This window comes from Anomaloglossus baeobatrachus, chromosome 4 (genome assembly GCF_048569485.1).
Source record: "Anomaloglossus baeobatrachus isolate aAnoBae1 chromosome 4, aAnoBae1.hap1, whole genome shotgun sequence".
Lineage (NCBI taxonomy): Eukaryota > Metazoa > Chordata > Amphibia > Anura > Aromobatidae > Anomaloglossus > Anomaloglossus baeobatrachus.
In genome coordinates this window covers 379,418,373-379,490,461 of record NC_134356.1, presented here as the reverse complement: position 1 = coordinate 379,490,461, position 72,089 = coordinate 379,418,373, and positions in this window count along the sequence as shown.

Here is a 72,089-nt window from a genome sequence, read left to right as displayed (position 1 = left end):
CGTGTGTGCCTGTCGGTGGCAGCGTACAGGTGCACGTTTTGCACAAACTAGTATATAACGCACAAGTCTAGTGAATAATACACGTCAGTCAGCAGTGTCTGATAGTGTCAAACTTCTCAGTAATTGTCGCTCCTAAAAACCTGTTAGGTTCTTAGTGCGTCCAAGCATTTAAAAACCGCACGTGTGTGCCTGTCGGTGGCAGCGTACAGGTGCACTTGTGTGCATTTTGCACAAACTAGTATATAACGCACAAGTCTAGTGAATAATACACGTCAGTCAGCAGTGTCTGATAGTGTCAAACTTCTCAGTAATTGTCGCTCCTAAAAACCTGTTAGGTTCTTAGTGCGTCCGTGCTTGCATTTAAAGACCGCACGTGTGTGCCTGTCGGTGGCAGCGTACAGGTGCACGTTTTGCACAAACTAGTAAATGATGCACAAGTCTAGTGAATAATACACGTCAGTCAGCAGTGTCTGATAGTGTCAAACTTCTCAGTAATTGTAGCTCCTAAAAACCTGTTAGGTTCTTAGTTTGTCCGTGCTTGCATTTAAAAACCGCACGTGTGTGCCTGTCGGTGGCAGCGTACAGGTGCACGTTTTGCACAAACTAGTATATAACGCAAAAGTCTAGTGAATAATACACATCAGTCAGCAGTGTCTGATAGTGTCAAACTTCTCAGTAATTGTAGCTCCTAAAAACCTGTTAGGTTCTTAGTGCGTCCGTGCTTGCATTTAAAAACCGCACGTGTGTGCCTGTCGGTGGCAGCGTTCAGGTGCACTTGTGTGCGTTTTGCACAAACTAATATATAACGCACAAGTCTAGTGAATAATACATGTCAGTCAGCAGTGTCTGATAGTGTCAAACTTCTCAGTAATTGTAGCTCCTAAAAACCTGTTAGGTTCTTAGTGTGTCCGTGCTTGCATTTAAAAACCGCACGTGTGTGCCTGTCGGTGGCAGCGTACAGGTGCACGTTTTGCACAAACTAGTATATAACGCACAAGTCTAGTGAATAATACACATCAGTCAGCAGTGTCTGATAGTGTCAAACTTCTCAGTAATTGTCGCTCCTAAAAACCTGTTAGGTTCTTAGTGCGTCCGTGCTTGCATTTAAAAACCGCACGTGTGTGCCTGACGATGGCAGCGTACAGGTGCACGTTTTGCACAAACTAGTATATAACGCACAAGTCTAGTGAATAATACACGTCAGTCAGCAGTGTCTGATAGTGTCAAACTTCTCAGTAATTGTCGCTCCTAAAAACCTGTTAGGTTCTTAGTGCGTCCATGCATTTAAAAACCGCACGTGTGTGCCTGTCGGTGGCAGCGTACAGGTGCACTTGTGTGTGTTTTGCACAAACTAGCATATAACGCACAAGTCTAGTGAATAATACACGTCATTCAGCAGTGTCTGATAGTGTCAAACTTCTCAGTAATTGTCGCTCCTAAAAACCTGTTAGGTTCTTAGTGCGTCCGTGCTTGCATTTAAAGACCGCACGTGTGTGCCTGTCGGTGGCAGCGTACAGGTGCACGTTTTGCACAAATTAGTATATAACGCACAAGTCTAGTGAATAATACACGTCAGTCAGCAGTGGCTGATAGTGTCAAACTTCTCAGTAATTGTAGCTCCTGAAAACCTGTTAGGTTCTTAGTGCGTCCGTGCTTGCATTTAAAAACCGCACGTGTGTGCCTGTCGGTGGCAGCGTTCAGGTGCACTTGTGTGCGTTTTGCACAAACTAGTAAATGATGCACAAGTCTAGTGAATAATACACATCAGTCAGCAGTGTCTGATAGTGTCAAACTTCTAAGTAATTGTTGCTCCTAAAAACCTGTTAGGTTCTTAGTGCGTCAGTGCTTGCATTTAAAAACCGCACGTGTGTGCCTGTCGGTGGCAGCGTACAGGTGCACGTTTTGCACAAACTAGTATATAACGCACAAGTCTAGTGAATAATACACGTCAGTCAGCAGTGTCTGATAGTGTCAAACTTCTCAGTAATTGTCGCTCCTAAAAACCTGTTAGGTTCTTATTGCGTCCGTGCTTGCATTTAAAACCTGCACGTGTGTGGCAGTCGGTGGCAGCGTCAGGGTCCACATTGTCCCTGGATAGAGACGTGCATGATGGCCTGTAAACCTGAAGTGCCCATTGTAAGGAAGTGGGTCTATTGTAGTATAGCCCTTAGGCAGGGCAGCCAAAAATTTGGAGGCTCCACATTGTCCCTGGATAGAGATGTGCATGAGGGCCTCAAAACATTGTTCCCATTGCAAAGGAGCGGGTCTCCTGTCGTTGTAATGCCCATTCTGAAAGAATGGGCGAAAAAATTTACCACTGGGGGTATACCTGAAACAATGGCCTAACTATTGTAACGGTCATCATGGTGGCGCATGAGGAGAAGGAGGAGCAGTCCAGCGATTAGCCAAAGTCCAGAAGTGTGTTACCATGGGTGAGTGGAGGTACATGGCAAATTCCCGTTACAAACTTTAAATTCCGCTCTCATTTGCTGGTGGTGTGGTGAAGTCTGGCCCAATCCAACCCTTGTTCATCTTGATCAGAGTCAGCCTGTCAGCATTTTCAGTTGACAGGCGGTTGCGTTTATCTGTAATGATTCCACCTGCGGCACTAAAAACACGCTCTGACAAAACGCTAGCGGCAGGGCAGGCCAGGACTTCCAAGGCGTAGAGAGCCAATTCGTGCCACGTGTCCAGCTTGGATACCCATTAATTGTAAGACACAGAGGAATGTCGGAGTACAGTTGTTCGATCTGCAAGGTACTCCTTGAGCATCTGGGCAAACTTAGGATTTCTTGTGGCACTACCCCGCACCTCAGGGGCTGTGGTATGTGAGGGGCTGAGAAAACTGTCCCACATCTTAAAGACTGTTCCCCTACCTCTGGCGGATTGGACTTGTGCCCCTCTCGGCTGTACGCCTTGGTTGTCCACTGATTCCTGACCTATGCCGCTAGCGTTTTGTGAGGGGAATGCTTTGCCTACTTCCGTGACTATGGCCTTCTGGAACTGCTGCATTTTGCCTGACCTCTCCGCCTCGGGAATAAGAGACATAAATTTCTCCTTTTAGCGTGGGTCTAACAGTGTTACCAACCAGTAATGATTGTCGGCCAAGATGTTCTTAACGCGAGGGTCACGAGACAGGCAGCTTACCATAAAGTCAGCCATGTGTGCCAGACTCTTAACAGCCATTACTTCAGTATCCTGACCAACACGATGACTGAACATGCTTTCCTCCTCCTCCTCCTCATCATCTACCCTGTCCTCTGGCCAGCCACGCTGAACCGAGGATATGACTGCATGTCATATCCTCAATTTGGCCGGAGAGTTGCTCCATGTCTTCATCCTCCTCCTCATCATAGTCCTCCACTGCACGTTGTGATGAGATGAGGCTGGGCTGTGTGTTATCACCCACACCCACTACTGTTTCTTGCTCCAACTCATCGCGCTCCGCCTGCAATGCATCATGTTTGTTTTTGAGCAGAGACCATTTTAGACGGCAGAGAAGCGGTATGGTGACGCTAATAATGTCGTCATTGCCGCTCACCATCTTGGTGGAGTCCTCAAAGTTTTGGCGGATGGTACATAGGTCGGACATCCATCTCCACTCCTCAGGTGTTATGTGTGGAGTTTGACCCATTTCCCGACGGTTTAGGTGATGCAGGTACTCAACAACTGCCCTCTTCTGCTCACATATCCTGACCAACATGTGCAGAGTTGAATTCCAACGCGTGGGGACATCATACACCAGTCTGTGAGCCGGAAGAAGCAAATGGCGCTGAAAGCCGGCAAGGCCGGCTGAAGCAGTAGGTGACTTTCGAAAATGTGCAGACAGGTGGCGAACTTTTACCAGCAGATCAGACAGCTCTGGGTATGACTTTAGAAACCGCTGAACCACGAGGTTGAGCACATGGGCCACGCATGGACCATGTGTCAGCTGGCCTCGCCTCAAAGCCGCCACCAGGTTCCGGCCATTGTCACACACAACCTTTCCTGGCTTTAGGTTCAGAGGTGTGAGCCAGTGATCTGCCTGCTGTTTCAGAGCTGTCCACACCTTTTCTGCATTGTGGGGTTTGTCACCTATGCAGATTAGCTTCAGCACAGCCTGTTGCCGCTTCGCCGAGGCAGTGCTGCAGTGCTTCCAGCTTGGGACTGGTGTGGAGGGTAAAGTGGATGAGGATGCGCAGGAGGAAGAGGCTGAGGAGCATGACATTCCGGAGCTGTAGAGTGTGGGTGAAACCCTGACTGAGGTAGGGCCTGCAAACCTTGGTGTGGGAAGGACGTGTTCCATCCCTCGCTCAGACTGGGTCCCAGCTTCCACAATATTAACCCAGTGTGCCGTCAACGAGATGTAGCGGCTTTGCCCACAAGCACTTGTCCACGTGTCTGTGGTTAGGTGGACTTTGGCTGAAACAGCATTGTTCAGGGCACATGTGATGTTTTGTGACACGTGGTTATGCAATGCGGGGACGGCACACCGGGAGAAATAGTGGCGGCTGCGGACCGAGTAACGTGGGACAGCTGCCGCCATCAGGCCGTGGAATGCTTCTGTCTCCACCAGCCTAAAAGGCAACATTTTCAGTGCAAGCAGTCGCGAAATGTTAGCATTTAGAAGTGTGGCATGTGGGGCGTTGGCAGTGAATTTGCGCCTGCGTTCAAAAGTTTGCTGAATGGATAACTGAACGCTGCGCTGGGACAAGGACGTGCTTGATGATGGTGTTATTTCTGCGTGGGCAACTGCAGGTGCAGGGCCGGAGGAGGCTTGTACGCGGGCAGCATGGACAGGGGATTGGCTCGCATGCACAACAAGCGAAGACGTAGCAGTGAAATCAGCAAGCACTGCTCCTCGACTCTGTTGTACATCCCACAAAGTCGGGTGCTTGGCTGACATGTGCCTGATCATGCTGGTGGTGGTCAGGCTGCTAGTTTTGGTACCCCTGCTGATGCTGGCATGGCAGGTGTTGCAAATGGCCTTTTTAGAATCATCTGGAGCCAACTTAAAAAACTGCCAGACTCGGGAAGACCTAACATTTGTACAGGCACCTTGTGTCGTGTTGTTGTTCCAGGGAACGGTTGCCTGACTTCTGCCTGGGGCCACCACCCTGCTTCTTACTGCCTGTTGGGATGCTACGCCTCCCTCCCCCTGTGCACTGCTGTCCTCGCTCTGCATATCCTCCTGCCGGTTGGGTCAGTTACTGGATCATCCACCACGTCGTCTTCCTCTTCCGCACCCAGCTCCTCCTCCTGACTTCCTGACAATTGTGTCTCATCATCGTCCACCCCTTGTTGAGACACATTGCCAACTTCGTGAGAACGTGGCTGCTCAAATATTTGGGCATCTGTACATACAATCTCGTCATGACCCACTTCAACAGGAGCTGGCGAGAGGCCAGAATGTGTGAATGGAAACGTGAACAGCTCTTCTGAGTGTCCAAGTGTGGGATCAGTAATGTCCGTGGACGTGTACGCGGCCTGGTGGTAGGAAGGAGGATCAGGTTCTGAAATGTGCGGTGCAGTATCACGGCTACTGACACTTGACCGTGTGGAAGACAGAGTGTTTGTGGTGGTGCCAATCTGACTGGAAGCATTATCCGCTATCCAACTAACAACCTGTTGACTGTCTTGATTCAAGAGAGGTGTACTGCTGCAGTCCCCAAGAATTTGGGACAGGATGTGCGAGCGAGTAGATGTGGCCCTTTGTTGTGGCGAAATTAGAGCTTGCACACGACCTCGGTCTCTGCCTGCACCACCATCACGTCCACTTCCTTGTTCGTTGCCAACGCCCTTGCGCATTTTGCAATGCTGTGTTGATGTGTATTCACTAGACTTGTGCGTTATATCCAAGTTTGTGCAAAACACACACAAGTGCACCTGAACGCTGCCACCAACAGGCACACACGTGCGGTTTTTAAATGCAAGCACGGACGCACTAAGAACCTAACAGGTCTCTATCCAGGGACAATGTGGAGCCTCCCAATTTTTGGCTGCCCTGCCTAAGGGCCATACTACAATAGACCCACTTCCTTACAATAGGCACTTCAGGTTTACAGGCCCTCATGCACGTCTGTATCCCGGCACAACTTGAAGCCTCCCAATTTTTGGTTGCCCTGCCTAAGGGCTATACTACAATAGACCCACTTCCTTACAATGGGCACTTCAGGTTTACAGGCCCTCATGCACGTCTCTATCCAGGGACAATGTGGAGCCTCCCAATTTTTGGCTGCCCTGCCAAAGGGCTATACTACAATAGACCCACTTCCTTACAATGGGCACTTCAGGTTTACAGGCCATCATGCACGTCTGTATGCAGGGGCATTAATGAACCTCACAATTTTGGACTTCCCTGGCAAAGGAAAATACTACAAAGACTCACTTCCTCAAAGTGGGCACATTAGACTCAAGAGGCCTTCATTTACGTCTCTTCTCAGGGACATCGGAGTGCCACACAATGTTTTCACGTAAAATCTTTCATGTAATCTCAAAAAGTAACATACACCAGCTCTATCTCACTATTGGATATGTGCCCTTAACATTTCCGCCATGAAAATTCATTTTGGTGTCATTTTTGAAGGTTTTCTGGTGAGTCCGTAAAAATGGCGTAAAACGCGGACAAAATTGTTTACAGCTGTGACTTTTGAGTGATAAATGCTTCAAGGGGTCTTCCCCATGCTGTTGCCATGTCATTTGAGCACTTTTCTGAGACTTTTGTGACATTTTTAGGGTTTCTACATGCTGCCGGGGGTCATTTCATAAAAATACTCGGGTCTCCCATAGGATAACATTGGGCTCGGTGCTCGGGCCGAGTACACGAGTATCTTGGGATGCTCGGCCCGAGCCTCGAGCACCCGAGCTTTTTAGTACTCGCTCATCACTACTGCTCATTCATCCCTACTCCTGACCACAGCGCCAGCAGAACAAGTAATCAGATGACTTTAGTGTCGGCCGATTACTTGTTCTGTGTCCCCCTGCATCCATCGCAGCGTGTACAGGCTGTGAGGTCACCTGAGTTCAGTCCAGCACTGGAGTCAGCTGATCTGAACTCTGCTGAACTCCTGCCCGCACACGCTGCGATGGATGCAGGGGGACACAGAACAAGTAAGGTCTAAGCCACACGGCGAGAAAAACAGTGCAAGTGGAGTGTGATAAAACATCGCATTCCATTCGGACCAATATTAGCCTGTGTGTCTGCGCACATGAGCAATTATTTTCTCAGCCCTAATTGGACTGAGAAAACAATCGCTGCATGCTGCAATTGTAATGCAAGACTCTTTCTCTTTTACCCATTGAAGTGTATGGGGTGAGAGAAAAATCGCACTGCACTTGCGGTACATCGGTGTACCGCAAGTGCAGAGCGAGAATCGCAATAGCCGACTACAGAGGAGAGAGGGAGAGAAATCCTTCCCACCCCTCCTCAGTGCTGGCCCACCTCTCCTGAGTGCCGGACCGCCCCCTGCAGCTGAGGTCTGCTCGCACAGTCGGACCTCAGTCGCAGGGACACACGCATGACACTCTGCTGTACTGAGCGTGAGCCGAGTGTAATGCGAGGGGATCGCAGTAATCCTCGTGTGGCCCCAGCCTAATCGGCCGACACTTTAGTCAGCTGATCTGAACTCAGCTGAACTCCTGTACACACAGCCCGCACACGGTCACATGTGATCGGCAACAGGCAGTGACTGCTGTTAAGGCTACATTCACATGACCGTTCCGTTTTTGCGGGCCGCAAAAAACGATCCTTTTTTTTCACGGATGCATCCGTGTGGCATCCGTGTGACATCCGTGTGGCTACCATTTTTTTTGCGGACCGCAAAAAACGGAAGCAGCAAGAAAGATAAATAGATGAGTAGATATAGAGATGGAAAATAGGTATAGAGACAGAGAGATAGAGGGATGAATGAATAAATGAATGAATGAATGAATAGAGGGATAGATAGATAGATAGATAGATGGATAGATGGATAGATGAGAAAGACATATATAATGTCCTACCACCCTGCATATTCTAAGCTGGAACCCTTTTGTGACTTTCATGTGGCACTAAGGTGCTTAGCCTTGTATTTAGCCAAAAAATAAATAAATAAAAAAAAATGACATGCGGTCCCCCTATCTTTTGTAGCCAGCTAGGTTAAAGCAAATGGCTGCAGCCTGCAAACCACAGTTGGCAGCTTCACCTTGGCTGGTTATCCAAAACAGAGGGCACCCCATGCTGTTATTTTAAATTAAATAAATAATTTAAAACAAAAAACACAGGGTCCCCCCCAAATTGGATCACCAGCCAAGGTAAAGCGGACAGCTGTGGTCTGGTATTCTCAGACTAGGGAGGTCCACCGTTATTGGACACTCCCCAGCCTAAAAATAGCAGGCTGCAGCTGCCCCAGAAGTGGCGCATCCATTAGATGCGCCAATCCTGGTGCTTTGCCCCAGCTCATCCCGTTGCCCTGGTGCGGTGGCAAACGGGGTAATATGTCACCTGTCATCAAGCCCTGGGGTTAGTGATGTCAGGCGTGTATCAGATACCTGACATCACCAACCCAGTCAGTAATAAAAAAAAAATAGACAACAAACATTTTTATCTGAAAAAACACTCCCCAACACATTCCCTCTTTCACCAATTTATTAGAAAGAAAAACAAATCAAGGTCTGGTGTTATCCAAGGGGGTCACTGCAGGGCACGACGAGTGCTGCTGTCAGGAGGTTAGCGAGGTACATTACCTGTGATGATCGCTGAACTCCTGAGAGCAGCGCTGTCACTGAGTTCAATGACCGCCGCCTTCACAAACCAAGTATCGCGAGCAGCCCGTGACGTCACCACTAGTCACAGTCTCGGGTGAACAGCGAGAGGTGATGTGACAAGCGGTAGGCATAGAAGGCAGTGACATCAGGAGTGCAGGACTTCATCACCGCAGGTAATGAACTTACTAACCTCCTGACGGTAGCGCTTGTCATCCCCGCGGCTGGTGACACTGCAGTGCGGGCAGCTGCTGACACTGTAGTGTGGGCAGCCACGGGGCTGGGGCTGGAGCGGGACATAGACTGCACGGGCACCCGACGGAAGTCACATGGAAGTGCTTCCATGTTGCTTCCAGGAATTTTGCGGACCCATTGACTTGTATTGAGTCATGGTTCGTTATTACATAACAGAATAGGACATGTTCCATAATATCAGAGCGGACATACGGCATCCGATGTGTTTTTTTTGTAGGATCGGATGCACATGGAAGTGCTACTGTGTGCCATCCGATCCTACGCAAAAGACATTGAAAAGATGGTCCTGTCCGTGGGTCCGCAAAAAAAACAGGAACTGACCAGGACAAACGGAATGGTCATGTGAATGAGCCCACCTACAGCCTTTGCAGCGTGTGCGGGCTGTGAGATCAGGAGGCAGCTGACTCCAGTGCCGGCCGATAAATTCTGTGTCCCGCTGCAGAAGGATCCGGTAAAATAATGGTTGCATGTGTTGCTCATTTAATCCACAGGATCCAGTCATATGCGGTTTGCGGTTGTTTGCCTACAGGCAAAAAAACGCTGATGTGAAAGTAGCCTGCAAAATTTATGCCACACGAATGACACGGACGACACACAGACTAGGCAAGAGGGAAAAAAAGCAATCTCATGACACCTTCATTTTTTTTCCCCAATTATTTTTTTCACATGTTGCGCCGGCTAATAATCATAATTCTGTACACACACACACACACACACACACACAGGCACACACACCACACACACCACACACACACCACACACACACACACTATGAACTATATGAGAACAAGCAGAAGATAGACGCTTCCTTCCCCTGGTTGTGCAGAGCTGGGAGCTTCGGCTGTCTCTGTGTTATTGCTCTCAGTGCATCCACACTGGGAAGAGGCAGGGAGGAGACTTTGGGTGGAGAGGAGAGTGGGTGTGTTAGACACAGTGGGTGTGTTAGATAAGTTAGATACAGCCCTAGAGCCACAAAGAATTATGGGAGTTGTAGGAACTGAACCCAGGAAGTCAGAAGAGAGATTAACCCCATCAGAGCTGGAGCCAGCAATGAGGATGTGCTGCTAGAGCATGATAAAAGGTAATATTGCTGAAAAAAACATAATAGATGTGTGGAGAGGCACATAAGCAGGATTTATCAGAAAAATAAAAATAGTTTTGGTAACTGGACAAATTCTTTAATATTAATAGTAATAATAAACCTGTCAACTTATAAGATAAAATTGAGGTCCCAATCCACTGATTCCTATTTAACCCCTTAGGATTCCGATATCTGTCATACTCACTATGTGATATTACACAGCATTAAAGTGACCAAGTTGTAATATCTTCCAACAGCTTTAAATAAATGCTCTATCAGGCTCCAGTCTACAAATCTATCTGTGCATGCTCCAAACAAACATATAATAGAGCGCACTTACCAATCAGTGCTCTGCTATGTCGTGTCACAGACGGAAACATCTCCCCTGACTGCAGCTGCATACTAAGAGCCGCTCCACAGCTCATGCCTGCCAGACATTAGCAAATGAGCCATGAGAGCTCCACCACTGTGCATGTCTGCCAGGAGGATTCCTATGAAGTAAAGGCAAAGCGCTTATCAGCAATTATATGTAGTGGTCATAAACATTCATAATATTTACATGGCGCCCACTATCAATAAAGGGGCTAAGCATTAACGGATCACTCAATTTTACAAATGGAAATTTTTTTATGCTAATAACCTGGTCTTCCCTCTGGGATCCATAGATCCCGTCTGTTAGGCATTAGTAGAAGAACAATCAAAACATATCTATCAGGCATAATACCTGTTACAAGAAGAAGGGTAGGTAATGCTTCCTTCTTGTAAGGCAGCTTTCACACATCCGGTTTTTGCAGTGCGGCGCAATACGGCGTTCTGCAGAAAAAACGTAACCGGTTTTTTTTCGCCGGTTGCGTTTTTCCCGCATAGACTTGCATTAGCGCCGTATTGTGCCGCATGACCTTGCGTTGCGTCCGGTTTTTGCCGGATGCGGCATATTTAGCCCATGAAAAAAACGCATCACGCTGGATCCGGCACAATGCGGCGCGATTTACAATGCAAGCCTATGGACGCCACAGGCGGAGTCCTGCGGCAAAAAACGCATCTGGCCGCCGGATGCGGTTTTTGCACTGCGCATTCTCAGTAACAAGCCGCATCCGTCAAAAAACGGACGGGCTGCAAGGGAAAACTTATGCAACGGATCCGTTTTTTTCGCCGCATCCGTTGCATAGGTTTTTGAGCCGGATTGAGCCGCACTGCTAAAACCGGATGTGTGAAAGCAGCCTAACAGGTATTATTGACCAGAGGAAAAAACTGGGAATCATAGTCTGCACATATAATAAGAATGCGTCAAAGCTAAAATCTTGCATAGTTACATAGTTACATAGTTACTTAGGTTGAAAAAAGACCTAGGTCCATCTAGTTCAACCTTCCTCCACCAGTTCTACATTTAGTCACTAAGTCATTTATATTGCATTAAATAAGTTTTTTTATTTTTCCAAGAAAAATTAATAGCAAGATTATATCACATTTAATAATATATGAATCACATATAGATTTATACAAGGCGGGAACCTGACATAATGCACTAAGGTCCGACACCAAACATGGGAAAATTTCAATATCCTATAATATTCACAAAAGAAGGCCTCACATAGGTTACAATCATCAAGGACATATAGTCCAATATCAAAGACATAAATATCTTGTGGGCATTCAGAGTATCAATGAGGATAGATATACATGCTGCTGTAGGAGTAGGGGAATTTCAGACAGTCATTATAGTGACGAAATCACAGGGTAAAGCAAGTTATTCCCCGACACAACATGCAGCAATACAAAGGTTAAACATAATTACCCATGTTCAGGTGGATGCCAGTGTGGAAAACGTGCCCCGACGCGCACGTTTCGTTAGCTTCCTCGGGGGGCCGTGGTGTCTTGTGTGCATCTTAGAGCGGCTGGTTTAAATGCAAGAAGGGGGGTACACGTGGCGGCGCTTGATTGGACGCGCGGGAGGTGTGTACTCCCGACAGAGGGACGCGTCATTGGGCATTCCCGGAAGTGACGCGGGTGTTTACTGTGTCGTCACACAGACACCCGCGTCACACCGTACGGAAGCCGGCAGACGCAGGCATGTAGGGAACAACACCGCGCACGCGTCGCACCGCCACGGGCACCCCGATGCTGGATAAGGTATCAGGACTGACAACAGCGCATTGTAAGAACAATCAAGTTACATCATAATCATATATAGCCAAGGAGAGGTAATCTTAATGAATCAAGTGGACACACAGCGCTGTCAAAACATATATCAAACAACACCATTACAGCACTGTGGATACCAAATGATGCATATATCATCATATACCGTATTAAATATGTACATTACATATCATATGTAGTACAATAATTTCATATGACTAAATAGAATCGCAATCTTATTTATTAATCCAGAAATATCCCCTGACTACGGTTGTGGCTAGGTCATCATAGGTGCATGCAGCCATGTAAAAAATATTTCACCAGGTATTGAATATACAAAGGGAAAGTGATTCCCAAAACATATAATTATCAAATACATGTGTCATACGGCAGAAACATTAAAATTACATTTAAAGTTAAACTAAATGCACGCCAAGGGATCCAAGGGACAACTTGCAAAATTCCTTTACAGAGGAATATTCATACGATCTTAGTCCATCATAGTAGAATTTATTAATGAACAAGATGAGATGCGGCTTGATTGCTTCACAATTCGCCTAGATTACTTGGAAAAAATATGGCAGGAAAAAAAGGAGAAACCTACGCCCAAAAAAATATTTTTGGAAAAGAAAAAAGACCTACAAAAAACACAAAAATTAAAAATGAAGCCAAAGGCAACAGGAACAATTATTAAGTCCAACAATCAACCAGAAGACAGGAATCTAGCGGATCAAAGAAAGGAGGCAAACGACAATTGTTCATTTAGCCCGCCAGGAGACATAGTCCCTAGCGTGACGATCCACCTGCACTCAAGACGCGCCAAGGCTTGTTTAAAATTACCGCCTCTTGCGCCCAGGTGGAGTTTATCAATACCCCGAACTCTAAGAGAAGATGGGTCACAGTCGTGATATACCTTAAAATGTCGGGGGATGGTCTTGAGGGAATCCAGACTGACCACATCCCTTGCAGCTATAATATCACGCACGTGCTCCCGCGTGCGTATGCGGAGCTGCCTAGATGTTAAGCCTACATAGGCTAGATTGCATCCACATCTTGCTAGATAGATTACATAATCCGTGCTGCAAGAGATGTAATGCCTAATCCTGTATTCCCTCAGACCATCCGCCGATACAAATACAAAGGCCCTTTCAATATTAGTGCATGATAAGCAAGAGCCACAGGGAAAACAGCCCCATCGTGGTTTCCCTGTATTAAAGGGAAGAGTATCGCGATGGACATAATGGCTGTGAACCAACATGTCCCTGAGGTTCTTGCTCCTTCTGGCAGTCATAAGTGGTCGATCTGGAAGGACCCTTCCCAAAGATGGCTCTGTACGTAAAACCGACCAATGCTTATCGAGAATACGCCTAATTTCCCCCCACTGATTATTATACGTAGAGATAAATCTAATCACTGGAGATGGAGACTTAGATTTGAAAGAAGATGTAAGTAGTTGGCTCCTTGGGGTAGATCTAGCCCGGGAGTGGCCCTGTTTGATATTACGCGAGCTATATCCCCTGTTTCTGAACTGCTGGGAGAGGTCTCTTGCCTGGACATCAAAAGTACAGTCTGAGGAGCATATCCTTTTAAGTCTTAAAAATTGTCCCTTAGGTATCGCCCTGATGGTTGAGGGCAAATGGGAAGATGTTGCGTGTAAGAGACTATTAACTGAGGTTTCCTTCCTAAAAACATCAGTTTGGATAGCTCCATCAGACTGCACAAATACCCTGATGTCCAAAAAGTCCATGGTCTCACTGTCACTCCTGAAGGTCAGCTTGACATTCCGATTATTAGAATTTAATTCAGAAAAGAAAGAAAAAAGTTCAGGATCGGTTCCCCCCCAGATGATGAAGACATCGTCAGTATAACGCAGCCAGTACTGCACATGGGAGGCGGCCCAGGCGCCGTCACCGAAAATCTCCCTCTTCCAATAGCCGAGAAATAGATTTGCGTATGAAGGCGCGCAGGCCGCGCCCATTGCAGTACCGCGTTTCTGGAGGAAGAACCGATCCTTGAACAAAAAGAAATTACGTGTCAGGATAAACTGCAGGAGCTCAAGCACGAGATCCTGTAAATGGACATCCCAGCGGCTCGATCGCAGGTAGAATCTAGCTGCTTCAAGGCCATCATTGTGTTGGATACAGGAGTAGAGTGCCTCCACATCTGCTGCTACCAAGATGGAACCAGGGTCTAGAAATATCCCGTCAATCCTCCTCAGGACGTCAGAGGTGTCTCTGACATAAGAGGGCAGTGTCTCAACTAAAGGATGTAAATAATACTCAATAAATTTACAAATAGGATCACACAGCCCTCCCATGCCAGAGACAATGGGACGCCCCGGGTGACAACGGGGGTTCTTGTGAATCTTTGGTAGCAGGTAGAATGTAGGTGTTACAGGATATTTTATGTGGAGGCCCTCAAACACTTTTTTTGTAATGATTCCTTGAGTCAGGGCCAGCTCAAGAATGCCAACTAATTCCAATGAGAATTTTGCCAGTGGGTTCTCAGTGAGGGGAATATAGGCGTCCCGATCTCTCAGCTGCCTGAACGCTTCACGCTCATACATCTGAGTCGGCCATATTACCACGTTCCCGCCTTTGTCCGCAGGTTTAATCACTATTCCCTCCATAGTTTTAAGTTGTTTCAGGGCTTCCCGATGTTTAGGGGAAAGATTGTGATGCTGCCCAGACCTATGGAGTTTCTTGAGATCATCCATTACCAATTTATTAAAGATCTCAACCTGCGGACACAAAGTCATAGGAGGGAACGTGGTAGATTTTGGCAAAATGCTAGATGGGAATTTACCTATGGGGACTGGCGTGGATTCCTCCTCCAAAGACTTCAGCATTTCCAAAACTTCACGATCCTGTGGTGTAAGATGCCGAGATTCCGGATCCCCCTTTGAGTGCAGCTTGTGGAGAATCAATCTTCTTGAAAAAAGGTGTAAATCTTTAATTACTGTGAAAGAATCAAAATTAGAGTCGGGAGAGAAAGTAAGCCCCATGCTCAAAACTTCAGTCTGCTCTTTACTCAACATAACATTAGACAAGTTAATTACCGTAAGTTCATTCCTACTCTTCTTGTCTGAAGGTTGTGGAGGCGTCGACTTCCGTTTCTGGCTAGAGGCTCTATCTCCCCGACTCTCCGTTCTCACAGGTATATTGAATCTCTCCGAAAATTTATTGACACGATTCCCCACAAACTGCACATCTTCTGTAGATGATACTGATGAGGCAGAATTAGAGCAAGAACGTGTGTCACGTCTCTTGAATCAGGTATTATGCCTGATAGATATGTTTTGATTGTTCTTCTACTAATGCCTAAAGCCCGCTTTACACGCTGCAATGTATCTTACAATGTGTCGGCGGGGTCACGTCGTAAGTGACGCACATCCGGCATTGTAAAGTACATTGCAGTGTGTGACAGGTACGTGCGATTGCGATTGAACGGTAAAATGTTCATTGCACGCACGTCTTTCATTCCTCATGGATTGAACGTCAGGTTGTTCATCGTACCCGGGGTAGTGCACATCGCAGTGTGTGACACCCCAGGAACGATGAACAGCTCTTACCAGCATCCTGCGGCTCCCGGCCCACAATGCAGAAGGAAGGAGGTGGGCGGGATGTTTACGTCCCGCTCAGCTCCGCCCCTCCACTTTTATTTGCTGGCTGCCGCGTGACGTCGATGTGACACAGAACGTCCCTCCCACCCCAGGAAGTGGACGTTCGCCGCCCACAGCGAGGTCGTATGGACGGGTAAGTACGTGTGACGGGGGTTAATCGTATGTGCGGCGCGTTCAACAAATTGAACGTGCCGCACATACGATGGGGGCGTTGCAAATCGCATATGATATCGTATGCGAAATTGCAACGTGTAAAGCAGGCTTTAAGCCCGCTTTACACGCTACAATATATCTTACGATGTGTCGGCGGGGTCATGTCGTAAGTGACGCACATTCGGCATCGTAAGGTTCATTGTAGTTTGGGACAGGTACGTGCGATTGCGATAGAATGTTAAAACGTTCATCGCATACACGTCGTTGAATCCTGATGAATTGCACGTCAGGTTGTTCAATGTTCCCGAGGCAGCACACATCGCAGTGTGTGACACCCCGGGAACATTGAACAGATCTTACCTGCCTCCCGCGGCTCCAGCCGGCAATGCGGAAGGAAAGAGGTGGGCGGGATGTTTACGTCCCGCTCATCTCCGCCCCTCCGCTTCTATAGGCCGGATGCCGCGTGACGTCGGTGTGATGCCGAACGTCCCTCCCACTCCAAGAAGTGGACGTTCGTCGCCCACATCGAGGTCGTATGAACGGGTAAGTACGTGTGACGGGGGTTAATCGTTTGTGCGGCACATTCAACAAATTGAACGTGCCACACATACGATGGGGGCGTTGCAAATTGCATACGATATCATATGCGAAATTGCAACATGTAAAGCAGGCTTAACAGACAAGAAGGAAGCATTACCTACCCTTCTTCTTGTAACAGGTATTATGCCTGATAGATATGTTTTGATTGTTCTTCTACTAATGCCTAACAGACGGGATCTATGGATCCCAGAGGGAAGACCAGGTTATTAGCATAAAAAAAAAATCCATTTGTAAAATTGAGTGATCCCTTAATGCTTAGCCCCTTTATTGATAGTGGGCGCCATGTAAATATTATGAATTTTTATGACCATTACATATAATTGCTGATAAGCGCTTTGCCTTTACTTCATAGGAATCCTCCTGGCAGACTTGCACAGTGGTGGAGCTCTCATAGCTCATTTGCTAATGTCTGGCAGGCATTTGCTGTGGAGCTGCTCCTAGTACAGCAGCTGCAGTCAGGGGAGATGTTTCCGCCTGTGACACGACATAGCAGAGCACTGATTGGTAAGTGCGCTCTATTATATGTTTGTTTGGAGCATGCGCAGATAGATTTGTAGACTGGAGCCTGATAGAGCATTTATTTAAAGCTGTTGGAAGATATTACAACTTGGTCACTTTAATGCTGTGTAATATCACATAGTGAGTATGACACATATCGAAATCCTAAGGGGTTAAATAGGAATCAGTGGACTGGGACCTCAATTGTATCTTATACGGTGACAGGTTTATTATTATTACTATTATTATATATTGACATTAGCAAATAGTTCAGTATAGGAGACATAATAACTCCATCCCAGAATATTTTATTATTCTTCACCATTGTGTGTGTGTTTGGTGTTTTTCAATTATTAATTTTGGTCGGGTGATCCAAGGATGAGTGAGGGTGAGCCGACGAGGAACAGGGGCGCCCAGCTAAGTTAGGGTGCCATACCCTCCGTTGGTAGGCAGGGGTAGTAAAAGGGAATTAATAGGGCAGCGGTAATCTTAATATCAATTGGCTTCTTACCCTACTGCCTCAGCCTATGGCCTCTGCCACACTCATGTGAAAATCACGCACGTGCCGAGAGACACGTATTTCCCCTGCGTGTTGCGTGCAGGTAAGTACATGTCTTTGGTACGTGCGGGCCACGTGTGCTCTCTGCGATAGCACACGTAGAACAGGTAATTTACGTACTCACGTGGTGCTTCCAGCTGTCCGCGCTGCTGTCCGTGGTGCTGATCCTCGGTCTCCAGCCCTCCCGTCTCCCCGCTGCTGTTGCTGCTGCCAGGCAGTGAAGTGAATATTAAATGAGAATAATGAGCGGCAGTCGGCAGCAAGAGGCAGCAGCGGCAGAGACAGGAGGGCTGGAGAAGGTGAGTAAATGTTTTGTTTTTTTTTCACTGACACGTGTGTTTTCTCCGGTGCGTGCCACACGGGACCGCATCCACACTACACCCGTGTGGTACGGGTGCGGCCCGTGTGACACCCGTGCTGCGGGAGAAAACACTGACATGTCAGCGTTTAGAAAAACGCACACACGTACAAACGCACACGAACACACATTCTGTGTGGTTTTACGTGTGTGTGCCTGCTACAATAGGGTAGCATTGCTGAACGTGTCTCTGTGCCGCCGGTACGTGCAAAAAATGACAAACACGTGCCGGCGGCACGGATGTGTGTCGCAGGCCTAAGGCCCCCTTCACACGTCCGTGAAACACGTGCGTGTTTGGCCCGTTTCCGTATGTACCGGAGACACGGCCAAACGTGCACCAATGTTAATCTATGTTTGAGGTCACACGTGCGTTATTTCATAATGTCCGTGTGTCCGTGTCCGTGATCCGTATGTGTTTCCGTTTTGTACGGAAGCATGTCCGTTTTCTGCACGGAACACGCACACGCGGACACCATGAATGTCAATGGTTATGTGCGCACAATACATGACACGGATGCATCTCTGTATGCTCTGTGTACGTTTTGTGCTTTTTTCTAGCGATGTCGGTCATTCTTACTTTTCCTGTCTATGTCTGTCAATCTCCCTCAGTCCGTTGGTCGGTCTCTCTGTCTGTCTGTTGGTCTCTTTCTGTCTTGTCTGTCCCTCTCTCGCTGTCTGTCTGTCAGTCTCCCCCCTCTCTCATACTAACCGTTCCCCGATCACTGGCGCGGCACTGCACGGCTGTTCTCAAAACTCCGGCGGCTTTTCCTCTTTTGAAAAAGCCGGCCGCTCATTAAACAATCTCGTATTCCCTGCTTTCCCCGCCCACCGGCGCCTATGATTGGTTGCAGTTAGACACGCCCCCACGCTGATTGACAGCTGTCTCACCGCACCCAATCACAGCCGCCGGGGGGCGGAACTATACTGTGCAGTGAAAAAAATAAATAAATAATTAAAAAAAAACGACGTGCGGTTCCCCACCATTTTGATACCAGCCAGGGTAAAGTCACACGGTTGAAGGCTGGTATTCTGGAGCCCACCAGCCTAACAATATCAGCCAGCAGCCACCCAGAATGGCCGCATACAATAGATGCGACTGTTCTGGGACTCTACCCGGCTCTTCCCGATTACAGACGTTACACACGTGCATGTTTTTTCACGGACGTGTGAAGGGGGCCTTAGAGAGTATACGGCTACCCCTTACCTAACATTGTGTGCCCTTTAATTTTTGGTACTTATCTGTTTACCCGGGCGATTTTAAGTGTATTTCAATAAATAATGTTTTTATAGGGATATGTATTGGATTATTGATAAATTGGTTTGAGACTATTGATTTATTGGTTTTTGTGAACTAGTCATATTGCTAAATGTGAAATGATTTGCCTTGTTTTGAACACTTATATCACTCATTGAATACCTGTCACCTAACACAATTTTTCTGTAAGATAAATCATTGTTGGGAGTCAAAACTAAGTCACTTTTCTTGCGTCATTGCCTTTCTGGCACCTGTTTACAGGTACAGTTCAAATGACATGTGCTTTTAGTTGCTTTATGTTTGGAAAGAGTAGTGACCAAGAAATTGCATTTCTAATATTCCACTTTTTTTGTTTTAACATATGGTTTCAATAAATTTACAACTTGTCACCATTAAAATGTAGTCTAATCTGCAGACACAGTGTTATAGAACAGGAGGAACTAAGTATTGTCATATATGATTTTGTGAGAAAAGATTCAGTACATCCTATGTATGAAAAATTTAATTTGGTCCAGTTCGCAGTCTTATCAGTGATTGACATCTCTTTCTGTATGCACCGATATACCAAGAAAGCTGTCAATACTGATGAGACTGCCCACTGGACCAAAAATCCTTGAAAGAAGGGTTTAAGTGATAAAAACATTAGTTATACCGAATCTTTTTTCACAAAACTATGTATCAAGCTACTCCCCCTACTCTATAACATGCTGCCTGCAGACTGGACTGCATTTTCATAGTTACAGGTTCCCTTTAATACCCTGAATACATTTTTTTTATTTTTACTTTTTAGTCCCTCTGTGGAAACTCCAGTCATTTGATTGCTTTTAGTATATGTTGTCCTGCAATATCACAGTATTGTGTTAGATATTAAAATCATGGTCTCCTATGAAGCTCAAGCTTCAGGAGCCTTCATCAGGTCCTCGGCTACCATGGTAACCCATCGTTTAGTCCTGCCTTAATCTAATATATAAATCTGAGTGTATGTATGTGTGTATGTATCTGTGTGTGTGTGTGTGTGTGTGTGTGCGTGTATGTCCGCTAAAGGAATCCGCACCGTCGTATTTACAATCACAAAATTTTGCACAGATTCCTCATGTGACCCAGGGAACGTCGTAGACTATGTTTTGACAGAAAAATTTAACCCTGTGCTTTACAGTTAGTCTCTAAAATCCTGCCACCATTAAACTGAATGGAGGTGGAAGCTATAGGTTATTAATAGCAACTGTCAGTGGTTGCTATAGGAACAAAATAAACTGTTAGTTGAAGGTTATGCGTGAGGTAACATGATGTCACTGGAGAGATGGATTAGAGAGAGACAGAAAAAGACAGACAGATGGGGAAAGAGACAGACAGACAGATGGGGAAAGAGACAGCCCAGGAAAGAGACAGACCTGGAAAGAGACAGCTCTGGAAAGAGACAGACAGGCAAAGAGACAGATGGGCAAAGAGACAGCCCTGGAAAGAGACAGCCCTGGAAATAGACAGCCCTGGAAAGAGACAGCCCGGGAAAGAGACAGCCTGGGAAAGAGACAGCCAGGGAAAGAGACAGACAAAGACAGACAGGGAAATAGAGAGACAAAGACAGATGGGAAAGAGACAGACAGGGAAAGAGGCATACAGACACACACATAGAGATAGAGAGAGACAGACAGACACAGAGATGGAGACAGATAGATTGATACAAATACATACAGAGATAGAAATAGACAGAAACATAGACACAGACAGACAAGGAAAGAGACAGACAGAGAGGCAGACAGAAAGCAACACACCGATAGTGACACACAGACAGAGACTAGGAGAGAGACAGAGAGACAGTTACTGTCCCGGGCAACGCCCGGGTACTACAGCTAGTCTATATATATAATTGCCTTATTCTGTCTGTCTGTCTGTCTGTCTGTCTGTCTGTCTGTCATGCTCCAAAATTGTGTCCTTACGGTGACATTGTGTCCTTACGGTGACACAAAGCTGATTGGCCGCTGGGCTCGCCATGGCCCCGCCCCCCACACGGATTGGCCGCTCGCCCAGGCTGCGCCCCCACACGGATTGGCCAGCCGCTCGCCCAGGCTCCGCCCCCCCCCACAGATTGGCCTCTCGCCCCGGCACCCTGCAGGCATTGGCAACTCTGCCACGCCACGCCCCGCCCCCCTCACGCAATGCACGCTAGCTCTGGCCCCGCCCCCCCGCGCATTCCCCGAGCTGACACGGTCACAGAGCCACGACTCCCAGGTGAGTACTGTACCCCCCCCAACGGGAGCCCACATCAGCGTACGCCGCCAACCCAGCCGACACTTACCGTCGCATTGCTGGCCTTGCCGCCGTATGCTGGTGTGGGCTCCCGTGCGAGCGGGGGACGGGATACGTTGGTAACCATGCTAGCATAGTTACCAGCTGGTAACCATGCTAGCATAGTTACCAGCACATCAAGGTCCTGCAGCGGCAGAAGATCCACACGCACACACATAACAGCACACACACACACACATACACACACATCAGATCACACTCACTCTCACAAACACCTCACACACACCTCACACACACATCACATCCACACACTCACAGCATCCGGCGATATCGCTTGCTTCTCGGCCTCGATACTGTGCTGTTGTGACCTTCCAGGACCTGCCGGAGGATCACATGGCCAGAAGCATGTGGTATCTCCGGATGTTGTGAGTATGAGCGTGGATGTGCGATATCGTCAGTGTCTGTGTGCGTGAGTGTATGCGATCGGGTGTGTGTGACTGTATGCGATCGGGTGTGTGTGACTGTATGCGATCAGGTGTGTGTGACTGTATGCGATCGGGTGTGTGTCGGTGTGTGTGAGTGTATGCGATCGGATCTGTGAGTGTCGGCAGAGGAGCATGGCGTGCTGGAGGAGGCTGGGAGGAGAGAGGCTGATCCTGGGGAAGGCTGGGATGGGGAGGCTGATGCTGGGGACAGAGAGGCTGATGCTGGGGACAGAGAGGCTGATGCTGGGATGAGAGAGGCTGATGCTGGGGACAGAGAGGCTGATGCTGGGGACAGAGAGGCTGATGCTGGGCACAGAGAGGCTGATGCTGCGGACAGAGAGGCTGATGCTGGGGACAGAGAGGCTGATGCTGGGATGAGAGAGGCTGATGCTGGGGACAGAGAGGCTGATGCTGGGGACAGAGAGGCTGATGCTGGGGACAGAGAGGCTGATGCTGCGGACAGAGAGGCTGATGCTGGGGACAGAAAGGCTGATGCTGGGGACAGAGAGGCTGATGCTGGGGACAGAGAGGCTGATGCTGGGGACAGAGGGGCTGATGCTGGGATGAGAGAGGCTGATGCTGGGGACAGAGAGGCTGATGCTGGGGACAGAGAGGCTGATGCTGGGATGAGAGAGGCTGATGCTAGGGACAGAGAGGCTGATGCTGGGGACAGAGAGGCTGATGCTGGGGACAGAGAGGCTGATGCTAGGGACAGAGAGGCTGATGCTGGGGACAGAGAGGCTGATGCTGGGATGAGAGAGGCTGATCCTGGGGAAGGCTGGGATGGAGAGGCTGATGCTGGGGACAGAGAGGCTGATGCTGGGATGAGAGAGGCTGATGCTGGGGACAGAGAGGCTGATGCTGGGGACAGAGAGGCTGATGCTGGGGACAGAGAGGCTGATGCTGGGAGGAGAGAGGCTGATGCTGCAGGCAGAGAGGCTGATGCTGGTGCAGCATGGGGGATGGAGCACGATGGGGGGTGTGCAGCATGGGGGATGGAGCACGTTTGGGAGTGCGCAGCATGGCGGATGGAGCACGTTTGGGAGTGCGCAGCATGGCGGATGGAGCACGTTTAGGAGTGCGCAGCATGGCGGATGGAGCACGTTTGGGAGTGCGCAGCATGGCGGATGGAGCACGTTTGGGAGTGCGCAGCATGGTGGATGGACCACGTTTGGGAGTGCGCAGCATGGCGGATGGAGCACGTTTGGGAGTGCGCAGCATGGCGGATGGAGCACGTTTGGGAGTGCGCAGCATGGCGGATGGAGCACGTTTGGGAGTGCGCAGCATGGCGGATGGACCACGTTTGGGAGTGCGCAGCATGGCGGATGGAGCACGTTTGGGAGTGCGCAGCATGGGAGATGGAGCACGATGGGGGGTGCGCAGCATAGGGGATGGAGCATGATGGGGAGTGCGCTGCATGGCGGATGGAGCACGATGGGGAGTGCGGAGTATGGTGGATGGAGCACGTTTGGGAGTGCGCAGCATGGCGGATGGAGCACGTTTGGGAGTGCGCAGCATGGTGGATGGAGTGCGATGGGGAGTGCGCTGCATGGGGGATGGAGCACGATGGGGAGTGCGCTGCATGGGGGATGGAGCACGATGGGAAGTGCACACCTCCCCCCATCACACACGCGCGCACTGCACAACACACCACACACACACACTGGGAACCACAAACAACTGCCCTACACAGACACCCACACCCACAGACAACGCTGCACACACACAACACCCAACACACAAATACTGCGGCACACACAAATATACGCACATACCGCACAACACACACACATTGCACAAAACATACCTCCCCCCAAAACACACCACACACACACAAACCGTGCAACACACACACACACAACGCCACAGACACACAGCGATCCACAAACAACGCAACACACGCAACACACATACAACAGCGCTCTCACCCCCCGCCACACCCAGACAACACCCAGAACATGTACAGCGCCCTACACAAACACTTGGTAACTACACACAACAACATCTATATATATATATGACAAAAATCATACATGAACTACAAAATACGTAAATTCTAGAATACCCGATGCGTAGAATCGGGCCACCTTCTAGTGTATTTATAAATGTCACTGTCAGAGATTGAAACTGCAGAAGTCAGATCAAGTTATGGTCGCTGCTGTTACAGACAGATACCACCAATGTAACATAGCCGGTATCTGACTTCTATAAAGCAGGCTGAGCTCGTGACTCGTGAGCCATTTTCATTCTTTCCATAGAAATACAGTATATGGCAAAATGTAAGTGAGAGGTTGTTAACCATTTAAGAAAATCTTACACAAAGATCATCTACTTAACAAAGATACTAATGACATTTACATCACATGACTCAGATATATCTAAAATCGTAATATTTGTTTTAAGTTTTATTGCATAAATCAATACTACATAGGAAAAAATGCAACTGTCAGCCACTGGCTGCATGTAATCTCAGCAGGTATGTTTGACTCTGAAAAGTTGCAGCATTTAACAGAAAAATACACTATAAAATCTCCCCACGTCTTCCCTAGAGCGACAGGTCTCTCTGAATACATCCCTATAAATGTACACAGTGAGGGACCTGTATCTCGAAGGAAATCAACAGGGAGAAGCTGCAAGGACTAGTGATTAGTGAGGGTAATCGTTACAATTTGCTACTCGCACGGATAGTAAAGTATTCGGATTACTCCTTATATTGCGAGTTTTTGTCTACTTGCCTCGCTATATTCTCATGTCCCGCACAGCAGGTTTGGCATTTGATTTGCAGCCACTAAACATGCTGGGCTTTTTAACCAATTATAGCAATGCCGTAGCCATCTTGGTTGTGGCATTACTGTGATTGGCTGGCCATGCAACGTCATAGGTTCTATAAAAGCCTTCAGTCGCCAGTATGCACACATTGTATCCAGAGCCAGCGATTTATCAGTGTAGGGACAGAGCGAGCAGCTGCTAGGGAGAGTGTTTAGGCCTCTTAATATCACAAACTCCCTTTTCAGGGATACCTGCAGTGCATAGGTCAGTTTAATGTAAGGAGGGACAGGTTTTCGAGCAAGAACAAAGTTTAAAGGAGTGTGTCACTACCTCCAGAGTACCAGAATGCAATAGCATTTTAAGAGTTGAAACCATTGAACAAGGTCACAGTACAGGGAGGGAGATATTGTGGATTAGGTTGGGAATCGGGACCTGTTTCCACAATATTTAAGGGGTCACAGCTTGGCTTGTGGCGCCACATCAGCCACATTAATACGTTGCTAGTGGCTTTTGCAAATACAAAGCAGTACTGATAACCTAAACACACTTCTCCTTAAGAGCCTTGGAGATGCTGGTCTGCCCGACTGCTGGTGTGATGTCAGATCATGTTTTTAGCTGGGCCTTGAGGTGGCCCAGTAACATATGTTTGGGAGAAACTGCTCTTACTTATACATTTGGGTGGTTATTTCCTCATTGAGACTCAGTAGAATTCATATTTCATAGCAGTTTACAATGTGCTCATTGTTATTCTGCAGCCATTAATTCAAGTTTTCAGAGGGCCATCAGTTGCTCATCAACAGTCATTGGAAATTGTTATCGAATATGTATCCCCTATCTCAGTCACAATGTGGGACAGTCCATGACAAGAGTCTCCAATAACAAATATTAGTTGGGAAGGACTACTGTCCTGGTATGTCCAGTGCACAATGTGTATTGTTTACAAAAATTAGCCCTATGAAAAATATTCATCCTCTCCTCAGGCTGACTCGCTCCCTCCTCCTCCACTTCCTCCTCTTCAGCCCATGCATGCTGGACAAACATAAAGCTAGGGTTGAGAGTCACCTGTGTAGCATTGGGAGTCCCCTCAGTAGCACAGAAAAACAAGTCCTCTCCCTCCTCATCATCACTCAATATTACCTCAGAATATTGTCTGGGTAGTGTCATCACCCATTGGAAAATCTGTCTCCTTAGTCACATGCTGGTCACTCAAAGCTTCATCTTTGATATTGTGCAGTGATTGATTCAACAGACTCAGCAGCAGGAATGGTTAAGCTGATAATATCCTGATCACTGCTCATGAGCTTGTTGTAGTACTCAAAGTTTTCAAGAACCTCACAAATATCAGCGATCTACACACACTCCACATTTGTTATGTGTTGTGGCTGACTCTCAGTCGGATGGGCATGTTGATGCTGGTATTCAGCTATTGCCAACTGCTGCTCACTAATCCACACCAGCATATGATATGTAGAGTTCAACTGCGTAGTAATTTCGCACTTGAGTCAGTGACTTGGCACATTCAAGCACTTTTCAAGCACTCTAAGACCATCAGAAGAGGTAGAGGAATGGCAGAAATAGGTGCTAATACAGTGCACCTTTGCAAGTTGGTACGGCAAGTCAGGGTATGTTTAGAGAAATTTCTGAATAACTAGGTTCAGCACATGACCCATGCATAGAACGTGTACCAACTTGCCGACTTTGAAAACCGCCACCAGGTGATTCCTATTATTGCAGATGACCAGAATGGGTTGGAGGTGCAGCAGGGAGAGCTACTGATCGGTCTGTTTTTTTATACCTTGCCACAGCTCTGCTGCAGTGTGTGGTTTCTGACCTAAACAGATTAGCTTCAGCAGAGCCTGTTGCCACATTGCTGATGCACTGCTGCACAGGTCCCAGCTTAGCAGTGATAGGGAGGGTAATTCAACAGGGGTTGAGGAGCAGGAGGAGGAGGGGAGATGGAAGTGGCATATGATGAAGTGGAAACCCTGATAGAAATTGGGCCAGCTATTCTTGGCGTGGGTAGGATGTGTGATGTTCCAGTTTGCGACTTTGTCCCCGCCTCCACCAGGTTCCCCCGGTGTGCCATGACATATATTGTTAGGTCCTGGTGGTGGAAACACTGGACCGTACACCGGACTGCCCTAGTGAGGCAACCAGGCTGGTCATCCCACCAGAGGGCCCTAATGCACGGCAGCCAAAGCACTACTGGTAGCAAGACAGTCCGTTCTGGGAACTGGGAAGTAGATGTCTCTGGGGCCACAAAGTTCCTGAAAGTAGTCCGGGTGACGAGACTCAGGTTCAGATGCCGGGCTGTGGCATCAGGCGGAATCCGGAACCAGCTGAGCGAGAGGGCAGGTCACCAAACGGAACCGGGGATTGGAGACAGGTGGAACTGAGGAGGTGGTGGAATCCTCAGACGACAGTCACCGACAGGAGTCCTGGGACAGCCATGGACAGGACCGGCTGGCATAGCAGGACAGTCTCTGAGATATACAAAGTTAATACCGGACAAGGCAAAAGGGGGACCTTGACTCCTAGCTTACTAAACACGTAGAACAGGCCCCGCCCCCCTAGAAGGAAGATCCTCTTATACCCAGTACCTGCATTGGCAATATCCTGTTTCTGGACGTTGGCCCTTTAAGAGAGGGTCAATAACCGCGCCCTAATGCACATGCGCGAGGCCCGAGTGCCAGCGGCCATAGCGGGGAGCGGTGCAGAGGAAGCAGGAGTGCCCGGAAGAGAGTCTTGCGTCGCAGAGGAGCGCCTGGAGCAAGGAACAGGACGCATGGAGGATGCAGGAGAGGGAGAGGAAGCAGGGTGAGCGTGGAGAGGAGGGCCGGAGGCCGGAGCGGTGAGTAAGGAACGCCGTCGGGGACCCGGGAGCGTGACAGTACCTCCTCCCCCACACCCCCCTCCCCGCAACCTGGACAGGAATTCACGTATCAGGGGGGTGCCAACATTCTTACGGGGCTCCCAGGACCTATCCTCAGGGTTATAACCCGCCCAGTCCACCAGGAAGTATTGCCAACCCTGCTTGGTCTTCATGGCCACGATATCCCTTACCGCATAGATGTTATCGTCAGCAATAGGAGGAGGAGGACTGGTGTCAGCGGAGAAGGAACCAAGGACAACCGGCTTGAGCAATGAGATATGGAAGGAGTTGGGTATCCGCATCGTGGCCGGCAGCTGCAGCTTGTAGGAGACCTCATTGATCTTGCCGATAACTTTGAACGGCCCGATGTATCGAGGACCCAACTTGTATGAAGGCAGCTTCAATCGGATATATTTGGATGCAAGCCAGACCAGATCACCTGGAGAGAAACTCGGAGGATCCAGGCGCCTCTTGTCCGCGTGTCTCTTCATCTGCAGGGAAGCGCGTTCAAGAGAAGTCTTAACCGTGTTCCATATGGCAGAGAAATCTTGGACCAGGGCATCAGCAGCGGGGAAATCGGAAGCCAAGGATACTGGTAATCGAACGGAAGGCTGAAGTCCGTAAACGACATGGAAGGGAGAGCTGGAGGTGGACTCACTGATGTAATGGTTATGGGAGAATTCGGCCCAAGGGAGATGCGTGGACCAATCGTCATGATGGATGTTGACGTAGTGGCGCAGGAAAGGAAGTCAGGATTTGATTGACTCATTCCACTTGCCCATTCGACTGAGGGTGGAAGGCCGAAGAAAAGTCCAGAGACACTCCCAGATGTTCGCAGAGAGCCCTCCAAAAGCGTGAAGTAAACTGAGTTCCTCTGTTGGACACAATGTGTGCGGGAAAGCCATGCAACCGGAAGATGTGCTGTATGAAGGCGTCAGCGAGCTCCTGGGCAGAGGGCAATCTGACCATGGGGATGAAATGAGCCATCTTCGAGAGACAGTCCACCACGACCCATATGACCGTATGTCCGGAGGACAAGGGCAAGTCAGTAATAAAGTCCATGGCAATGTGTTGCCACGGAATGGAGGGAATTGGCAGAGGCAGAAGACGACCATATGGGAGGTGCTTGGGCGTCTTGTTCCGGGCACAGGATGGACAGGCTGAGACGAAGGAGACAACGTCCTTGCAAAGAGATGGCCACCAATAGTGATGGACAATCGTACTCCATGTTTTCTTCTGACCAGCATGGCCAGCTGTTTTCGAGGCATAACCCCAGTGTAAGTCTTTCTGCCTGTCGGTCTCCGAGACATAGGTCTTCCCAGGGGGTATCTGAGCAAGAGCGACAGGAGCCACCGGAATGACCTTACTGGGGCAGATGATAGGCTGGAACGTCTCCTCCTCCTGCTCCATGGGCACAAAGGACCTGGACAAGGCATCTGCTCGCACGTTCTTATCTGCGGGCCGAAAATGGAGTTGGAAATCGAACCGGGCAAAGAACAAGGACCACCGGGCTTGTCGTGGGTTCAGTCTTTGAGCAGACCGCAGGTATTCCGGGTTCTTGTGGTCAGTTTAAATGATCACTGGGTATACTGCTCCCTCCAGGAGGTAGCGCCATTCCTCCAAAGCCAGTTTGACAGCCAGTAGCTCTCGATCATTGATGGTGTAGTTGCGTTCTGGCGCCGAGAAGCTCTTGGAGAAGAATCCACAAGTGACCATCTTCCCGGTGGAGGACTTCTGCATGAGCACTGCCCCGGTCCCTGAGGAGGAGGCATCCACCTCCAAGGTGAACTGTAGGAGACGAGGATCTCCGAATGAATCCCCTTGCCAGATTCTCGGTGATGTAGGCGGACATGGCCCGTGTTTCAGCAGGGGACAAGGGGTATATCCGTCCCCGAGGGGGTGTGGTTCCTGGCAGCAGGTCGATGGCACAGTCGTAGGGGCGATGTGGCGGAAGTACCTCTGACTCCTTTTTATCGAAAACGTCTGTGAAGGACCAATAGGCGGAAGGCAGTCCTGGTAGGGACTCCGGGACCGGAGGTCGTCGGATGGGCTGTACAGACTTCAGACAGTTTTCATGACAAGACGAGCCCCATCGGGTGATCTCTCCAGCACACCAGCTGACCGAAGGTTCGTGTGCCCATAACCAGGGGAGGACCAGCAGGATCTGATGAGACATGTGCGGAAGGACATAGAGAGCGATATTCTCGGTGTGCAGGGCACCGATATGAAGTTCCACGGGCTTAGTGATAAACGAGATGGTGTCAGAGAGGGGTCTCCCATCCACAGAAGCAATCATGAGGGGTTTGTCTAGTGGAATAACAGGCACCTGGTACTTGTCCATCGTAGCCTGCTGGATGAAGTTGCCTGCTGCCCCAGAATCTAGATACGCCTTTGCAGTGAACCGGGACTCTTCCGTTGTCACCTGAACAGTCCATGTAATTGGGTCTGAGAGAGTCCCAGTACCTAGGGTGGCCTCTCCTACCAACCCTAGGCTTTGGATTTTCCCGGCTTCTCTGGACAGGAACATAGCAAGTGTGTGCCATCTCCGCAGTAGAAGCAGAGGCCCTTGGCGAGCCGTTCGGCTCGGCGTTGCTCGGACTGCTTCAGACTGTCGATTTGCATGGGCTCGTGGGTAGAGATGCCAGATGGTGCCAACTGAGGGACGGCGGACTTCAACGGAGGAGAGGAGTACCGTATCAGACGTCTCTCGCGGGACACTTCTTTGGATCATTCCTGGAAGCGGAGATCCACTCGGGTTGCCAGGGCGATCAGAGAGTCCAAGGTGGGAGGAACGTCGCGGCCGGCCAGCTCGTCCTTGATACGGCCAGAGAGCCCTTCCCAGAATGCAGCAGTTAAAGCCTCATTGTTCCACCCTAATTCTGAGGCCAAGGTACGGAAGCGGATGGCATACTGGCCCACCGTCAAAGCCCCCTGACGTAACCTGAGGAGTGATGAAGCGGACGCGGAGGCGCGACCGGGTTCGTCAAAGGTGGTACGAAAAGCTTGCAGGAATTCCTGTATGTTGGTGGTCACAGGGTCTTCCTTCTCCCACAAGGGATTCATCCAGGCCAATGCTTCACCCTCTAGATGGGACATCACAAACGCTACCTTGGCTTGGTCAGAGGCAAAAAGATGCGGAAGAAGCTTGAAGTGGAGGGAGCACTGATTCAAAAATCCCCTGCAGGTCTTAGGATCCCCGGCATACCGGGGAGGATGCCAGGCAGAGTTTAGAGGTCTCCGAGGAAGCCCCCACGGGAGCTGTGGACGTTGTCTGAGTTGCCACGGACATGGCTGTCGCTTGCAGCGTATTCAGGCGGGTGTCCACAGATGTCATGAAGGCCAGCATGCGGGATTGGGTCTCGCGTTAACGTCCCAGTTCCTGCTGTAATCTGGCCAGCTGGGATGCCAGTGCTTCGGCGGGATCCATGGCCTGTTCTAGCTGTTAGGTCCTGGTGGTGGACACACTGGACCGTACACCGGACTGCCCCAGTAAGGCAACCAGACCGGTCACCCCGCCAGAGGGCCCTGATGCACGGCAGCCAAAGCACTACTGGTAGCAAGACAGTCTATTCTGGGAACTGGGAAGTAGATGTCTCTGGGGTCACAGAGTTCCTGAAAGTAGTCCGGGTGATGAGACTCAGGTTCAGATGCCGGGCTGTGGCGTCAGGCGGAATCCGGAACCAGCTGAGTGAGAGGGCAGGTCACCAAACGGAACCGGGGATTAGAGACAGGTGGAACTGAGGAGGTGGTGGAATCCTCAGACGACAGTCACCGACAGGAGTCCTGGGACAGCCGTGGACAGGACCGGTTGGCGTAGCAGGACAGTCTCTGTGAGATATACAAGGTTAATACCGGACAAGGCAAAAGGGGGACCTGGACTCCTAGCTTACTAAACACATAGAACAGGCCCCGCCCCCTAGAAGGAAGATCCTCTTATACCCAGTACCTGCATAGGCAATATCCTGTTCCTGGATGCTGGCTCTTTAAGAGAAGGTCAATGACCGCACGTGCCCTAATGCGCATGCGCGAGGCCTGAGTGTCGGCGGCCAGAGCGGGGAGCGGTGCAGAGGAAGCAGGAGTGCCCGGCAGAGAGTCTTGCGTCGCAGAGGAGTGCCTGGAGCGAGGAACAGGACGCATGGAGGACGCAGGAGAGGGAGCAGGGTGAGCGTGGAGAGGAGGGCCGGAGGCCGGAGCGGTGAGTAAGGAACGCCGTCGGGGTCCGGGTAGTGTGACATATATGTATCATCAGACACAACAACTTGTCCACATGTTGTTAGGTGAACTGTTGTGAATACATTTTCCAGTTTGGGGCTCCCTCTTGTGGTCAGTTGACTTGTGGAATGAGAGCCACACACCTGTGGAGGACTGGCAATCAGGCCTTTCACATTGGGACCAGACTATATAACTGAGTAGTTTTCTCCTGTTACTTGCCGGTGCTCAATTGATTTCCTTTGTGTTAAGGACATTCTGAAGACAGCCCTGCTCTCTACCAGAACACCTCTCAAGATAAGTTGGTCTTTATACCTCTCCTTATTTTTTCTACTTTCTTGTTGTTTTTTCTGTTTGATACTATTGCTTGATTCCTATTTTGCCTCTGTGGAGTTCCTGGTGGAATTGGATCATTCCCTGCTGGAAGTGTCTGTATATTTAGCTCCATGATTCCATGATTCTGCAATAGATTGTGTTTTGTCATGCTTGGTATTAAATTCAGTCCCTCATCTATATTAGTGTTTTCGGATCCCAGTAACATCAGAGTACTGATGTAGTGGGAGAGAGGAGTTATGGTGCAAAAATAGAAAATTTATTTTAATCTCAATAAGTAACAGGGAAAGAGTAAAGGACATACTAAGCACAAGAATACTCTCCTTCTTTTCGTTTTCCCTGACCTTCTTACCCCATTAAATCATTATAATATATATCTTCAATACCTACACAGTGGGTGTAAGGGATTATTTAAATCATATATAAAAAAATAAAAAAATATTATGATTTTGTGGCGTGAGAGGTCAGGGATTGAGAATCTACCACATGCGGGTCTGAGATACAATACTAAATAATAAATACTAAACTAATAATGATCCTCCTGTTCACATGTTTTTAAATTTTAAATTTTGTGTTGTATATATACTCATATTTTTTTGTTTGTTACTAGGCTTTTTGCTCTTCATCCTCCCCCCCACCATGTTTGACCTATTGCGGTGTGTGCTGACATCATTCAAGCCATCTAATTGGGATTGTGAATCCACATTGAAGAGGAATGTGTCATCACTTTCATAAACATCTTTACGTGTGATATACGTATTCCCCTTGTCTTTTCCTCCTTCCCCTTTTCCTTTTTCCCCCTCCCTCCCTGTCCCCTTCCCCCCTTCTTTCATTCCCTTCCTTATTCTAGGAAAACACGTATATTTATAATGTTATTTATATCATAATACATATACCTATGTGTTTTGTTTATGTGTAATTACATGCGAGTATTTTTGCATCCGATGATTCTCCTTTTCTATCATACCATTTATTTTCTTTGGGCTTGTCTGATAGTTCAGCTCTTTTAGACAAGCATACAAATAGTATATTCCCATTATTGTACTATTTCCCCCCCCCCCCCTTTTTATGTATGGGAGCAGTTTTATGGGCATTTTGCCCATAATTCAGACAAAAAACCACTAAATGTTCTACTTTCCACCCTGAGCAGCTGCTACGCTCGTCGGCGGTGACGCGTCCCCCCTCTGAGCCTGGCGACATGCTTGGTGATGTGTAACACATTTAGTGGTTGGTTACGAACTATGTATGTCCATTACAATATAATTCTTTTTATCTAACATGCTCTCCATTGTTCGCCACCAGGAGGGGCGCAGGGAGTGTAGTGCCCTATGTGCACCTGGTACTTTTGTGTTCCACGGATGCCTGTGTGCTCGTCTGAGCAATCTGCGCCCCATGTGTCCCTCCTGTTGCTGGGGAACTGTGGTGCTGCGCTCCCTCTGACGCGTCGCGCGCATGCGCACTTAGTGTGCAGCGCGGGGCTCTGTTATGCGGCTGCGCGGGTGTCCCTGGATTCCCTGACATCCGGTCACGTGATTGAGATCATGTGACCGGGTGGTGAACATTCAAAAGGGTGGCGCGGCTCACCCACACCGCACTTACTCCTCCCGGAAGAAGCGGTAGTATACCGCGAAACGGCAGTCGGAGATCCCCTCTGGCTGGGTTCCACTGCACCACTTCACTGATTCGGTAAGCGCTCCACTTTTGCCCATGACCCACTCCATATATGGGTTACTGCTGAGAGGTTATTATATATCTAGTGTGCGGCTCTGCAGGTGGAGGTAGGTGCAGGTTATTATATATCTAGTGTGCGGCTCTGCAGGTGGAGGTAGGTGCAGGTTATTATATATCTAGTGTGCGGCTCTGCAGGTGGAGGTAGGTGCAGGGTATATATCTAGTGTGCGGCTCTGCAGGTGGAGGTAGGTGCAGGGTATTATATATCTAGTGTGCGGGTCTGCAGGTGGAGGTAGGTGCAGGTTATTATATATCTAGTGTGCGGCTCTGCAGGTGGAGGTAGGTGCAGGGTATTATATATCTAGTGTGCGGCTCTGCAGGTGGAGGTAGGTGCAGGTTATTATATATCTAGTGTGCGGCTCTGCAGGTGGAGGTAGGTGCAGGGTATTATATATCTAGTGTGCGGCTCTACACTATACACTATACATTGCTGACCCTTGTCTCAGAGGCTCCCTTATGAGTGGATTATTTGTAAATGCACTGCCTTACCTATAGTGAATTATATGTTACCTCATGTGGGCTCTTTTAGCAATTACCTACATTCTTAAATTTAGCATGGCTGGGGTTCATGGGACCCGGATGGAGATAATTCTCTGATCTGGCTCCCCTGCACCACAGCTGTGAGCAGACAGGCACTATATTTAAACTTATACTCTTTTGATATAGGCTTTTGTATTGACCCTTTGTATTTTACACTATACTACATTATACTATATACAGCCTTTTACTATATGAGTACATAACAGATATAGAATACCCCTGGTGTCCTGCCTAGCTCACAATATGCTCTGTGACCCCATTAGGTCTACCTGAAATTTGAGTCCCACTGTATTAATGTATTTATTTATTAATACTGATATTGGTGGTCCACGGGACCTAGGTAGTTAATTCCCTATTCTTGTGCTTAGTATGTCCTTTACTCTTTTTCTGTTACTTATTGAGATTAAAATAAATTTTCTATTTTTGCACCATAACTCCTCGTGCTCTTGTTTCTTATATATCTCCTGGAGTGTGCTGTCTCGTGGTCACACTGGAGGGTCAATGTATACCCTTCTCAGTGTGACCTATATGAGACCTTAAGGTATAACCATGAGGCTTCTTGTTTGGATACAGTGGGGGAGAGGCCGGGTGGTCTCAGGGTTTTTCCATGTCAGGCTTGCTGAGATTTTTTAGGGTTTTTACGCCTGCAAATAGTGCTTTTTTCTATCCTTAACTATAAAGATAGTTTGGGCCTCATCTTTGCTGAATCTGTTTTCTAGCTTTGTATTGTGTTTTCCTATATCACCGTAGTCTTTATATGTGTGGGGCTATCTATATCTTTGGGGATTACTCTAAGGCAGATTAGCTTTTCTTATATTTCTATCTTTAAGAATATTTAGTTCTCCGGCTGTGTCGAGACGACTAGGTCATCGTAGGCTCGTCCAACCGCTACTTCTAGTTATGTGTCAGGATTAGGTCTGCAGTCCGTTAAGGTTCCAGCCACTCTGGTTACTTTTTGGGTTTCCGCATTTTTTGATCTTCCTCGGTCCATGTATCATAACAGTGAACCTTCCCGGTTACTGTGTTGGTCAGAGCACGGTTGAGATTGTTTAACACATGCTTGTGAACGCGGGGACGGCACACAGTGGCAAAATAGTGGTGGCTGGGAACACTGTATCAGGGAGCAGCCACACCTAAGAGGTCACGTAAACATTGTGTACCCACAAGCCTAAATGGCAACATCTCTAATGCTAGCAATTTTGCAATGTGCGAGTTTAGGTTTTGTGCTTGTCTGGGTATTTACGCTTCCTTTCCAAGCTCTCAGGTATGGAAAACTGGATGCTTCACTGAGACAAGGAAGTGGATGTGGTTGATGTTTGCTGTGTCTGTGCAATCACAGCTTGTGGGCAGGATGTATGATTGCCTGGTTCCTGGACAGCAGATTGTGAAAGACGTAGCACATGCAACATTGTAGTGGTTTAACTCACAGACACAAATTTGGTACCCTGTTTTTTTTACCCACCTACTGTGTGTCTGCAGTTTACAACATCATGTCTGCTCTCTATTTGAAGCTTAACCTTTCCAAAACTGTACTACTTCTAATCCCTCTGTCTTCTAACCTCCCTAAATCTGACATCTCCCTCTCTGTGTGTGGTGTCACGATAACTTTTAGGCAGCAGGCTCGCTGTCTGGGGGTTATGCTCTACACCGATCTCTCCTTCACCTCCTACAGGGCTGTATTTGGCCTTCATGCTGCCATAGGCACTTTAAGTGGTCGCGCCCCTTACTGAACACTCACCCTATGAGTCTGTACACACGACATCTATTTAAGGTGGATCTACTCTGTAACACACTTAAAAAAGTGCTAAACGCTATAAGAATGAAGATTAGCTCTTGATGCGCATACGTTCAGTTTTATTTAGCTTCTTTTACCAGCTTCAGGTTTTCAAAGACACTATGTGTCTAAAACAGGTAACTGAACCATTTTTCATGCTGCTGCCACCAGGAAGCTGCTGACTAGGACTTAATACAATTTCAATTTAAAAAAGATGCCAGTGTTTCCCAACCTGTCCTCCGCCTGAAAAACGCAATAGATTCACAGATGTGAAAAAGCAGTGGTGTGCACACCCTAACCGTTCACATTTTCAGTGCTCGTACATAAATTACAGTTGGCAGAACCTGGAGATAGAAAGGATCGGCCAACAGACTGATTGTCAGAGAAGTGATGACCCAGCAGGTCCAATTTCGGACTGTGGATCCTTTTTTCTAAGCCACCGCCAGAGATGTGTAGTAGTGTCTCTCTCATAGAGAACACAAGAGCACTCAACAAAGTGAGCGCTCCTGTGCATGGGAGAATCAGGGAGATAGCCGCCAGCCGCATGATGGGACACCTGTCTATAGTATATGGGAGAGTCAGAGAGACAGCTGCCAGCCGAATGATGGGTTACCTGTCTATAGTACATGGGAGAGTCAGGGAGATAGCTGCCAGCCGAATGATAGGACAGCTGTCTACAGTGTATGGGGGCTTTAGTCAAATGCTTGTTTGGCAGATGTATGGCCTCATTAAGACAGATATATTGTTAGTCTGGCACACTGACCATAATGATCTTCTATCAAGTCTAATAAATTAAATATTGCTGCATCTACACAAATACATCCCCAGAACCAACTTCAAATTACGATAACATGTCCAGAACCAACCTCAAATCACTACTACATCACCAGATGTAAAGCCAGCCAAACATATAATTGTCTGGCATGAAAGTGCAGCTCCTAGTATGTCTGTAACAATGGTAAGGAGATACCAGGAGTTGTTACCAGCGAACATCAGACTGCGGACCATTCAGAAACCACAGTGCAGTGATGAGGTGCAGGCAGCAATACTATTAAACATTTAAAAATAAACCTTAATTTTTGGGAGATATTTTCTATGTTTTAGGTCCATTAGTTCTGAGCACATTGATGTGGGTCTGGGTCCTGAGACCCACATAAATTGTTCAAAAGACCCCTTAGAAGTCAACAGCTCAGGAGACAGGACTATGACTTTCTACAGCATCCGCTCTGCGCTCTTCTAAGAGCTTTTCAGCTGTGGTTGGGGGTTTCAGGAACAGATTCCCCACCAATCTGCTCAGGATTATCCGGCATAAATCAAAAAATTATCTAAAAAGGTTAGTTACTCTTTGAGGTGCATTTACAATTCTGCCAATAATCAGAAACCGAATGGTCTATCTAAACCGGCAGTCAGATCACCCAATGCACAAGTTTGTTTGTCGGGTGAAAATATTTTTCCACTTACCTAAATAAACATTTATATAAGGGACGATTAGTCTACAAAAATCACAAACCGTTTAGCTTAAAAAGGCTTGTCCGGTCTAGAATGACAAGTCTACAATCTGTCTATGTGTCACTCTATGACTACAGACTTGTAAATCCTCCCAGCACACTCACGATGGTCAAGTATGCGATACGCAGACTCCCTATCAGAACTTGTCTAGTGGGTACGGCCTCACTTTATGCACTTGTATTGAGCGAGGTGGCGCCTCCTAGACGGGTTCTAGCTTGGACTCTACATATCGCATACTTGACCGCCGTTCCCGGAGCAGACACCGGAGAATCCTCATACCACACAGTGAGTGCACTGGGAGGATTCATAAATATGCAGTCACACAGAGTTACACACAGCGTGACTGCAGACTTGTCATTCTAGACTGGACAACCCCTTTAATATTTGCTTCAAAATCTATTTTTTAAAATGCAAATGAGGGGGCTTCAGTGCACCCTTGGTGTAGACTATGCCTTGATGCTTTCTTATATTTGCTTATGAAAGCCAGTCCCTTGTGTTGATTGACAGCGCTCACTTAGTAAGAGTGGTAAAATCAGACCTGCAAGCTGATATTAGACCGCACTCACTTTTACTAATGCAGCGCTGTCAATAAAAATAAAAGACTTTAAATACAATTATGAAGGCGTAACGGTACACCGACACAAATACCACACCAATGGTGCACCAAAGCAAAGACCACACCAATGGTGCACCAAAGCAAAGACCACACCAATGGTGCACCAAAGCAAAGACCACCTTAACGGTGAACCAAAGTGCCCTCATTTGCATATTAAATAAAAGTAGATTTTTCTGCAAATATTGAAAGGGACCCTGTCACCAGATTTGGTGACTATAAGCTGCGGCAACCAACTGTGGGCTCTTATATACTGCATGTTAGAATGCTGTATATAAGAGCCCAGTCCATTGTGTAGAACATAAAAATCCCTTTATAATACTCACCTAAGGGGCAGTGCAGTGCAGACTGGTCTGATGGGTGACTCTGTTCTCCGGTACCGGCGCCTTCTCTTTCAGCCATGTTTGTCTTCCTTCCCCGGAAGCCTGGATGCATGACGCGTCCTACGTCATTCAAACTAGCCGTCAATGCCAGCTACTGCGGATGATTTAGGACGCGTCATGCACCCAGGCTTCAGCATAAGGAGGACAGAGATGGCCAAAAGATGAGGTGCCAGTACCGGAGAACAGAGACACCCATCTGACCAGTCTTCACTGCACTGCCCCTTAGGTGAGTATTATAAAGGGAATTTTACATTCTACACAGCGGCCTGGGCTCTTATGTACAGAATGTTAGAATGCTGTATATTAGAGCCCACTGGTGGTGGCTGCAGCTTTTAGTCACCAAATCTGGTCACATATTCCCTTTAAAGAAGCACTCCGGTCATTTTTTCCCCTAAACCTGTGTAAATGTTAATGCAGTATAAGGTCTGTGATAATTCACTCACCAATCGCTGTTTTCTCATGTCTCCGACGCCATAATTGCTTCACATCCACAGCTCATCTCTGCAGACTTCCCTCTTCTCCGGTCTTCTGCAGAATATCCCGACATGGTGCCCTGAAAAATAACAATGTCATTATAATGTTCCCGAATAACAATAACCGCAAATGCTGTGTGATAAATAAGCCCTATGCTGTGGACTTAAAAAAATAACTGCTCCTCACTGTGTAAAGAGTATTACTCCACGCAATCCCTCTTAATGTCATGGCCTCCACACTATCCTCTCCTATAAAATATTCCCACCACACCGTCCCCACTTATATACTATGACTGCCACATAGCCCCCTAATAAACTAAAATGCCACACTGCCTTCCCTCATAAATTATACCCACCACACCTTCCTCAATTATAAACTATGATCTGCACACTGTTCTCACATCCTGCTGCCCCCTCCTCACAATGTCCCATGCATGCTGCCCCTCTCCATATGGGGCTCTCACACTGCCCTTCTCCATACTGAGCCTCCCATGCTGCCCCTTCTTAATGCACTCCAAATGCTGACTACCCCTTTTCCATAATGAGACCTCCATGCTGCCCCCGTCATCATACAGAGACATCATGCTACCTTACACCTAATGCTAAGAATCCCCCTACACTACGTCATGTTTCATACTGAGTCCCCTACATTGCTCCACTCCATACTGAGCCCACCCTTGCTGCCCCCTTTCCATACTAAGCCCTCACTCTGCCCCTGTTCATACTGAATCCCCATACTACTACTTTTCCATAATGAGCTCCCAATGCTTCCCCCTTGCCATACTTAGTGAGTTGATACACATGGCACTTCTGGGATGGTGCACAAGTAAGGTCCAAAACCGTCTCAAGTAGATGTAGAAACTTGGCATTCAAGATCAATGTGAATAGTGATTTTTATTGTGAAGAACTTGCAGGACCAGCACAATCATATCATTGCCACATAGACAGTGGTGAACACCCCTTCATACTCAGCTACACCGCTCGCCACGCTACTTTACTTTCTGAGGATCCTCTGCTGCCCTCCTCCTTCTCTTGGCTGCGGTGAGTGCTCTGTCCAGCAGCATTAGATGCCACAGCACTGAGCTGATTGGCGCACCTCTGACCCCTAAAGTACAGGCGCCAGCACTTCCAGGGTCAATCAGCTCTCTGTGCCCGGCGCCCGCAGTTTATCTGTATTCGTGTCTTAAAGACACAGATACAGATAAATGAGCTGCGCCTCTCCACCCCCTCCGAAAACACTGCGGAATTAATAAACTAACGGAGGGGGGATGTAAAAAAATATATATATATTTTTTTTTGCAGCCAGAAAGTGCTGCCCCCCACAGCACGCTGCCCCAGAAACCGGACCACGGGTGCCTAGTGGTAAATACAGCCCTGACCTCCTGTATACAATCTCATGCCCGCTCCTGTCACTTGCACCTCAAGATCATCTCTAGAAATAATCCCTGTTGATGGCCCAAGCCAAGCAAACTTTGACCCAAAAAATATTGTGGCAAAAGTACCAGTGAGTACTTTGTTCCAGTCAGTTCAAAATGCTAGTAGTCGTATTTGGCAAGCCCACTAGCACCGTATTAATGTGGCTGATGTGGATGACACAAGCCAGGCTGTGACCCCCTACAATGGGAACATTGTAATGTGCTATGGAATATGTATTCCACTATCTGTGTATCAATAAGGGAGGGACCACCCAAATGTATAAGTAAGAGCAGTCTCTCCCAATCATATGTTACTGGGCCACCTCTGGGTGCTCACCAAACTCAGGTTTGCCGACACCTGCAGGCCCTCTGAAAACGTGAATTGAGGGCCCCAGAATGACATGATGGAGGAGGGGGAGGAGAATGAGGCTAAAGCCCACTACCACAATGCGCGCATTGTAAACTGCTATGGAAAATGTATTCCACTATCTGAGCCTCAATGAGGGAGGGACCGCCCAAATGTATAAATAACAGCAGTCCCTCGAAAACATATGTTACAGGACCACTTGAGGCCCCTCAGGTCAAAGATCAAAATACCAAAGGGCACATTCTAGCTGGCCTTGTAAAGTGCTGGGGAACAGCGAACTAGAAATTATGTATGACACAGGGACCTACAAAATGTATAAGTCAAGGCCCTCCCAATTGTAAAAGTAAAAAAAAAAAAATACGTGTGAACAAATGCAAAAAGGGATTTTTTTTTCTCTGATTTCTTTAACCTTATATAAAAAGTGACCAAGAAAGAATTTGGATTGGCACCACCTGAAGAACCATGCAAATGCCTCAACAGCAACACTGAAAACAAAAACAAATACAAGTGATATACATGTCTATACAAGTGATTATGCAGGAAAAACTGTTTGTTAACCTTTTTGGCCTGTAAAATGCAATTTAGGTTAGGTTTGGTAGGTGTTCTTGTGCATCTGTAAGTGGCGTAATACTGTGAGATCCTTATTCCCAGAAACCATATATGAGTCAAAAATGCATGCAGGCATATTCTCTAGGCTCTCCCTATTCAGTTGCATCACTTTCCCATCCATTTCTGCCTTTTCCTCAGGCCTCCAGACCTCTTTGTTGGATCCAGTAGAAAATTACTCGCATTTCCCATTGACTTGCATTGAACTCGCTATTCGGAATGATTACGAGTATAGCGATTACGAATATTACGGTACTCACTCATCTCTAGCAGAGACCCATCTGTCGATTAGTGTCCTGTGCACCTCGGTTCTGCTAAGCTTTTAAAGTACCATATTTTTCGGACTATAAGACGCACTTTTTCCCCCCAAATGTTGGGGAAAGGGTGTGTGTGTCTTATAGTCTGATTGTGGCTGGGGGAATGAGGGTGCTGCGGTGGAGCAGGCCATTGGTGGCATGGGCAGGCTGTAGCAGCCTGCTGTAGCCACGTGGGCCCGCTCATTTGATATGCACACCCATCCTCCCGCTCATCATCTATCAGCGCTGAAGCTGGCGCTGACAGGTGGTCAGGATGATAGGCGGGGGTTGCGTGCATAATTAACAGCCGGCCCGCATGATCACCCCTGGCAACTACAGCCTGGAGTGATCATGTGTGGCTATATTCACTACTCCCCGCGCATCATCGTCATCGCACTCGTCACCGTTATTTGAAGCATCGCAATCTCCTCCTGTCTGCCGGCCAGCTGATCTGTGTAGAGAGCGGTGAGCACAGCGATGACGGCATCGCTGTGTGCACTGCAAGTCTCTAAACAGGTCAGCTGACAGGCTGACAGGAGGACGAGTGATGCTGCAGACAGCGGTGACGGCTCCACACTCCAGCGGCGCTACTGCCGGCACTGACAGGAGGAGGAGCGATGCTGCATGGAGCGAGGAAAGGTGAGTATAAATGCTTATTTTTTGTATGCCACAGGATACAGGCCATATAGCAGGATGGGGGTATATAGCAGGATGCGGCCATATACCAGGATGGATGGGGGTATATAGCAGGATGGATGGGGGTATATATCAGCATGGTTGGGGGTATATAGCAGGATGGATGGGGTTTATAGCAGGATGGATGGGGGTATATAGCACAATGGGGGTATATAGCAAGATATGGGCATATACCAGGATGGCGCTATGTAGCAAGATGGGGGCTATACCATGATGGCGGTATATAGCAGGATGGGAATATATACCATGATGGCGGTATATAGCAGGATGGGGGACATATATGCAAGGAATGGGGATCATATACAAGGTAGGAGGATCATTACCAGGATGAGGTACTTTAGTAGAGAATTTGGTGACATTACTCCCATAACAGTGTCAGCAGCAGATCCTCGCACCATAACAGTGTGTCATGACCACATTTTTTGCTTAAAAATTTATTTTCCTATTTTCCTCCTCTAAAACCAGGGTGCGTCTTACAGTCCGGTGCGTCTTATAGTCCGAAAAATACAGTATGTTTTTTGCTGCAGCGTTTCAGAATCAAATATATCTGGCTGAGATCATACAGCCAATGCCTGATACATACGTTTGTGGATCGAGCAGCATGCATCACTTTTATTATAACTGACCTCAGTACCATATTCACTATAATACACTACAAGTAGATAGTAAACTGTTATCTTCTTTTTCATTATCTTCAATAATACCAAAGTCTAAGGAGTTATATTCTAGTTAAATTTAGCACATCATAATAATGTAACATATTTCAAAAATAATTCTTTTAGGAATAAATGTTTTACTACATTCACATCAAACTTCCTGTCCAAAAACCTAATTTATATAAATAATCTGTTACCAGAAAAGCAATTTTGTGATTGTAACAGAACAAATGTTACTACATGAACCATACATTGGGAAATGTTTCTTACATACATATTTGTTGTGGTTTTTCTATTTTGACCACAATTAGAGCTGTTTTCATTCCCTGGCTATATTTCCAATAAGTATGTAGCACAATTTGTGGGCAGATTGGGGGCTAAGTGGTTAACGATACAGCTGTATACAGCACTGAGCTATATGCAGTTGAAACCAGAAGGTTACATACACTATCTAAAAAGATACATCTGCATGCTTTTCTCACTATCTGATGTACAATCAGAATAAACCTTTCCCGTTTTAGGTCAGTTAGGAACCAAAATTACTTACCGTATTTTCGGACTATAAGACGCACCTGACTATAAGACGCACCCTGGTTTTAGAGGAGGAAAATAGGAAAATAAAACTTTAAGCAAAACAATGTGGTCATGACGAGACGAGGATCTGCTGCTGACACTGTTATGGGGGTAATGTCCCCAAATTCTCTACTAAGGTACCTCATCCTGGTAATGATCCTCCTGCCTTGTATATGATCCTGCTATAACCCCATCCTGCTCATATACCCCTATCCTGCTCATATACCCCTATCCTGCTCATATACCAGCATCCTGCTCATATTCCCCTATCCTGTTCATATACCCCCATCCTATTGATATACCCCCCATCCATCCTGCTCATATTCCCCCATCCATCCTGCTCATATACTCCCATCCTGTTCATATACCCCATCCTGTTCATATACCCCATCCTGTTCATATACCCCCATCCTGTTCATATACCCCCATCCTGTTCATATACCCCATCCTGTTCATATACCCCCATCCTGTTCATATACCCCCATCCTGTTCATATACCCCATCCTGTTCATATACCCCCATCCTGTTCATATACCCCCCATCCATCCTGCTCATATACTCCCATCCTGCTATATGCCCCCATTGTGCTCATATACCATCCTGGTATATGGCCTATATCCTATAGCACAGAGAAAAAATATAAACGTTTATACTCACCTTTTCCTCACTCCATGCAGCACCGATCATCTTCCTCTCTGCGCCGCTGACCTGGGTGTGTGGAGCCGTTCCCCTGCAGCATCGCGATGTCTTCCTGTCTGTGCCGATCAGCTGATCAGCACAGATCAGCTGACCGGCACAGACAGGAAGACATCGCGTGCTGCAGGGTGACGGCTCCACACACGGGGACGGGTGAGTACACTGATTCACTGCACCCCGCGCTGATGATGACGCGTGGGTGGCAGTGAATACAGCCGCACATGATCACTCCAGGCTGTAATTGCCAGGGGTAATCATACCGACCGGCTCTTTACTATGTGCGCGTCCCCGCTCGTCCTCCCACCCACCTGTCAGCGCCGGCTTCTGCGCTGAGAAATGGCCGGGAGGATGGGCGTGCATATGTAATGAGCGGGCCCACATGGTCACAGCAGACTGCTACAGCCAGCTCGTGCCCCCGATGACCCGCTCCACCGCAGCACCCTCATTCCCAGCCGCAGCCCTATAGTCAGACCATAAGACGCACCCCAACTTTCCCCCAACATTTGGGGGAAAAAAAGTGCGTCTTATGGTCCGAAAAATACGGTATATTTGCCAAATGCCAGAATAATGAAAGAGAGAATGTTTTAAGGCATTTTTATTACTTTCTGCAAAGTCAAAAGTTTACATACAGTACATATTATTAGTATTTGGTACATGAGGGAAGCAACATAGTGAATCAAAATAGCTATACTGCATTTCTAATTCTGGGTATTTCCCAATATTATTCTTACTACACCTGCTACATATTAGGATAGGATCTTGGAGATGGGAATATCACTTTAAGCTATATATAAGAGGAAGCACCACCAAAGTGAATTTTTTCGCTCTGTGCAGAGAAAATTTGCCTCAGTTTATATACTGTAGTTATATACCTGGATTTCTTACCTTTTGTTACTTTTTTCTTTACAGAAGTACACCTCTTTTCCCACAAAAGAAGTAACAAGAAATTCCAGATAGCTAGATATCCAAAAGCCAAATTAACCCCTTCATCCCAGGGCGATTTTCAGTTTTTCATTGTTTTTTTCCCCCCTTCTTCCGAAAGCTGTAACTTTTTTATTTTTCCTTCAATCTTGCCATATGAGGGCTTGTTTTTTGCAAGACAAATTGTATTTTTTAATGAAACCCTGAGTTCTACCATATAGTGTACTGGAAAATGGACACAAATATTCTAGTGCGGAAAAATTGCAAAAAAAGTGTGATTGCATGATTATTTTTGGGATATTTTATTCACCATGTTCACTATATGGTAAAACTGATGTGTTGTTGTGATGCCTCAGGTTGGTACAAGTTCATAGACACCAAACATGTGTAGGTTTACTTTTATCTAAGGGGTTAAAAAAATTCAAAAGTTTGTTTAAAAAAGTGGCACACTTTTTGCACCATTTTTCATGACTCATAGCGTTCTCATTTTTTGGGATCTATGACTCAGTAACATTTTATTTTTTGTGTCTCGAGGCAACATATTTAATGGTACTATTTTTGCACAGATGCTACATTTTGATCACCAGTTATTGCATTTTGCGCACAATTTATGGCGACCAAAAAACATAATTTTGGCGTATGGAATTTTTTACCGCTATGCCATTTACCGATCAGATTAATTGAGTTTATATTTTGATAGATTGAGCATTTCTGAATGCGGCAATAGCAAATGTGTGCATATTTTTAATTTTTTTTAACCTTTTAATTTTCAATGGGGCGAAAGGGGGGTGATTTGAACTTTTAGGTTTTTTAATTTTTTAAAAGTTTTTTTATTTTACTAGACCCCTAGGAGCTCTAAGGATCAGCAGTCTGATCAGTCATTCATTTCTGTTGATCACAACTGCACAGCTGTGATCACCAGAAATGCTTATCTCTTGTAACAGAGGCTGTTACAGGAAGAGAGGCATGTGAGCTAAAAGAGTCATCATCACATGACCCTGTGCTACCACCGGTTGAGGTGAGTAAGTGCATGTTTACTACTGTGGGCATTTAAATTGCACTGTCGCAGTTTGACAGTACGATTTAAGGTGTTAACAGGCGTGGGTGGAGATCCAGATCCACCTGTGCCTACAAGGCACACATGTCAGCTGTTCACATCAGCTGACTTGTGCAGAAATTAACATCGGCTACCGCAGCAGCCAAGGTGATTGCCCCTTGATGATTTAGGATGTACCAGTTGGTCCTCGGTCATTACGGGGTTAAAGAACAGGCAAGAATATTGGGATGACGTGTACAGGTGTCAAATTGCACTAGTGAAAAAAATAGGTGTGGAAAAACAGATCTGCATAGTCAAATGATTTAAAACAAAAAATACAAAAAAAAACAATTATCCCCTTAGTCGTAAAAAGGATGTAACAAGAATTGTAAGCTTAGTGGGAACATGTAAAAGAAGGCATTAACTTCAACAGGCCATTGTTTTGGTGGGCCACACATGGAATTATGAAGCTTGAATAGTGTGTATACGACACGGACACTCTTTGTGAGATAAACATTTGCAGTTAAATGTCTGTTATTTGGTTAATTTTATTTTGTATTTTTAAACACATTTTTGACAAATCAACAATTTTAATGTAAGTTTAATTATAAAGTATGTGTAACAAACATGTCACCTACATAACAAAAAACCCTCATACACCTACATCAAACAAAATAATAAAAAAATGATAAATTGCAAAGTGAGGAAATCAAATATTTACTTATTTTGAAGTCCAAAATTAACCCGATCATTAAAGGACTATACGTACAAATTATGCATATACAAATCAATGTAAATATAGAGGTAAGTAAATAACATTTCTCATTTTGCACTATGGAATGCATTTTGCTCGTAAGATAGTAAAAGTATTCTATAAACTTGTATTGCTTATTGAAAAACATCACTAACTTTGGCTACTATCCATATATCTTGATGTTAAAATAGTAAGGAAAGGATTTTATGCTATTGCTTTTAATTTTTTGTTAAGCAGTGTCTGAAGGTCTTATCTACTTTCCGACATATGAGAACTGTATTATGGTTTACAAAGATTTTCCATTTTGAAATATATTTTAACCTACATTATGATAGTTTTTTGACAGGAAATAAATCTGTGTATACTACCTACTCCGTTTAACAAAATTAGGTCAAATGGTGAATGCAGTAATTTTTATTTTCGAGGTTAACAAGCAGATGGAGAAAACTAATGTACAAAGGGTTAAAGCCTATGAATTTGTAACTAGTCAAATAAATTAGCCATTAAAACATACAGACAAGACATCCACAAGACATGAATCAAATTGATGTGTTTTCCTTTTCCTTCAGAAGCAACAACATGCATCATACTCACAAGTGCATGTCAACTGCATTGCTGGGTAATTACTACAAGATGCAGCAACTCTTGACATGGATTTTAACCCTTGTCTGGTAACATGAAAAAGAATCACTAGTGGTACCAATCTGGATATTGTCACATTGACCTCATGGTCCCAGACAAGAGTTAAAGATCTTCTCCAAGTCATCATGGTGCATCACTACAAAAAATTATTTGGATATAATTAAAACACCATGAAATGAAAAATGCTACCTTAATAAGGTAAGTTTGGACACACCTTCTCATTCAAAGAGTTTTCTTTATTTTCATGACCCTGAAAATTGTAGATTCACATTGAAGACATCAAAACTATGAATTAAGACATGTGGAATGAAATACTTAACAAAAAATTGTGAAACAAGTTAAAATCTGTCTTATATTCTAGGTTCTTCAAAGTAGCCACCTTTTGCTTTGATTACTGCTTTGCACACTCTTGGCATTCTCTTGATGAGCTTCAAGAGGTAGTCACTGGAAATGGTCTTCCAACAGTCTTGAAGGAGTTCCCAGAGATGTTTAGCACTTGTTGGCCCTTTTGCCTTCACTCTGCGGTCCAGCTCACCCCAAACCATCTTGGTTGGGTTCAGATCTGGTGACTGTGGAGGCCAGGTCATCAGCCGTAGCACCCCATCACTCTCCTTTCTAGTCAAATAGCCCTTAAATAGCCTCATGGTCCAACTAAACGCAAACCACTGCAAGATGCTGTGGTAGCCATGCTGGTTCAGTATGACTTCAATTTTGAATAAATCCCCAACAGTGTCACCAGCAAAGCACCCCCACACCAGCACACCTCCTCTTCCATGCTTCACGGTGAGAACCAGGTATGTAGAGTCCATCCGTTCACCTTTTCTGCGTCACACAAAGACACGGTAGTTGGATCCAAAGATCTCAAATTTGGACTCATCAGACCAAAGCACAGATTTCCACTGGTCTAATGGCCATTCCTTGTGTTTTTTAGCTCAACAAGTCTCTTCTGCTTGTTGCCTGTCCTTATCAGTGGTTTCCTAGCAGCTATTTTACCATGAAGGCCTGCTGCACAAAGTCTCCTCTTAACAGTTGTTCTAGAGATGTGTCTGCTGCTAGAACTCTGTGTGGCATTGACCTGGTCTCTAATTTGAGCTGCTGTTAACCTGCGATTTCTCAGGCTGGTGACTCGGATAAACTTGTCCTCCGCAGCAGAGGTGACTCTTGCGTGCTGCCCCTGCAGCAGTCGGACTGCTCAGATCCGGGGTTTGCTGTGACTTGAGGGTCCCCGGACCTGGGGCTCAGCGGCCACTCAATTAAAAGGGGGGAAACATTTATAAGGGATAGTTTGTGACGCCACCCGTGGTTCATGGCAAGAGGAGTACCGCCGCTTATGATGGGAGTACCCAAGGGCAGATGGAGTGGGGCAGCCATATGGTGATCCCTCCATGGGTATGGGAGGCCCTGGGACTCTGGAGGAAGGTGGAGGATAGTGTTGTGCAGGCTATATGGGCAGGCAGGATGCAGGGAGGGCGATGTACTCACTCAGGTTGTGCAGATGTTGATGCAACCAATAAGCAGACTCTAACACAGAAGTAAACCAAGTCTCTGGGTATCACTGCCACTTTGGGGAGCCCGTCCGGGTGTCCCTCCACACTGGTATTGCTTAATGGTCTGGAGCCTGCCTCCATGCACAATTGGGTAGATGTTCCTAGGTGACCCGTTGGCCTGAAGCTGTCAGGGTCCCGCTCCCTTTATTTAGTGGAGCAATGCTCTTGATGGCTGGCAATTGGGATATTAGTGGGTCGCATAAGATGGAAAACCCTATCCTCCTCGTTGTGCTGATGCCTTCAATATCTGAACACTTGGGGAAAGTTCATAAAGAGACTATCAACAGATTGATTATCAGATTATGTGAAGCTACTCCCCAATCTAGGGTCCTGTACCCCACCGTGCTCGTTACCAGTCCAATTACTGGACTTTCTGGTGCCGACCGTTCTCCAAAACTAAGTCAGTACACCCCTTTCCAATACCCTGCAACCGGACCTTCGACTCCTCTGGTCCCAGACCACTGTCTGTGACCCAACCAATATCACACAGGGAGCTACAACTTCCTCAGCTCCTAACTCTTTGGGAGCCACTACTGATCTGACTAAGTCCCTCCCACCAGTCTGCCTGACCCCGAGGTGGGTGGCCCTGTTCCAGCTAGACAACCCACTGGTGTGTCTGACAGGTGTGGTGTGAGGTGTGGTTGGGATTTATGCACCATGAGAGATGAGAGTGCAGTTCCCTATGACACCCTGATATAGTCAGGGGCATCACACTTGGTCTTCCTGTCCTGGGGCGGTCCTCATGTGAGACATTTTCTTTGTAGCGTTTGATGGTTTTTGCCACTGCTCCTGGGACACTTTGAAAGTTTTCCCAATTTTTCGGACTGACTGACCTTCATTTCTTAAAGTAATGATGGCCACTCGTTTTTCTTTACTCAGCTGCTTTTTTCTTGCCATAATACAAATTCTAACAGTCTATTCAGTAGGATTATCAGCTGTGTATCCACCAGACTTCGGCACAACACAACTGATGGTCGCAACCTTATTTGTAAGGCAAGAAATCCCACTTATTAAACCTGACACGGCACACCTGTGAAGTCAAAACCATTTCCGGTGACTACCTCTTGAAGCACATCAAGAGAATGCCAAGAGTGTGCAAAGCAGAAATCAAAGCAAAAGGTGGCTACTTTGAAGAACCTAAACTATAAGACATATTTTCAGTTGTATCTCACTTTTTTGTTAAGTATTTAATTCCACATGTGTTAATTCATAGTTTTGATGCCTTCAATGTGACTCTACAATTTTCAGAGTCATGAAAATAAAGAAAACTCTTTGAATGAGAAGGTGTGTCCAAACTTTTGGTCCATACTGTACATGTACGTCAAAAGTTGTGTCTCTACGATTGATGCTAAAAGAGAAGGCGGAGCGCACCACTAATACTGGAAAAAAGTCCAATAGGGTGCACACTGGTGCGGAAAGGGGAATCAAATGGCAACAAGGAGAGAAAAGATTCCGCACAATGTAACAGTGGCACACCAATAATGTATTATATAGAAAAACCTTTATTATTGCACAAGAAAGACATCTTAAAAATTGTTAAAAACATACATAAGAACAAGAACACCCATTGAGCAAGACCAGCACCCTAATATCATAATAATCAGTTCCTATACAGAATACAATACAACATCAAGAAAGATGATAAAGACCAGGCCCATAAATGGTGCAATGTCAGATATTGCGCGTCAAGTAATATGACGCTGAGTATACCCAGACCGCACAAATACCTGAGAGATGGTCAAGTACTGGTGCCAACATGTATTAGCATATGTATACCAAGGGGGTATATCCTTGCAGGGATATTATGCACAGAGAGGAAGCTGCAACATATTTATCCAAAAAACTGGAAATAACACATGTAATACAGACGTTAAGGTACGTGTAACCCTGCACTGATAGCACAATAGTCCAAGGAGATGGACACTATGCAAGTGCCAGAAGCATAGTGGCCAAAAGATGGCAACAAATATACCCTGGAAATGTGCACAGGTATAATATTATATTTTGTAGCGAAGGAACAATAATAGTATCCAATTTTCACATATGAGGGTCAACCGTAGTGAGCGGATATTACATCAGTGTTTAAGGGTACCGTACCCTGCACATATCAATCAACATGCCTTGGGGTTGTGCCCCAACATGATGTTCATAATGGAGCAACAGCAATATTATCCAATACTTAAATGTGAAATAATTATGCATGTAACAATAATCACCGAGATGGAATAGACGGTTTGTAGAAAGTCACTGCTACAGCCTCAAAATATATAACCAATTATTAAGGGAATAGTGTATACAGCATCCAATACTAACACATGGGAATAGTACCCATGTGATTAAGGGTACTATGCAAGGAATAGAAGCTACACCAATGACCCAAAGAACAGAGTCATGGTGCAAAGCACAAGATGTGGAGGATGTAAATAGTCACCAGTCACCAGCCCAAATTAGGTCAGTCAAGTCAGATGTAGCCTGGGGGTGGTCAAAGATAGTGCTCAATGGGAGTTAGCCGACGCGTGTCGCCGCAGCAGCGGCTTCATCAGGGCGGGTGGCCCAAGTGCAATATAGAGGGAATATATATACATGTATAGATTAGCGCATATGCACACACCTGTGGAATCAAGCGGCCAGTATGTTCTGTGCGATGCGGCGCCATTTTGCGCATGCGCAGTGTAGTCAAACAGAAATGCCCAGAGTTCCAATGTGGCATTGCACTGCGCATGCGCGGAGCGGCTCGGACGGTGAGAGCAATGGGCCAAATAGCAGCAGAAAGCGAATGGCACAGAATATTTATATGAGAACACCCTGTTATGTCGTTACGCAGGCGTCCCATGAGGGATTATTTGCAGATTGTTGGAAACAGCAAGGCCGCTCATCGCAAGGCCATGCATATATATTTAAGTACATGGTCAGAGCATACTAATGGATGGGTACAGAAACAGGGAGGCACTCTATCAGAAAAACATCCAGACAGTCCGCGTATAGCAGTGCATAAACCCCAAACATGGAATGTGCTTATCCAGCTAAAAAATATAAATCACAAAGATAGATAGAAAGATACACATACAGGTGCATCCATAGAAATGCTATAAAGGCTGGTAAGGACACCAATAGCTGCCTGGTCAAATGAAACCTTTGTTGAGTGATCACAAAAAGGGTTTTTTTATTATTTGCATAAACATTTATTTTGTGTTTGCCATTGTCATTGCTTATATCTCTTTTTCTCCAAGCCTGGAGTCATGGAGCCCCCGTATGCATTCATACCGGAGAGTGCCATAGTTCCTGCTGGAGACAGATACATCAGTGCACCATGCCGGGAAGGATTCCACTACATGTGCACGTATGTATCTATACCACATAACCGTACATACATATCCATAGGATGTTATAGTAAGAAACCCAAAAACGGGCGTCATGTACCTAGTTGTAATAGAGGTACCCAAGATGGGAAGAAAGGTACCATTACATGTATCTGACATTGCACCAGTACCATGTATGTTAGAGAATGAGAATAACATACGATCACAATCGACACTTGTACAGCGATTGTCAAAGAAGACTTGCGACAGTTATTAAGAGCGTTTCCAAAGGGGGAAAAAACATTGAGGTGTATATCTCCAAATGGAGGTGCTGAGGTCCAAAAGGTTGCTCCAGAATATGGGCCAAAGCAGAGAGTTCATTGTGGATCCGAAAACGGTAAGTCGCATTAATGGAAAGAAGGCGAAAGAGTGTATGGCTGTATATAGCGATGTTTTCATGTCGCAGCCAATGGTCAGGGCCCAGGACTGGACGCATCTTCATGAAGCGAAAACGCCAGAAGGCAAATATCCATCTGCAATAAAGGGGATGAAGAGATTAATGTAACATGAACAATAGAGTTCAATCTAGCCATAAGATAAAGGCAGGAAAAAAGCGCAAAAGAACGTATCAGCCAAGGAACCCAGTGAAGAGGAGTTCCTCGTTAAGACCCAATGGAGTCACAGAATGTAGTTGAAATATCCATCTGGATTCATTCTGAAGGAGCCATCTGGTACAAGCGCCCCCCCTGGCACTAGTGTGGCATCTCTGTAACCCAAAAACCCGAGTACCACGTGGGCTACCCTGATGAAAAGATAGATAGTGGGTTGCCACGGGTGTAATTGGTTTACCTTTCAAGGTGTCAGATGCTGCCAAGTTGATTGTGGAAAAGTGTTTTTGGATCCTTTTTCTCAACTCCTGAGTCGTTTGGCCAACATAGACCTTATCGCATGGGCAAATCATACAGTATATCACATTCTTGGTCTTGCAGTTGATGTAGGACTTAATAGGATGGTTCGTAGAATCCTGGGGGTTGAAAAAAGTATTGTGAGTCACTTGCATGAAACCGCAGACGTTACATTCACCACACGGAAAGGAGCCCTTCATGTTGACACCCCGCTGTAGCCTGGTTGTAGGTCTGACAAAATGACTGCGGGTCAACAGGTCTCTCAAATTGGGGGCCCGTCGTGCGGTGAGTAGAGGTTGAGAGGAAACCACTGCAGAAGTTTGCACATCCGTGGTCAGAATGGGCCAGTGTTTGTGCAAAATACTTCTTACCTGCTGCCATTCATTGTTGAAGGTAGTGATGAATCTGACATAGTTATCTTGGCGTCTTGATTTTGGTTGAATAAGTGATGCCTGTGTTTCGCCTCTAGCTCTCTGATACGCCCTTGATATAATCCTTCTGGGATATCCCCGATTTAGAAACCTGGAAGTGAGGTTAGAGGATTGTTGGCCAAAATCATCATCCCCACTGCAGTTCCGTCGTACCCGCAAGAATTGCCCAGTAGGTATACCAGTTCGAATATGTAGGGGATGAAAGCTCGAGAAATGCAGGAGGGAGTTAGTGGCTGTAGCCTTCCTGTATAAATTAGTCGACAAGCCGCCGTCCTTGATGGAGATCTCCAGGTCCAAGAAGGAGACCACTGTAGGTGAGATATGGTGGGAAAGAAAGATATTAAGAGAGTTATTGTTGAGACCAGAGATGAATGAACGACAGTCCTCCTCCGTGCCCTCCCAGACAAAGAAGATGTCATCGATATATCGATGCCAGTGTGAGACTCCTTCCTTGAACCCTTGTGACTGGAAAACGATAGTGGACTCCCACCAACCCAAAAAAAGGTTGGCGAAAGATGGGGCACACCGTACGCCCATAGCCACTCCTGAGATCTGCCTGTAATAAGTCCTATCAAATAGGAGAAAATTGTGGCGTAGGGCGAAATCCAGGAGGTCCACCAGGAAGGAGTCATGCATGCGGTCTGAATGATGTTGTGAATCCAAAAAATAAGTGACCGCATGCATACCATCTGGATGCCGGATATTGGTGTACAGTGACTCAACGTCACATGTTACCAAGAGAGCGCCGGGAGGAATAGCGATGTCCCTACAGATCTTGATGAAATTAACAGTGTCCTGGACAAAGGAGGGAAGACGGTTCACAAGTGGTTGGAGGAAGAAATCCACATACGTACTGGCTTTTTCGCAAAGGCTCCCTATACTGGCCACAATGGGTCTGCCGGGAGGTGTTGATACGGATTTGTGGACCTTGGGTAGTAGGTAGAAGGTGGGAACAATGGGATCGGGGACCCACATGTATTTGAGCTCTTTGTCGGAAATGATACCCAAACGTTGTGCCGAATGTAATAGCAGTTGAAATTTAGATTTAAACACTTGTGTCAGGTCAGATGGTAACTTAATATAAAAATCCGTATTATTCAACTGTCTATGAGCTTCATCCAAGTACATGTCGGTAGGCCAGATCACCACGTTCCCACCCTTATCCGCCTCTTTAATGAGGAAGTTATTATTCCCCTTCAATTTGGAGATGGCTTGCCTTTCCTGTAGAGACAGGTTGGGTGCCCTAGGCTTGCCAGATGTAATTTTGGCAATGTCTGCTCTAGCCAATTCAAAAAATATTTTGATGGCTGGCACCAGGGAAAAAGATGGAATGGCCACAGATTTATTCCTCAAGGGAAAGTGTCTCCTACCTGGTCCATCCGTGTTTTCTTCCAAGAGATCCAACAAGTCCTGGAAAGTCCGTCGTTCGTCTGGTGTCATGTTGTCCGTGATTTGAGGTCTCTTGTACATGACCTGGAAAATGAGGTTCCGGCAAAAACGATAAAGATCATTGGTTAAGGAAAAAGTGTCAACGGCATGGGTGGGTGAAAATGTGAGTCCTCGTTCCAGAACGGAGATTTCTTGTGGGGAGAGGACATAGGTGGAAAGGTTGATAATCTGCAAAGAATTACCTGCCTGGGCCTCAATATTCGTGCTGGTATCTTCAGTAGCCGGATCTAGAACCGGTACTTCGTTTTCCTGAACGGCATTTGACGATGGCTGTACCCTTGCTTTCTTCTGGTCTTTCCTCTTGCGCCCACCCCTTCTAGTCCTACGTCGGGGTCGCTGCTTGTTGTTAAAAAATCACTGGAGCTATTGTCATGTGGTGGAGGAAAGGTATTGCTGGTATTCATATGGGGTCTATTGATATTATGACCTCTACTGTTACCCCTGTGTCTCCATCTAAATGCTACGTTATTCTCGAAGTCAGACTTGTCCCTTTGAAATTTCCCACATTTATTGTCTATGATCTCCTTCTCATATTTATCCATCTGTTCTTTCAGTTTGACCTGGAAGGGTCCAACTTGTGAACGATCCTCAAGTCTAGCCAATTTGGCCTCCAAATCTTTAATATTAGTTTTGGTTGTTGCCAACAACGTCCTATCGTGCTCGAGTAGCATATTTATAAGTATGCTCGAGCATCGAAGAAGGCCCTGCTCCCAGGTGTCTTGGAAGGCAGCCGAAGGTTCCCATGCTGGAAAAATATGAACCCGAAGGCCTCGTGGAACAATACCAGCCCTGAGGTATTCCTCAAGGCTGCGTATGTTCCACCAGAGGCGTATACCCGTTTTGTGGGCTGAGGTGAGATCCGATTCAAGCAGAGAGAATTCATCAGAGACCCTGATTCGGGGTCCGGAGGAAAAGACATTGTCAGATTGCTGTTGCCAGGCGGCCTCACGTGAGTCCCAATCCATCCTAATGATAATGTTAGTGAAGCGGCCGCAAACCCGCAGCACAGGGAGGATATGCGACAAATATATAAATATACACAAAATGGAGTATATTACTAAGCCAGTCGTTTGGAATGCAAAACGGTGTGCGACTCCAGAAAAGTTACCCCAAAGGGGGAACCGAGGGGGAGTGACCAAAAGAGAAGGCGGAGCGCACCACTAATACTGGAAAAAAGTCCAATAGGGTGCACACTGGTGCGGAAAGGGGAATCAAATGGCAACAAGGAGAGAAAAGATTCTGCACAATGTAACAGTGGCACACCAATAATGTATTATATAGAAAAACCAAGGCATGTTGATTGATATGTGCAGGGTACGGTACCCTTAAACACTGATGTAATATCCGCTCACTACGGTTGACCCTCATATGTGAAAATTGGATACTATTATTGTTCCTTCGCTACAAAATATAATATTATACCTGTGCACATTTCCAGGGTATATTTGTTGCCATCTTTTGGCCACTATGCTTCTGGCACTTGCATAGTGTCCATCTCCTTGGACTATTGTGCTATCAGTGCAGGGTTACACGTACCTTAACGTCTGTATTACATGTGTTATTTCCAGTTTTTTGGATAAATATGTTGCAGCTTCCTCTCTGTGCATAATATCCCTGCAAGGATATACCCCCTTGGTATACATATGCTAATACATGTTGGCACCAGTACTTGACCATCTCTCAGGTATTTGTGCGGTCTGGGTATACTCAGCGTCATATTACTTGACGCGCAATATCTGACATTGCACCATTTATGGGCCTGGTCTTTATCATCTTTCTTGATGTTGTATTGTATTCTGTATAGGAACTGATTATTATGATATTAGGGTGCTGGTCTTGCTCAATGGGTGTTCTTGTTCTTATGTATGTTTTTAACAATTTTTAAGATGTCTTTCTTGTGCAATAATAAAGGTTTTTCTATATAATACATTATTGGTGTGCCACTGTTACATTGTGCGGAATCTTTTCTCTCCTTGTTGCCATTTGATTCCCCTTTCCGCACCAGTGTGCACCCTATTGGACTTTTTTCCAGTATTAGTGGTGCGCTCCGCCTTCTCTTTTGGTCACTCCCCCTCGGTTCCCCCTTTGGGGTAACTTTTCTGGAGTCGCACACCGTTTTGCATTCCAAACGACTGGCTTAGTAATATACTCCATTTTGTGTATATTTATATATTTGTCGCATATCCTCCCTGTGCTGCGGGTTTGCGGCCGCTTCACTAACATTATCATTAGGATGGATTGGGACTCACGTGAGGCCGCCTGGCAACAGCAATCTGACAATGTCTTTTCCTCCGGACCCCGAATCAGGGTCTCTGATGAATTCTCTCTGCTTGCATCGGATCTCACCTCAGCCCACAAAACGGGTATACGCCTCTGGTGGAACATACGCAGCCTTGAGGAATACCTCAGGGCTGGTATTGTTCCACGAGGCCTTCGGGTTAATATTTTTCCAGCATGGGAACCTTCGGCCGCCTTCCAAGACACCTGGGAGCAGGGCCTTCTTCGATGCTTGAGCATACTTATAAATATGCTACTCGAGCACGATAGGACGTTGTTGGCAACAACCAAAACTAATATTAAAGATTTGGAGGCCAAATTGGCTAGACTTGAGGATCGTTCACAAGTTGGACCCTTCCAGGTCAAACTGAAAGAACAGATGGATAAATATGAGAAGGAGATCATAGACAATAAATGTGGGAAATTTCAAAGGGACAAGTCTGACTTCGAGAATAACGTAGCATTTAGATGGAGACACAGGGGTAACAGTAGAGGTCATAATATCAATAGACCCCATATGAATACCAGCAATACCTTTCCTCCACCACAAGACAATAGCTCCAGTGATTTTTTTATCAACAAGCAGCGACCCCGACGTAGGACTAGAAGGGGTGGGCGCAAGAGGAAAGACCAGAAGAAAGCAAGGGTACAGCCATCGTCAAATGCCGTTCAGGAAAACGAAGTACCGGTTCTAGATCCGGCTACTGAAGATACCAGCACGAATATTGAGGCCCAGGCAGGTAATTCTTTGCAGATTATCAACCTTTCCACCTATGTCCTCTCCCCACAAGAAATCTCCGTTCTGGAACGAGGACTCACGTTTTCACCCACCCATGCCGTTGACACTTTTTCCTTAACCAAAGATCTTTATCTTTTTTGCCGGAACCTCATTTTCCAGGTCATGTACAAGAGACCTCAAATCACGGACAACATGACACCAGACGAACGACGGACTTTCCAGGACTTGTTGGATCTCTTGGAAGAAAACACGGATGGACCAGGTAGGAGACACTTTCCCTTGAGGAATAAATCTGTGGCCATTCCATCTTTTTCCCTGGTGCCAGCCATCAAAATATTTTTTGAATTGGCTAGAGCAGACATTGCCAAAATTACATCTGGCAAGCCTAGGGCACCCAACCTGTCTCTACAGGAAAGGCAAGCCATCTCCAAATTGAAGGGGAATAATAACTTCCTCATTAAAGAGGCGGATAAGGGTGGGAACGTGGTGATCTGGCCTACCGACATGTACTTGGATGAAGCTCATAGACAGTTGAATAATACGGATTTTTATATTAAGTTACCATCTGACCCGACACAAGTGTTTAAATCTAAATTTCAACTGCTATTACATTCGGCACAACGTCTGGGTATCATTTCTGACAAAGAGCTCAAGTACATGTGGGTCCCCGATCCCATTGTTCCCACCTTCTACCTACTACCCAAGGTCCACAAATCCGTATCAACACCTCCCGGCAGACCCATTGTGGCCAGTATAGGGAGCCTTTGCGAAAAAGCCAGTACGTATGTGGATTTCTTCCTCCAACCACTTGTGAACCGTCTTCCCTCCTTTGTCCAGGACACTGTTAATTTCATCAAGATCTGTAGGGACATCACTATTCCTCCCGGCGCTCTCTTGGTAACATGTGACGTTGAGTCACTGTACACCAATATCCGGCATCCAGATGGTATGCATGCGGTCACTTATTTTTTGGATTCACAACATCATTCAGACCGCATGCATGACTCCTTCCTGGTGGACCTCCTGGATTTCGTCCTACGCCACAATTTTTTCCTATTTGATAGGACTTATTACAGGCAGATCTCAGGAGTGGCTATGGGCGTACGGTGTGCCCCATCTTTCGCCAACCTTTTTTTGGGTTGGTGGGAGTCCACTATCGTTTTCCAGTCACAAGGGTTCAAGGAAGGAGTCTCACACTGGCATCGATATATCGATGACATCTTCTTTGTCTGGGAGGGCACGGAGGAGGACTGTCATTCATTCATCTCTGGTCTCAACAATAACTCTCTTAATATCTTTCTTTCCCACCATATCTCACCTACAGTGGTCTCCTTCTTGGACCTGGAGATCTCCATCAAGGACGGCGGCTTGTCGACTAATTTATACAGAAAGGCTACAGCCACTAACTCCCTCCTGCATTTCTCGAGCTTTCATCCCCTACATATTCGAACTGGTATACCTACTGGGCAATTCTTGCGGGTACGACGGAACTGCAGTGGGGATGATGATTTTGGCCAACAATCCTCTAACCTCACTTCCAGGTTTCTAAATCGGGGATATCCCAGAAGGATTATATCAAGGGCGTATCAGAGAGCTAGAGGCGAAACACAGGCATCACTTATTCAACCAAAATCAAGACGCCAAGATAACTATGTCAGATTCATCACTACCTTCAACAATGAATGGCAGCAGGTAAGAAGTATTTTGCACAAACACTGGCCCATTCTGACCACGGATGTGCAAACTTCTGCAGTGGTTTCCTCTCAACCTCTACTCACCGCACGACGGGCCCCCAATTTGAGAGACCTGTTGACCCGCAGTCATTTTGTCAGACCTACAACCAGGCTACAGCGGGGTGTCAACATGAAGGGCTCCTTTCCGTGTGGTGAATGTAACGTCTGCGGTTTCATGCAAGTGACTCACAATACTTTTTTCAACCCCCAGGATTCTACGAACCATCCTATTAAGTCCTACATCAACTGCAAGACCAAGAATGTGATATACTGTATGATTTGCCCATGCGATAAGGTCTATGTTGGCCAAACGACTCAGGAGTTGAGAAAAAGGATCCAAAAACACTTTTCCACAATCAACTTGGCAGCATCTGACACCTTGAAAGGTAAACCAATTACACCCGTGGCAACCCACTATCTATCTTTTCATCAGGGTAGCCCACGTGGTACTCGGGTTTTTGGGTTACAGAGATGCCACACTAGTGCCAGGGGGGGCGCTTGTACCAGATGGCTCCTTCAGAATGAATCCAGATGGATATTTCAACTACATTCTGTGACTCCATTGGGTCTTAACGAGGAACTCCTCTTCACTGGGTTCCTTGGCTGATACGTTCTTTTGCGCTTTTTTCCTGCCTTTATCTTATGGCTAGATTGAACTCTATTGTTCATGTTACATTAATCTCTTCATCCCCTTTATTGCAGATGGATATTTGCCTTCTGGCGTTTTCGCTTCATGTAGATGCGTCCAGTACTGGGCCCTGACCATTGGCTGCGACATGAAAACATCGCTATATACAGCCATACACTCTTTCGCCTTCTTTCCATTAATGCGACTTACCATTTTCGGATCCACAATGAACTCTCTGCTTTGGCCCATATTCTGGAGCAACCTTTCGGACCTCAGCACCTCCATTTGGAGATATACACCTCAATGTTTTTTCCCCCTTTGGAAACGCTCTTAATAACTGTCGCAAGTCTTCTTTGACAATCGCTGTACAAGTGTCGATTGTGATCGTATGTTATTCTCATTCTCTAACATACATGGTACTGGTGCAATGTCAGATACATGTAATGGTACCTTTCTTCCCATCTTGGGTACCTCTATTACAACTAGGTACATGACGCCCGTTTTTGGGTTTCTTACTATAACATCCTATGGATATGTATGTACGGTTATGTGGATATAGATACATACGTGCACATGTAGTGGAATCCTTCCCGGCATGGTGCACTGATGTATCTGTCTCCAGCAGGAACTATGGCACTCTCCGGTATGAATGCATACGGGGGCTCCATGACTCCAGGCTTGGAGAAAAAGAGATATAAGCAATGACAATGGCAAACACAAAATAAATGTTTATGCAAATAATAAAAAAACCCTTTTTGTGATCACTCAACAAAGGTTTCATTTGACCAGGCAGCTATTGGTGTCCTTACCAGCCTTTATAGCATTTCTATGGATGCACCTGTATGTGTATCTTTCTATCTATCTTTGTGATTTATATTTTTTAGCTGGATAAGCACATTCCATGTTTGGGGTTTATGCACTGCTATACGCGGACTGTCTGGATGTTTTTCTGATAGAGTGCCTCCCTGTTTCTGTACCCATCCATTAGTATGCTCTGACCATGTACTTAAATATATATGCATGGCCTTGCGATGAGCGGCCTTGCTGTTTCCAACAATCTGCAAATAATCCCTCATGGGACGCCTGCGTAACGACATAACAGGGTGTTCTCATATAAATATTCTGTGCCATTCGCTTTCTGCTGCTATTTGGCCCATTGCTCTCACCGTCCGAGCCGCTCCGCGCATGCGCAGTGCAATGCCACATTGGAACTCTGGGCATTTCTGTTTGACAACACTGCACATGCGCAAAATGGCGCCGCATTGCACAGAACATACTGGCCGCTTGATTCCACAGGTGTGTGCATATGCGCTAATCTATACATGTATATATATTCCCTCTATATTGCACTTGGGCCACCCGCCCTGATGAAGCCGCTGCTGCGGCGACACGCGTCGGCTAACTCCCATTGAGCACTATCTTTGACCATGACTCTGTTCTTTGGGTCATTGGTGTAGCTTCTATTCCTTGCATAGTACCCTTAATCACATGGGTACTATTCCCATGTGTTAGTATTGGATGCTGTATACACTATTCCCTTAATAATTGGTTATATATTTTGAGGCTGTAGCAGTGACTTTCTACAAACCGTCTATTCCATCTCGGTGATTATTGTTACATGCATAATTATTTCACATTTAAGTATTGGATAATATTGCTGTTGCTCCATTATGAACATCATGTTGGGGCACAACCCCAAGGCATGTTGATTGATATGTGCAGGGTACGGTACCCTTAAACACTGATGTAATATCCGCTCACTACGGTTGACCCTCATATGTGAAAATTGGATACTATTATTGTTCCTTCGCTACAAAATATAATATTATACCTGTGCACATTTCCAGGGTATATTTGTTGCCATCTTTTGGCCACTATGCTTCTGGCACTTGCATAGTGTCCATCTCCTTGGACTATTGTGCTATCAGTGCAGGGTTACACGTACCTTAACGTCTGTATTACATGTGTTATTTCCAGTTTTTTGGATAAATATGTTGCAGCTTCCTCTCTGTGCATAATATCCCTGCAAGGATATACCCCCTTGGTATACATATGCTAATACATGTTGGCACCAGTACTTGACCATCTCTCAGGTATTTGTGCGGTCTGGGTATACTCAGCGTCATATTACTTGACGCGCAATATCTGACATTGCACCATTTATGGGCCTGGTCTTTATCATCTTTCTTGATGTTGTATTGTATTCTGTATAGGAACTGATTATTATGATATTAGGGTGCTGGTCTTGCTCAATGGGTGTTCTTGTTCTTATGTATGTTTTTAACAATTTTTAAGATGTCTTTCTTGTGCAATAATACAGGTTTTTCTATATAATACATTATTGGTGTGCCACTGTTACATTGTGCGGAATCTTTTCTCTCCTTGTTGCCATCTACGTTTGATGCTGGCTTGCATGCTGAGCCCACATCTTTCCCAGAACATGACAGCTGATTTAATCAGCTGTCATGTGTCGATAACAGCTCTAATCTTCCAGCTGCTCTTAACCAGTTAAATCTACTGTCATGATCATGGGCGCCACTGGGTTGCAATGACAGCCGGGTGTCTTCTGATGCCCTCCTTGCCTGTCATTATGATGATCATGTGAACACCGGCTCATGGCTTGCTTTTATAGGAGATTGTGCTATCTGCTGTACAGAGTAGTGCTAATGAACTGCTGTCTATAGCACAGGTGATCAGATGACCACAGATTTAAGACATCTTAGTGGATTATTAAAAACAATAAAGAGGAAAAAAACATTTTTAAAAAATATAAAATAATTAAATCCAAATAGTTAACATCGTAGCGAGAAAAAAAAGGAAAACGTCAGAATTACGTTTTTTGGGAGCTACACTGCAATAAAAAGCTATCAACACATCGTATCTACTCCAAGATGGTATCAGTCAAAACATGAGCTCAGGATGCAAACCATAAGCAATTACACTCCTCCAAGTCCCCAAAAAATGAAAACATTACTGGTCTCAGAAATTGACAACACAAGAAAAAAAAATATTTACTACAAATTTCGAAAAAAAATGTAAGCACTTAGATAAAAATAAAATTATGCATGTTTGTTACCTACATACTCATACTGAACTGGAGAGTCATACTTCCAGATCATACACTGTGTGCAGAATTATTAGGCAAATGAGTATTTTGATCAGATGATCATTTTTATAGATGTTGTACTACTCCAAGCTGTAAAGGCTTTAGAGCCAACTTTCAATTAAGTAAATCAGGTGATGTGCATCTCTTAATGAGGAGGGGTGTGGTGTAATGAGATCAACACCCTATATAAGGTGTGCTTAATTATTAGGCAACTTCCTTTCCTTTGGAAAAATGGGTCAGAAGAGAGATTTGACAGGCTCTGAAAAGTCCAAAATTGTGAGATGTCTTGCAGAGGGATGCAGCAGTCTTGAAATTGCCAAACCTTTGAAACGTGATCAACGAACAATCAAGCGTTTCATGGCAAATAGCCAACAGGGTTGCAAGAAGCGTGTTGGCCAAAAAAGGCGCAAAATAACTGCCCATGAATTGAGAAAAATCAAGCGTGAAGCTGCCAAGATGCCATTTTCCACCAGTTTGGCCATATTTCAGAGCTGCAGCATTACTGGAGTATCAAAAAGCACAAGGTGTGCCATACTCAGGGACATGGTCAAGGTAAGGCAGGCTGAAAAACAACCACCTTTGAACAAGAAACAGAAGATAAAACGTCAAGAGTGGACCAAGAAATATCTTAAGACTTATTTTTCAAAGGTTTTATGGACTGATGATATGAGAGTGACTCTTGATGGGCCAGAGGCTGGATCAGTAAAGAGCAGAGAGCTCCACTCCGACTCAGACATCAGCAAGGTGGAGGTGGGGTACTGGTATGGGCTGGTATCATCAAAGATGAATTTGTGGGACCTTTTTGAGTTGAGGATGAAGTGAAGCTCAACTCCCAGACCTACTACCAGTTTCTGGAAGACAAGTTCTTCAAGCAGTGGTACAGGAAGAAGTCAGTATTGTTCTATTGTTCAAAAAAACATGATTTTCATGCAGGACAATGCTCCATCACATGCATCCAACTACTCCACAGCATGGCTGGCCAGTAAAGGTCTAAAGATTGTAACAATGCTACTCACTCGGCTGCGGGTTGAGGTATGGACAGGAACGGTTTAATTAGAAAAAGTCCAGCAGGTTTATTTTGAAAGTTCCATAACCTGCTTCAGGGGAAAACATAAAGCAAGCCCTTTCAGCCACAAAGGTATAAAACAAAAAATCCCCAATAAGTCCATGTCACTGCGGGCATAAACAATCCTCTTTCACACAGAGCTCCTCTCTGTTAAGGTCAAGCAATCTCCCCACCCAGACACACTATGAGACTCCTGGTCTCCTTTTATATCTACAACCACACCCAAAAGTGGAGGTATGTGAGCAGCCAGGCCCGCCCATCTCTCCGGCTGCTCATAAACCTAGCCCTGTTATACCCTAATATTCTCCCAGCACTACCTGTACTGGAGCTTACTCCCGGGCTTACATCACAGAGGATAACCATCTCTGCGACACATACCTCCCATCGACTATAGGACCAGCAACCCTGATACAAGATGAAAAAATAATGACATGGACCCCTTGTTCACCTGATCAAAACCCCATGGAGAACCTGTGGTCCCTCATAAAATGTGAGATCTACAGGAAGGGAAAACAGTACACTTCTCAGAACAGTGTCTGGAAGGCTGTGGTTGCTGCTGCACGCAATGTTCAACTGACAGAATCTATGGACGGTAGACTGTTGAGTGTCATCATACTGAAAGGTGGCTATATTGGTCACTAATTTTTTTGGGTTTTGTTTTTGCATGTCAGAAATGTTTATTTCTAAATTTTGTGCAGTTATATTGTTTTACCTAGTGAAAATAAACAAGTGAGATGGGAATATATTTGGTTTTTATTAAGTTGCCTAATAATTCTGCACAGTAATAGTTACCTGCACAAACAGATATCCTCCAAAGATAGCCAAATCTAAAAAACCCCACTCCTACTTCCAATAATATTAAGCTTTGATATTTATGAATCTATTGGGTTGATTGAGAACATAGTTGTTGATCAATAATAAAAAAAATCCTCTAAAATATAACTTGCCTAATAATTCTGCACACAGTGTAGTGAACATGATAAATAGAAAAAAAAAAACAATTGTGAAATTACACTTTTATTGCAAATATGGTAAAGTTAATGGTGTCATTCAAAAGTACAATTCATCCAGCAAAAATAACCCTTCTTATGGCTATATTAATGGGGAAAAAAGGTTATAACTCTTGGAAGAAATGGAGGAAAACTAATTGGAATTTGAATTTTTCCTACATGATGAAGTATTGGCATTTTAACAGTGGTATGCAGACTTTTTCTTTCTATTATAGCGTGTTCATTGTCCAATCACTGCTTCTATATTAGACAGAGTGAAACATACCCCTTTGACAACAAGGAAGAGTAACACCTAATTGCAATTTTTTAACCCTTTATGACTCATGACATGCTATGTACAGCATGAGTTGTTTCCGTTCCTTTGATGTGGCCTCGAATGCCAAGCCCACATCTCTCCCTACAGAAGAAAAATGAATCATTCAGCCTTTATCTGCTTCTATCTGCTTCTAATAGTCAATGATCGAGTAATACTCGGCCCATGGCTGTTAACCTGTTAAATGCCGCTGACAATCTCTGACAGTGATATTTAATGCATGCTGGCCAGGGATGTGGTCTTCTGAGCACTAATCAATGTGCTCGTGACATGATTGTTGTACACTGATGGGTTGCTATTACAGCCAGAGCTGAAGAGCCTTATGTCTGTCATCACAGTACTCCTGTGAAAATCAGCTTGACTGATGTTCATAGGAGAATATGATTTCTTCTATATACAGGAATGAGGTGGCATTGCTGTATATTGAACAAGTGATCAGACTATTGCAGGTTCAAGTTACCTAAAAAGACTATTAAATACAGTAACATTTTTTTAAAAAAATGTTTTGAAAAAAAAATTAAAATCACTTTTTTACCACATTAAAATTAAGAAATAAAAAAATGCACATGTGTCGCCCAGGGTTATGGGGTACTCGGTCCCAGGCGGTGTACAAGTGGGCAATGTCACTTTGGTGGCCGTTGCCCAATCCCATGCCCTGGTCCCTTTTTGGAAAGGAGAAATATTTACGGGGGATTAGAATAGTGTTCACACGTGACACCACTTGCGGTGTTGCGGCTATGTAGAAGGAGCCGCAACACCGCTGCTCAATGTCCACTACTGGGGCTGGTGTTAATGGCACCCTGGATGTTAGACCCTCCGCAAGCAGGGCCGGGTCCCACAGGGTAGGTGAAATGACGTGTGTCAGAAGAAGGTAGTCCACACAAGGGGTTTGGTGCAACTGGTTCTTTACTCACTTTCTGGTGGTAACTGGTCACCCGAGGCCGGCTGGTTTCACCTTCAGGTTCCCTTTGTCTCAGTGCCAGTTTAGTAATCTCATGCCTTCATCCCCAGCACCTGTCTCTGGTTGGTGGGTCCCCGTGGCGTAGAGCAACTGGGGGTCCCCGTCCGGTGGTTTTCCACTGCAGTCCGTATGATTGTAGCGTGACCCCTGTGGGGTTGGAGTCTCTAGTCCTGTCCCCAGTTCTCCCTTTGCTACTGAGTCTTAGATTTTTAAAGTCAGTGAGGTCCTTGATGGTCCCCTTGCTCTGCAGTTGTTAACAGGCCTGCCTGGAGCTTCTGCCTGTCCTAGAGTCCTGTATCCCGTTGGTATGTAGTTCCGGGAGTACTCCACCGTACTCCACCGGCAACTACCCTCCTGGGCACCAGGTTACTGTTCACTCCAAGTCAGTGTGGCTGCTCCCTTTTACAGTCACCTCTAGACTCTCTACGGTCTTTCTGACTGTCCAAAGTCTGCCCCTCCCACCTGGTCAACTAGTGGACTGGACTGGCTCCACCTCCGGGCGACCATCTATTGGTCCAACCCTAGCTGTGTACCATTTTATAGGGGATTGTTGGGGAAAACTGGGATTTTGTGAAGTGTTTGTGTGTTACCGGCACTGGTCTTCCGGTACCCTAGGGGTTAGGCCCTGCATCCTGGTGAGGATGCAGAACCTTGTAGCTCCCTGATGGCTTCATGGGCGATACACACATATCTGGTATCGTCGCGTTCGTAAAAGTCCAGTCTATCAAAATATAAATTAAAATAAATTAATTTGATTGGTAAACAGAGAAAAAAATTAAAACACCATAACTGCAGTTTTTAGGCCGCTGCAACAATAGAGAAAAATGCAATAGGTGTTCAAAACATTTTACTGTATGTACTCAAAAATATTAATAAATAGAAGCTCGGGTGCAAAAAACAAGCTCTCATATAGCCGCAGATATAAAAAAAATTGAAAACATTGTGGCTCTTGGAAAGTCGTGACACAAGCCAGATTTTTTTTCAAGGTTTCTGAAATTTTTTTTACCAGTTAAATAATCTAAAAACTATAAATGTTTATCAACATAATAATACTGACCTGGACAATCATACTGCAAGATTAATTATATGGTAAAATGAATGCTGTAAATAAAAACACCCAACAACAAATGCCGAATTTTACTTTTTTTTGCTATTTAGCTACACTTGGAATTTTTTTCCTGCTTACTATTACATCATATGATAAAATGAATGGCATAATTCAAAACAAAAAGCAAGGCCTCACTTGGCTAAATCAATGCAAAAATAAAAACGTTCTGGTATTTGGTATAAGGTGAGGAAAAAACTAAAGCTCAATAAAGAAAAATCGCCCAGTCCTTAAGGAGTTAAAAAAATATATTCCAGAGTAATAACAGAGCAGGGCATATCAAAGTGCAGCTGCGCAGGACTTCAATGGCAGCTAGTGTGGATGACGTAGGATGTGTCATGTACACGGGCCTCAGAGAGAAGGCACTGGACCGGAGAGCAACAACACCCATTGGACTGGACCGACCCTTAGGACCCCTAGATGAGTATTATAAAAGTGTTTTTTTATTTTCTACGGAGCGGCCTGAGCACTTGTATATGGTATTTTAGAATGCTGTATATAAGGGCTTACTGTAGGTGGCCGCAGTTTATAGGGGAAAAACCTGGTGACAGGTTCCTAAAGGTAGAGGATGCTATTATTATTATTATTATTATTATTTATTATTATAGCGCCATTTATTCCATGGCGCTTTACAAGTGAAATAGGGTATACGTACAACAATCATTAACAGTACAAGACAGACTGGTATAGGAGGAGAGAGGACCCTGCCCGCGAGGGCTCACAGTCTACAGGGAATGGGTGATGGTACAATAGGTGAGGACAGAGCTGGTTGCGCAGTGGTCTACTGGGCTGAGGGCTATTGTAGGTTGTAGGCTTGTTGGAAGAGGTGGGTCTTGAGGTTCCTCTTGAAGCTTTCCACGGTAGGGGAGAGTCTGATGTGCTGAGGTAGAGCGTTCCAGAGTATGGGGGATGCACGGGAGAAATCTTGTACACGATTGTGGGAAGAGGAAATAAGAGAGGAGCAGAGAAGGAGATCTTGTGAGGATCTAAGGTTGCGTGCAGGTAGGTACTGGGAGACTAGGTCACAGATGTAGGGAGGAGACAGGTTGTGCATGGCTTTGTATGTCATGGTTAATGTTTTGAACTGGAGTCGTTGGGCGATGGGAAGCCAGTGAAGGGATTGGCAGAGTGGCGAGGCTGGGGAGTAGCGAGGGGAGAGGTGGATTAAGCGGGCTGCAGAGTTTAGGATAGATTGGAGGGGTGCAAGAGTGTTGGAAGGGAGGCCAGAGAGCAGGAGGTTGCAGTAGTCGAGGCGGGAGATGATGAGGGCATGCACTAATGTTTTTGAAGATTCTTGGTTAAGAAAAGCACGGATCCGGGAGATATTTTTGAGTTGTAATCGGCATGAGTTGAAGAGGGCTTGGATGTGTGGCTTGAAGGATAGAGCAGAGTCGAGGGTTACTCCAAGGCAACGAGCTTGTGAGACTGGGGTGAGTGAGCAACCATCAAGTTTGATGGAAAGGCTTGTTGGAGGAGGTGAGTGAGGAGGAGGAAAGACAATAAACTCTGTTTTGTCCATGTTAAGTTTTAGGAATCGTGCAGAGAAGAAGGATGAAATAGCAGACAAACATTGTGGTATTTTGGTTAGTAGAGAGGTAATGTCAGGTCCAGAGAGGTAGATCTGTGTGTCATCGGCATAGAGATGATACTGGAAGCCGTGGGACTCTATGAGCTGTCCCAAGCCGAAGGTATAGATGGAGAACAGCAGGGGTCCAAGAACTGAGCCTTGAGGGACACCGACAGATAGGGGGCGAGCTGAGGAAGTGGTGTGAGAATGGGAGACGCTGAAAGTTCGGTCGGTTAGGTATGAGGAGATCCAAGATAGGGCCAAGTCTGTGATGCCCAGAGATGAGAGAATCTGTAGTAGGAGGGAATGGTCTACTGTGTCGAAGGCAGAGGACAGGTCCAGGAGGAGGAGGATAGAGTAGTGTCGCTTGGCTTTGGCGGTTAGTAGATCATTGGTGACTTTGGTTAGGGCAGTTTCGGTAGAGTGCTATAGTGTATACAATATTTAACATTTTTTCTGAATCTATGAGGCTCTGAAGTCTCCATATTAAAGTTATTATACCCATGGAAAAAAATAATTGATATTGCTTTCATGAACATACTACCTCCTGGTATTGCTTCTATGGGAGACTAAGATATTTTACGGAGGTAACAACATAATGAACGATGCGATGCCAATGAGTCCGTACAGCTAACAAAAGTGCTTTTCAGGCGCTATCAGTAGCTATGGTAGTATCATTCATTCCATTTGAATATTAAGGAAGTATCTGTTTTTATTGCGCGTTCTATCTGTGCTTTTCATTGATAGAACCCACACCCATTTCTAGGGGCATGTGCACATGACCATTGCAATCAAATAAAAAACCGAGACATTTCCATTTTTGGTCATCCAATTTTCCATTCATGTGTCATCCAAGTAATGTTCATTTTTTACTGTCTGCATTTAGAAGAACATTTTTATGTTCTGCATATGAGAAAAACATGCCACAACACCAATGGATGAAAACCAGATCTAGCCACACTAAAGAAAAATGGTCTGTTTTTCTTTGACGCAAAATATAGGACCTATGAATGAGATTTTTTTCAATTTTTCCCATTTTTTTTAAAATAAGTATAGAGGCAATATGAATCGTATTATAGTGTCATTAAAGCGAAAAATAGATCAATCTATTTTTACCGGCAATAGTGTCAAAATGTATTATCATGTGTATCTTTAATACTGATGAAATTCAGTATTTATATGATATTACATATTAAAGTGGGTCAAGGTGAGTGTGTGTGTGTGTGTGTGTAGCCCTTGCCTATACTGAAAATTATTCCAAATGTAGATGGGGTAATTTAATCATCACTGTGAAAAGGACTAAGGGACCAATTTGGACTTGTAACTCATTGGTGGTTTTCCAACTTCTTTTATAAAATTAAGTGTTCCTCAAGCATCTTGTGATTCTGGTGTATACCCAATGATAGTACTTTGAATGATTACACAGACCCTCTTGGGTCAGTGGGATTACAGCAGCAGCGGACACCACCTCTACTATGTGAAAAGGTATTTTTAGGTGGTATGGTCTAAGTAAAACCCAGCAAGGTGATTCCATAATTGGAACATTCTTCACACTCTCTTTTTCCTTTACCTTTTGTTTATTTATTTTTTCTTCCATTCATCTGAGCTCTTTTGTATCCTGGGCTATATTAACATAGTTGTACTATGAAGTGCTCCTTCTTAGAGATGACTGAAATTGCTGATATTTGAAATAGCCTAATCAAGTGAATTTTACAGGGACATTTGCTGCAAAGTTATTCCCTGGCAATTGACCCCTTGTAGGGGTCTTAAGCTGGCTTTACACGCTACGATATCGTAGCGGCCATAATCTCGCGCATGTGCTTTCACCGCCGCCTCCACCATTCTGCGCAAGCGCTGGCCAGCTTACCTCACGTCACCTCTTTGAAATTGCGCGATCAGGGACGGCCTAAAGCGACAGGGAGGCCGACTAACGGACACCAGAGAGCCCACCCCCGTGTACCATTATCAAGATCTGAATACAAAAAAGTACCACTTTACAAAGTCTTTATTTTGGTGAGAAAGAGGGCACATAAACAACAGGAACATTGCTAGAATGCAGCCCAGGAGCTGCAGAGGGGGAATCTTTTAGGTTTAGTGCAAAATTTCTGATGACAGG